Raw genomic sequence first — 72,089 nt, 5'->3', positions numbered from 1 at the left:
ACTGCACACGGAACAGAAGAATCAAAAAAACGCGAAGTAACATCACACGTTTATATTCCAGTGGTGTGCTCGGGAGATATTTTCGGCAAGTTCCGTCACGGTGTTGAATTGTTTAACACAAAAAAATATATTGAGGGAGGCTGCTCAGAAATAAAAAAAGGAAAAAACCCTCCGCTGCCTGCGGTGATGGCGCTGCGGATGAGACCGCTTCGTAGCTGGGCAGCGTTACCGCTTATTTATGACGTGCAAAGGCGACGTCCGATGAGAAGCCGAAACGTTTCTGCTTCGTCGTGGCGCTGAGTGGGCCGCCTCTCCCAGCTGGGACTAATGCACAGCAGAGCGCCGTCAAGGCAAAGCGGCGATGTCCTCCCCCCCCCCCCCCCCACGGCGCACACCGAGCTCCACGACGCACGAGCCACCAGTATTTTGAGTTCCGTGTATTCCAAGCACGCGGGCTCCCAACTGGAGCAAGTTCATCGTTTCGTTTCGCGTCGATGAGCACGGTCGGCTGCGTACGGGGCGAAAGAAGTTCGGCATCAGATACGGACGCACATAACGTCGGGGGATAGTCTCGCAGCCACTCTCTGAACATCCAGCAGCAAATGTCTGAGTTGTTGGTCAAGGCGCAGCCCTGCAATTACTTGTTCACGCTATTGTTGGTGGAAGGACATTCCACTCGAGGAAGTTCTAGGAGGCTCCTCTCGAGTGTATCATTGGCCTACTCTTTCACGCTGGTCAAACGGCTTGGTCGTGGGGGCAAAAAAAACCCCACGCGTCACTCCCACCACACGCTACCTGCCGATCGACTGACCCTGGGTGACTCATTTATACCGCTGGCTGGATCAACGTGGGGGTGATTGTCAGACATTTGCACCGCTGTTTCAACTGACCTCTGCATTGCAAGTCCGGTGCGCTCTGCGTTACACCACCGTGGCAGCATCCTCCTCAGAACATCGAGCATCACATGTCTGATCTGGTCCCGGTCTTCCTTTATAATCAATCCGCACTGTCCAGAATGGTGAAGTATGGTCAAACAATCGCCAAGACTAACATGGCAGGGTGGGAAGATTTCATCCAGCGGTGACTTAATAATTCACTGCAAGCGTTCGCAACATTAGTAGTTATTGGTCATTATTGTTGGTATGATTATTGATCACCAATATTGAGATGATTATTGATAATTATAGTTGAGACGCTGTACTGACCCCCGACATTCCCGCCACCCCTGCTTGAACAAGTCGCCTTGACCAGTACGGTGAAGTATGGCCAAACCAACGCCACGACCGACGTGGTTTGGCAAGGGCCTCCAATCACAAGTGCGTTGACGAGCGGCCTGTACATTTAAAAAATGTCTTTCTTTTTTTTTTACGCATAAATTTACGCCAATGGATCCTACGTGGGCCACAAATGTGCATGTAAATCCACGTCGCTAAGCCTGCGACGCAGATAAAGTCTGCGCGATGGCGATAGCTGCCACAGATAGCTGCCACAGACAGCTGCCACAGACAGCTGCCACAGACAGCTGCCACAGATAGCTGCCACAGACAGCTGCCACAGATAGCTGCCACAGATAGCTGCCACAGATAGCTGCCACAGATAGCTGCCACAGATAGCTGCCACAGACAGCTGCCACAGATAGCTGCCACAGACAGCTGCCACAGATAGCTGCCACAGATAGCTGCCACAGACAGCTGCCACAGACAGCTGCCACAGATAGCTGCCACAGATAGCTGCCACAGATAGCTGCCACAGACAGCTGCCACAGATAGCTGCCACAGATAGCTGCCACAGATAGCTGCCACAGACAGCTGCCACAGATAGCTGCCACAGATAGCTGCCACAGACAGCTGCCACAGATAGCTGCCACAGACAGCTGCCACAGACAGCTGCCACAGATAGCTGCCACAGATAGCTGCCACAGATAGCTGCCACAGATAGCTGCCACAGACAGCTGCCACAGATAGCTGCCACAGATAGCTGCCACAGACAGCTGCCACAGACAGCTGCCACAGATAGCTGCCACAGATAGCTGCCACAGATAGCTGCAACAGATAGCTGCCACAGATAGCTGCCACAGACAGCTGCCACAGATAGCTGCCACAGACAGCTGCCACAGATAGCTGCCACAGACAGCTGCCACAGATAGCTGCCACAGATAGCTGCCACAGATAGCTGCCACAGATAGCTGCCACAGATAGCTGCCACAGATAGCTGCCACAGATAGCTGCCACAGATAGCTGCCACAGATAGCTGCCACAGACAGCTGCCACAGATAGCTGCCACAGATAGCTGCCACAGACAGCTGCCACAGACAGCTGCCACAGATAGCTGCCACAGACAGCTGCCACAGACAGCTGCCACAGACAGCTGCCACAGACAGCTGCCACAGATAGCTGCCACAGATAGCTGCCACAGACAGCTGCCACAGACAGCTGCCACAGACAGCTGCCACAGATAGCTGCCGTCGTGTACGAGATCTTTTTTTGTTACGGCGCACGGAGCGCTCTCTTTTCAACTGGGCGATAAAATTTGGTGAGCATCTTCCCCACCCACCCCCACACCATTTTTACAGAGATGAAAAACCTGCAGCGCCTTCTTTCCAGAGTACATCTTGTCAGATTTGACTGATGCTCTGTCACATTACAGCTCGCTGGAGAGAAGGGGGTGGATCTGCGAAGAACATGTGGTCATTGATCACGCGTACTGTGTATAGAGAAATGCTATTTTATATACGTGGCGTGTTTTTAACATCCCTTGCCCATCTGTTGGACTGTTGGAGAGGGAAGGGGGGGGGGATAAAAAAAAACCCTTAACAGAAAAGAAAGACGGGGGGAGGGAGAGTTGAAAAAAAAGAAATCAAAGGCCCCTTTTTTCCAGCAGCTGGCTCGGCCCCAGAATGCTCTCTCCGTTGGAGATAGGTGGGGTTGTCTGCTCCAGGGTATGAGCATCTGGAGGTTTCTTAACCCTGCTTCCCGGCTCCAACATCCCCCCCATTCCCCCCACCGCCACACCACCCCCACCCCATCCCTCCCCACCAAAAACCCAAATCCCAACCACGTTCAGAACCAGCAAACAACAAACCGCAAAAGACTCCTCCGGCAAAAAATCCCGAAGTCCATCTTACGATGGACCGTGAGCCGCTTTCAACAAAGCGTCGGAATTCGTCATTGGCACTTCACGAATGTCGGCGTCTTGGAGTTCGGGATTAATCGCCTGTCGCTGCACGCTCATTGATAACGCGACGGCGTGGTGGTCGCCAGCTCCGTCTCCCAGGACGACACTTGAACGATGGCAAAGGTTTCTTCGCATCCCACGCAACGCCCTCGCCCCCCACCACCAGGTCCTTCCGCGTCTGTCCACTCGGCGCTTTTAAACGGGCATGTTGGGAAAAAAATTAACCCGTAAATTTTTTTTTTTTCACTATAAATCCTTTATATGCGTGGCGGCTAGAGTCTTCTCATCCTCTGGGTTGAGATGGCTGCCCCCTATGGGTCAGATGATTGCCTGCCACCATTAAGCATTTGGTAATTAAATATAATTATTTTTTTCCTAAAAGTGTAAAATTTTGGAGAAAAAAATTTCATGAAAATTAATTGTCTCGCACAACGAGTCTGTGTGCAAAATGTCAGCTCGATTGGATCACGGGAAGTGGGTTAAAAAACGACCGAAAGATTTGCACGGTCGTAAGCGCACAAGCACGCAAGCAAGCGAGTGAACTTAATATAAAGGATTTAAAAAGTGCGGTCGGGTTCCAACCTCTTCCTGGACATCTCTGGCTGTTGTGGCGGAGGAGGAGGAGGTCACAAACACTCACGAGGGTGAAGCCCTTGAGAGCTTCCCATTAGCGTGGTGACGAAATTATCAGCTCAGGGGGGAGGGGGGGGTGCGGCACTTGGTCAGGTGGGGGGCCCCCGATGTTTGATCCGTCTTGCTCGGTCGCACCAAGTGGCTCCTCTTGACAACTCACATCGTCGTTGCGCATCACTGGCTCGAACATTTAACGCCCCAACTTCGCACCAATATTTGTTGTTGTTATCTTACACTGTTGTTGAAGACATGTCTCAGGGTGGTTGTCAAGGGGGCCCCAACTCGTAGCTTTGGCCACCAGGGGGAGGGGGGTGGCAAGGCACCCCCCTGCCCCCCCGCCCCCCCCGCGCTCGTTACGCGACTGGAGCTCCCGCTGTTTGAGGCCCTTCAGCCCCACGATATTCCACAGTGAATTTTACAAAAGTTCATCTTCTTGGTTCTTTCGGTAAAGTCACGTAGAAGGGAAATAATAAAATAATAAAAATAAAACATAATAAAATACAACTCTCACGACGTTTTGGCCACAACGCAAGCAGCTGTCCTCAGGTGAAGAACAGGTCTGTCGGAAGGACAGCGTCTGAATTATATTTTATTTTTTATTATTTTATTATTTCCCTTCTACGTGACTTTACCGAAAAAACCAAGAAGATGAATCCCTGCAGTCACGAAAGCTTTAAATTGACAAAAGTTTGTATATTATTTCTACCAGTTTTATATTAATTTTCATATTTTTTTTTGTTTGATACGTTTATGTTGTATTTTTAAAACAATTCTTCCTGGTTTAATTTTTAGTACAATTTATGGTGCTTAGAATTGTGACATGTATGCTTGTTTGACCCAGGTCTTCTTTGAAAAACAGACTTTTGGTCTCAATGGGCTCTCACTTGGTTATAAAGGATATTATTATAAACCCAAATGCCAAAACCCCAACATTTAAACGGTAATTCCACCCCCTGCGTTTAGCCAATAGACCTTTCACAGCACTGGTAATATTAATCATCATCAGCCATCGTCAATATACTGCTGGATGAAGGCCTCCACACAAGACGCCACCATACCCACCGACCCCGTGATGCAACAAAACCATCTACGAGCGCCTGCACATGCACCGATCTCATAACCCAGTCTCCCCAGTAGATGTAGTCTCCGACGCGTTCCATTCCTTAGCTGCCACTCCATTATTATTCTTGACCATTGGCCATGATCACTCCTTGCTACATTGCCCTTCCCAGACCCGCTTTTTTAATTCACAGTTTGAATTGCGTCTTCAACCTGCTTATTCATGTATATTGAACTTCTTTTACACCGTACGTATCCAACCACGCTCATCGGATCCACGCGTTCCTCTTCCTGTCTCAAATGTCATTGCAGCAAGCGCATCTTCAAGCTTCTTGGGTACGTATTTTTTCCCCATACAGCACGTGTGTCTTGCAGATACCGTGTCACTGCTGGCTACCACTGCATCAATCCTGCTGATATCAGTTGGTCACATGGGCTCAATTGTATTTTTATGGTGACATATTGCTCTTCTTTAGAAACTGCTGATGTTTTTTTTTTGTATCTCCTACCTGTCAACCCATACGGTTTACCCGTATTCTTGTGCAGGGAAATTGAGTAAACACAAACATTGTCTACTTGTTTGCGTTTCTCCCCTTGTGATGGGACTTTGTAGGATGAACGTTGAGATTCATAAGGGGCACGGCGTGACCAACAAGGTCTGAGTTGGTCTGTAACAATGTAGGGCACTGATGAGGGGTTGACAGGTGTGATATCTGCACAGAGGCTGTGTGCTTTTTAAACATTTTCTATTGATGTATGTTGAACTTATTTCGCGACGTACGTAGCCAACCGTGCTAATTGGAGGTGGGGAGTTGTTGTTTGGAGCTGTGTGTTGTTGTTGTTGTTTGGATCTGTGTGTTGTTGTTTGGAACTGTGTATTGTTGTTTGGAACTGTGTTGTTGTTTGTGTAGTAATGCTTATGACTCGTTGACACCGGAGTTGGAGGCACACTTGTTTATTTGAATACCAACTTTGTGACATACACAATTGAGGGGGTATCGGCCCCCTCACCCGTCTATCTGAGGACACACCTCTAGGCTAACCTTAGCCTGCCTCTGAGTCCTCCACTAATGGGCTAGGGGAGGCTATCTTGGCCCGACACTGGTCAGTCGGGCCCGGTACCCAGAGTCCAGACCAGCACTGGCTCTGGCTCTGGTACCACGCCACTGGCTCGAGCCTGCGCGGTCCTGATAAGGACGGCGTACCAGGGGGAGTCCAGGGCTCTATCTCAGACGTCTTCCGCCTCCTCTTCTTTAGCTAAACATCACTCCCGAGCCCCCCGATACATTCCCCTTTTATACACCCCCCTCCCTGAGGGGTGGGGCCCCGGGGGATCGTAACGTCCGAAGCGCGGACGTCGTAGAGGGCACCTGCCCGTGCACTGACGTAGCCCCGCCCACTGTGCTTGTTTACCATAGGCTGCCATGCATAACGGGCTCTCTGTAACAGCCCTACATCACACCCCCCCACATAGCATGCAGCCGTCCCGGCTGCCAACATACAAAATTTGACAATAAAGGTGCCTTCACCCCCTGACGTGTGCCTCACTATTTTTGAACCATAACAGGAACCAGAACAAGACACAACAACAAGATGAGAAACAACCCGTCGCACCCCCCCGAATAAATACGAATTCCGTAAAAAAAACAGCTTATATACAACCAGCAGGGAACCCACCCCGCACACACAACAAACGGTGAACCCAACATATGTACATCCGAGGAGCGGGAAACACACCATCCACACAACAGCCAATAAACACAACAGCTATGTACACATTTTCCGGCCTCACAACAGTTTGCGCATTTTAGCGCGCGTCCTTGCAGCGGGCCCCTCACACGGGGTAACCCCGCGTGGCGGACCATCAGGTGGCGACTGTCCGTCTTGAGGTGAGCATTCCTCTGACTCCGCGTGACCCTCGGTATCCGCAGGAGGGGTGATCGGGCGCGAGCCCGTCACTCCTGATGCTCCTGAAGGTGGCACAGCCGGCAAGGCATTAGGTGAGAGCGACAGAGACGGACCCAGCAAGTCGGCCGACCCCCCACATGTTTGGCCACGCGCGTGTGAAGTGGGGTTGTGTACCGCAGCGAAGGGTTTTAATCTGGAGGGGTGCACGAACCATCGCCGCTTCCCCCACTTGATGCGCACGCACTGCGGACGTAACACCTCCACCACTTCCACAGGGCCCCGCCACGGCCGCACAAGTTTAGAGGAGGTTGCCAGTGGCACCTGGGGGCAGTACAACCATGCCTTGTCCCCCGGCTTCCACTGCAGCATGTGCGCTCGACTCAATCTGAGGCGCTCATTTGCCTTCTGACGGAGGTCAGAGTTTTGCATTGCAGCATCCCGTGCCTCGGTCAATTTGTCCAGATTAAATTTAACGTGGTCAGCCAGATTAGTTTTTCCCTGCGGCACGGGGATCCGCAACTGGGCACGAACAGGCGGGTCTGGTTCTCGGCCGTACATGAGGTAAAAGGGAGAAAACCCCGTAGCCGCATGGGGTGCCATCCGGTACGCCGCCAAGACCCCCTGAATTTGTAGGTCCCAATCCGTTTGCGAGTCCGAAACTTGTTGTGATAACATGGACGAGATGGTGCGATGCAAACGTTCGACCATCCCGTCAGTTTGTGGGTGATATGGGGAGGTCCGAATTTTCTTTGTGCCCAGGAGATCGCAGACTTGTCTGAGTAGTTTACCGGAAAAATTTCTGCCCTGGTCGGTCAGCAGCCTCTCCGGAGCACCTTTGTCCAGGACATAACCCTGAACAAAGGCCTCCACGATGGCTGCTGCTGACTGGTTGGCCAAAGGCCAGGCCATAGGCCAGCGTGTAAAATACTCGACACCCGTCAACAAATATCTATTCCCTCTGGGGGTGGCGGGGAATGGTCCCAAAATGTCCAGAGCGACCAGCTCGTTTATCCTGGACACTTTGATCGATTGCAAGGGCGGGTTAGACTCCCGTGCCGGCGGTTTGCGTTGTGCACATTGAGGGCACGATCCCAACAAATCCCCCACATCCCTCGTCATGCCAGGCCAGTAAAAATCAAGTTGCAGCAAGGCGAGAGTCTTTTGGGTCCCCAGGTGTAGGAGGCGCTCATGAGCGGCCCATACCACCCTACCCCGCAACCCAGTAGGGACAACCAGCCGATGTCGACGTGACTTCCCGTCCCAATGCATTAGCAGACCTTGGCACATTTCCCATGCGTCGGAACCACCTCTTTTTCCCCCCGCCGCACCGCCAACGCGACGTCGCCACCCGAGGAGGGAGACATCCTCCATCTGGAGGCGCCCCCATTCAATGACGGGCAACCCCAACAGGGAATCTTTGCCCTGTTGTTCGATCGAATTAGGAACCATTGCATCGTCGTCGTTGGCGGCCGCCAAGACAGGTACCGATGTGTCCCCTGGAGGCCTGCAACGTCCAGACCCCAGGAGGCATGCACACTCGGAGGTGGTTGGCAAGCGTGACAGAGCGTCCGCGTTGGTGTGGCGAACGCCCTTACGGTATGTGGTTTGGAAATCGTAATCCTGGAGGACCTCCAACCATCGGGACAATTGTCCCGATGGCTGTTGAACCCTCAGGGCGTACTGCAGTGCCGCATGATCTGTGCGGACGGTGAAATGCCGACCGTACAGATATGGGCGATACTGTTGGACGAAATGGACAATTGCCAACAGTTCCCTACGGGTGACACAATACCGTTGCTCCGCTGGAGACAACACCCGACTGCCGTACGCAACCACATGTTCCACGCCGTCAACCACCTGGGAGAGCACGCCCCCAATACCCGTGTTGCTCGCATCGGTGTCGAGCAAGAACGGTTTTGAAAAATCAGGGTAAATCAGGGGAGGAGCGTTTACCAAAGCATCCCGAAGGGAGCAAAAAGCAGCCTCCTCCTCCTGACCCCAGCAAAACCGAACCCCTTTAGATGTTAAAGCATGTAGGGGTTTGGCGATAGTCGCAAAATTAGCGACGAAGCGTCTATAATACGACGCAAACCCAATAAAACTCCTAACCTCTCCCACTGAGGTGGGAGTCGGCCAGGAGCTTACACACTGCGTTTTGGCGGGATCGGTAGAAATACCTGAGCGCCCCACGATGTGCCCCAAATAACGCACCGACTCGCGTAACAAATGGCATTTTTGGGGCTTAAATTTCAAATTAGCAGCCCGCATCTTTAGGAAAACCGCCCGCAACCTCTGGAGATGTTCCTCAAAAGTTTTGCCAAAGACAATGACGTCATCCAAATAAATCAGGCACGACTCCCATTGCAATCCAGCCAAAACCAATTCCATCAACCGCTGGAAAGTTGCCGGCGCTGAGTGTAAGCCCATCGGCAACCGGTTGAATTGAAACAGGCCGTGCGGAGTACGGAAAGCAGTTTTAGGCTTTGAATCATCGTCCAGAGGAAGCTGCCAGAATCCCGAAAGTAAGTCCAATGTGGAGAAGAATCGCGCTCCCGCCAAGGCGTCAAGCGATTCGTCCATCCGTGGGAGCGGGTATGCGTCGGCAACCGTAATTTTATTAAGGCGCCGAAAGTCAACGCAAAACCGCAACGAACCGTCCTGCTTCTTAACCAGGACGATCGGCGCTCCCCAAGGGCTGTTGGAGGGAGAAATTATGTCGGCGGCTAGCATGTCATCAACAGCCGATTTGACATGGTCCTTTTCGGCGGGACTCAACCGAAAAGGATTTTGGCGTATTGGCGCGCTGTCACCCGTATCAATATGGTGACGCAGCAGATGAGTGCAGCCCAAATCGTATTTATCCCGACTGAAAACGTCGGAAAATTCCCTCAGTAGTGTCTTAAGACGTTGGCGCTCTAAATTTGACAGGTCCGTCGATCCCGCGCAAAGCGCCTCGAGCCACCCTTCATCGCTGTCTGAATGTGGTCGCGGTGCAGGGGCAGCGCCGACATGACTCGCGACGGGTTCCTCACAGGGCACCGGCGTTGCGTGAGCAAGCACGGTCCCCTGTGGGACCACCACCGTCTGCGAGCCCACATTGAGGACCGCGATGAAGGGTTCTCCATCCCCTCTCACTATGGTCTGGGCCGGGAGTAAATTAGGTCCACTGACCCCGGCCCTAGACGGTCCCAGCAAAACCCCTTGAGCCCCAATGCCCTTAGCGATAGGCCGCCGAAGTCTCAAAGGAATTAACATTTGCGCCCCCGGAGGAACGCGCACCGTTCTATCTACGAACGCCAGCACCGTCGCGAACGCCGTCCGGCTCGTAGCGGGGGATGGCAAAAACGCCATGCGTCGGCCCGATGGGAGCTCAATGCATCCCTGGTCGATTAATATCCTAATCGGCATTTTGGCCAGGAAATCCGTCCCCAGCAGGCACGGAACCGCCAGCGAGGAGGAAACAAAAATCGGCCCAGATAATTTAATATCCCCGACACAAATTTGGGCTCGAATTTGTCCGATGATGCCAAGTGAACCCCCGTTAGCAGCAAAGAATGGCACATTAACAGGCATCAAAGGACGGCTCTGGGCAGGGAGAATGTTATAAATCAACTCCGAAATAATGGTCGCCGATGCTCCTGTATCGACCAAGATGCGAACCTCCACCCCATCGATGTGACCCACAACGGCCGACGACCCCGACGACGCGGCTACAACCCGATGGGCCAACACGGACCACTGGCTGGGTTCAATGTGAGTACCCAGAGCGGTGCGTGTTGGTGCCATGGTACGCGATATTGGCCCCCCCTTCGCTGCGGTGTTTAAGTGTGCGACGGGCGTGTGCGTGGGCCAAACGTGAGGGGTGCCGCGACTCGCCGGATTATGATGGTGGAGCTTGTGACGAGGGCCGGCGTCCCGTTGAGGTGTCGTCCCGCGCTGCCGAGGAGAGCGGCACCCCGAGGCGACGTGGCCCCGGATGCCGCAGTTGTAGCAGCGTGGAAGCGCTGGTGGCGACGATGGACGTTGTAGATGGCTTGAACCGGCCCGGTCCCCCCGCGCTCCCGCTCCGTGCTGCCGTCGATGGTTGATGGCGCAAACCTCTTCCGCCGGGAGGGTGGCCGCAGCGACGGCGCGCGCGCTCGCCGCCTTGCTGGCCTTCCGTCGTTGAGAGGACAGGTTTGCGTGGAGGAGACGGGCCGCTTGGAGGGAGCACATTTCTGCATCGTCCTGTGCGACAATGACGATGTCTAAGTCGTCCGCCAGCAAAAGTATCTTTTCTGTCACCATGGCGTCGATCCCCTCGTCGTCCATTCGTGGAAAGGCTTCCTTTGCCAGCGCCAGGAGGCTTGTACGGTACGCCAGGGGCGACTCCTTCGTCCCCCGCTGGCGATCGTAAAAGAGTTGACGACAGTCCGATGGTGGCCCATACACAGCGGACAGCACTTGCATCGCCTTCCGCAGCGTGGAACGCCTCTCCTTCGTTGCCGATGTTAGTGTGGCGAGGGCGTCGCTGTCGAGGAGTGCTGGCAGTGCTCGGAGAGCCTCGGCGTCTGTCCACTGTGCCATCTCCTGGTGAGCGAGGAAGCGCCGCTGGAAGCCGCCCCAGTCGCCCTCCTCGCCCACAAATTCTTTGAGCGGCGGCAGTCGCTGATGTAAGGCAGCGGCTGCAGAGGACGATCGCGCTCCCTCGCCTCCCTCACTCGACTCAGCGTCGGCCCGAAGCAGCGATGGCATCGCCGGTCGCACCCGTGGTGACGCGGCAGGTACTGTACTCCCGCCGTTGGACGCGATGCTTAGAGCGGCCACGCCCTCAACAGCAGCTGCGGTGATGGCGGGAGTTTCAAAATGTTGCTCCGTTGAAATGGCGGGAAGGCGCTGTGGTCGTTGGCTGCTGTCGCCTCGTGGCGGTCCCGCAGCCCCCAGCCGTGTGATGTTATCGAGCATGGCGGCTGCGGCGTACAGCAGCTCGGCCAGCTTCGCGTGCGCCTGCCTCAGCCCCTCCGTCGACGGCTCCCCTTCCTCCAGCTGCTGTGGCGTGGATGCACCCAGCCCCGGCTGCTCGATGGCATCTTCAGCCGTCTCGGGCTCTCCAACTGCAGCGGTGTCCTCCGCTCCTGGTACTCCGACTCGAGTCGTCCGGCGTGTATCCATGTTCGTACTTTGTTTCACTTCTGACGCCAGATGTAGTAATGCTTATGACTCGTTGACACCGGAGTTGGAGGCACACTTGTTTATTTGAATACCAACTTTGTGACATACACAATTGAGGGGGTATCGGCCCCCTCACCCGTCTATCTGAGGACACACCTCTAGGCTAACCTTAGCCTGCCTCTGAGTCCTCCACTAATGGGCTAGGGGAGGCTATCTTGGCCCGACACTGGTCAGTCGGGCCCGGTACCCAGAGTCCAGACCAGCACTGGCTCTGGCTCTGGTACCACGCCACTGGCTCGAGCCTGCGCGGTCCTGATAAGGACGGCGTACCAGGGGGAGTCCAGGGCTCTATCTCAGACGTCTTCCGCCTCCTCTTCTTTAGCTAAACATCACTCCCGAGCCCCCCGATACATTCCCCTTTTATACACCCCCCTCCCTGAGGGGTGGGGCCCCGGGGGATCGTAACGTCCGAAGCGCGGACGTCGTAGAGGGCACCTGCCCGTGCACTGACGTAGCCCCGCCCACTGTGCTTGTTTACCATAGGCTGCCATGCATAACGGGCTCTCTGTAACAGCCCTACATTTGGAACCATGTGATGTTGTTGTTGTTGTTTGGAACTTTGTGCTGTTGTTCTTGTTGTTATTCTATCTGTCAGGGTGTGTGTTTCTTGTTATTTACATATTCGCTTTGCACACTTTTCACCGTCCGAGACCGTGCTTCTGAATCCTACGTCAGGGCAGGCAGTATGCGACTGATTAAAAACTTTCTTTTCATTTGTGCATAACAACAAACGTTTAAAAGAGCAATTAGCATTCCATATAGTGCCATTAAAACATGAAGGAATGTCGGATTACACTCGTTGCCTATGCCGTTTTTTTTTCTTCTTCAAAAGGCGTACCCGCATTCGCCATCGTATTCATTACAGCAGGTTCAATCGAACAAGCACATTTAGAGTGTTCGAGTTCCACGCAAAGAGAGAACTCATTAACCTTCAGTCAGACTATCCACACTACTAACTCCTGGAGCGCATTAACATAGAGTTTTTAAAATTCCCTCAATTCATTGCATCTCAATGAGTCCATCATTTTACATCACTCACTCACCACCGAACCCCAAATAACACAGAATACGCTTTCAAATACAATACAAAAATACTATATTAATTTTACCATAGTCTCACTATCACCCGCCATACTCTATCCACTCCAAATATACAGCAGGCGTCAGGGTCTGGATCGAACCCACGACCTCCTGTATACCAGGCGAGGTTGTTAACATCTCATAGCCACCGTGATGATGATAAGAGAGAGAGACGCAAACTACAAATATACAGCAGGCGTCAGGGTCGGGATGGAACCCACGACCTCCTGTATACCAGGCGAGGTTATTAACATTTTATAGCCACCGTGATGATGATAAGAGAGAGAGACGCAAACTCCAAATATACAGCAGTAGGCGTCAGGGTCGGGATGGAACCCACGACCTCCTGTATACCAGGCGAGGTTATTAACATTTTATAGCCACCGTGATGATGATAAGAGAGAGAGACGCAAACTCCAAATATACAGCAGTAGGCGTCAGGGTCGGGATGGAACCCACGACCTCCTGTATACCAGGCGAGGTTATTAACATTTTATAGCCACCGTGATGATGATAAGAGAGAGAGACGCAAACTCCAAATATACAGCAGGCGTCAGGGTCGGGGTCGAACCCACTACCTGATGTATACCAGGCGAGGTTATTAACATTTTATAGCCACCGTGATGATGATAAGAGAGAGAGATGCAAACTCCAAATATACAGCAGGCGTCAGGGTCGGGGTCGAACCCACGACCTCCTGTATACCAGGCGAGGTTGTTAACATCTCGGAACCACCATGATGATGATAAGAGAGAGAGACGCAAACTACACATATACAGCAGGCGTCAGGATTGGGGTCGAACCCACGACCTCCTGTATAGCAGGCGAGGTTGTTAACATCTCATAGACACCGTGATGATGAGAGAGAGAGACGCAAACTCAAAATATACAGCAGGCGTCAGGGTCGGGATCGAACCCACGACCTCCTGTATACCAGGCGGGGTTGTTAACATCTCATAGACACCGCGGCACCCTTTAGTGTCGTTGTTGAGAATTTACGTAACAAAATAAACAAGCAGATGATATTCCTTTTACCCCATATCTATATTTTCACATATATAAATATAGTATTCATAACTACACATATTTTTACACATCCCATCATGGTCTTCTGGGAGTGGTTTGTCTAGCAGCATTGGTTTGATTCAGCAATAATGCCACCTACCGAGACTAATATACCTCTCTTTCTTGAAGAAGGCCAGTTGTCTGAAACATCGGGTCCTTCCTTTCCTATCACCCCTTTATATACAGCACTAGCTTTACTGCCCGGCTTTGCCCGGGACTTGGATTATTGTCTTGGATTAACACACGGCCTACACGGAGGGGGGGGGGGGTGTGACGTCAGCAGGCACCCTGCGTAACGCTGCCGCATGCGGGTGACATCACGGATTCATATTCTCAGGTTTTTTCGGTAAAGTCACGTAGGTAAAAACATTAAAATTAATGAAAGTAAAATAAAACAAAACAAAATAAAATTCACGACGTTTCGGAGGCAACACAAGTCTCCGTCATCAGGTGGGACCGTCACAGCCGAATTAGCTGCATCAAGTGAAGCAATGATTCAAGATGTAATCCCTTATAAGCAAGTTGAAGGGAGGTGGAGAGGGGGGGAGAGCTTATCAGGCTGTGGTAGCCAATGAATGGAAACGTATCGGGAGGGAGGAGGAGCGGTGATCAAAGACTGCACGCAGTGCTCAACACAATGAATGGAGACGTGTCGGGACGGAGGGCGAGCGGCGATCAAAGACTGCACGCAGTGCTCAACACAATGAATGGAGACGCGCCGGGACGGAGGCCGAGCGGTGATCAAAGACATCACGTAGTGCTCAACACAATGAATGGAAACGTGGCGAGCGGTGATCAAAGAACAATGAAGAGATTACTGTTAAACACTGTGGATGTTAACACTCGGTGAAGTAAATTAAAATAGTGCCTGTCAGATAAGATGGTCCAAAAAGTGTAATTAAGTCTTTTTTGCGTGGTTAATAACATCTTTCCAGTGATTACTGAGTTTGTACCCATCATCACGGTTGAAATTATGTCTGTGTTTGTATATTTGTATGGCTTCGTGTACAAACCTTTGATGGTAGCCCGGAGGTTTGCAGAGAACCTTGGTCTCGGAAAAGACAATTTCATGAGAGCCCGCCGAGTTGTAGCAATGATCGGCAACGGCATCACGGATGTGACGTCACCGCTCACCTGCCGTGCAAAATATATCCATTATTGCGCCCCCCCCCCCCCCCAAATACAAAAGTCTATTTTTATACTTTTTGCATTTTGTACAGTCTGGAAGCTACCCACATGCCAAATTTCAAGTTTGTTGCATGTCGGGAAGTATGCTAACTATTTCGAACAGACACATATTCACAAATTTCCCCTTTATATACAGCATAAGTTAATTGAAGAAAGCTGCATTCGTCAATTGAACCAAACATATTTTAACATGGAGATAACTTGTATCTGTTGATGCATTCTCCAATTTGATATTCAATTATCCCCCCCATCCTCCCCATAATGCTCCACAACATCCCAAAATGAGGTTTTTTTGTCGCAATAGCCAAAGGAGGGGAACGCACAGCGCAGAGATGGAGCAATGGAATCGAGTCGTGTGCGGGAGCTTAGATTGGTTGTGGCACCGCAAGACCACGAGGGAATGTGGTGGTGAGGGGAGGCCTTCACTCAGCAGTGGATAGACCATGGCTGCTGCTATAGATGATGATGGTGAGTAGTAGGTAGCTTAGATTGGACAAGATTTTGTAAATTTCCATTTGCAGTTTTACGCTCCAAGCGATCCACTCGCGGGGCTCCATTCAAAGGAAGTAGTTGTCCCCTTATGTGGGGTGTTAAGTGCAATTTAGCGACGATTTATGTTGAACTTCTTTCGTACCGTACGAAATAATTTAATTTGGGTGACGGCAACAATCTGATGTTCATGTGTTTCATCGATCCACACGTCCGATTGTGTTACTCTTTTGACCCACTTTGGCATTAAGTGATTACATTCATAGAACAAACACCAACCAGTGATTCGTGTGTCCCCGTTACATTTGGAAATTACGTAACGCTCTTTCATGCTCACCATTTTCTGTTGGTCTTGTGTCAGCTGCAGCCATGACGTGCGTGTGCGAGTGTGAGCGGTGGTTGTAGTGGTTAGCGCTACACTGCTGCGTTACGCACACGGTGACCCGAGTTCGATTCCCTCTCACGGCCCAAACACCAGCGACGATTATCTGAACCGGTCGTGGGCCCTCCCCTAGATCGACTCAGCCTCAAATGAGTACCTGGTGCGGTGCGTCAACATCGCCGCTGGGGAAACAAAGGCGGTCGGGCGTGATGCTGGCCACTCGCCCCCTCTTGCGCCGTGGCAAGCCTTCGTAGGTGCTCGCTAGCAGCACTTGCAGGATATTCGGGAGGGTCCTTATCTTTTGCTCATGCCCATACAGCCCCCTGCATTGCACGCGAAAGTTATTTTTTTCAGCGTCACACAGGAAACAGAACGCGTTCGAACACCTCCCTGTTCACCCGCGAGTTCGCGAACAATGAGCGCGGAGTGGCGAGATGCCTCCCTCTGTCTAAGCCAAGCGCACTGACAACACGCGGTTACCGTGGCTCTGTTACTTTTCTCAACAACAACAGCAGAAAATGTGTTGCGCCAAAAGCTTTCCGTCTTTGCTGAAGCGCCCCACCGCTTGCAGTCACCAGCAGCCCGCAGCGAGGCCGCCACGCTATCTCTCTTGACCCCCTGTGGGGGAAAGGGGGGCACGTGGTGGTGGTGGGGGGGGTCCCTTTGAGCCTCTTGATTTATTGCCGCGGAGGAAAGGGGAAAGAGTTGGAGCCCGTGCCGCCGCACGCCACTGCTCCAGAAGCACCCGTCGACGTTCTTGAGAAATCTTCCCGTTGTTAACCCCCCCTGCGCTTCTCTCCTTCCCGAGTTCCCTTCGCTCGGAGTTTTAAGGCGAGCGAGCAGTGGGGTTGCCGTGCACTTTAAAAAATCGCAACGAAGCGCAACGACTATAACAACAACAGCAGCAGCAGCAGAAAAAAAGGTTTGTTTATGGAAGGCAACCAGGATGCGATTCAAGTGACGCGCCCTTGATACGCATTGCAGATTCATTAGCTTGCGTTAATTCGGTCTCTCCTTCAGTTACTAAATGGGGGGGGGGGGGGCTACATCGCAGCCCTGCCCCTACGCGCTCAATTTTGTTGTCGGGCCGAATAGAGGCGATTTCTCGTGGCCGTGTTATCTGTTGCCGGGCTCTGCCCCGAGCTCACAGCGTGGCCATTTAGCGCCGCCGCGCTTGCGTACCACGGCACTAGCGGCCGGGTTGGTGGTAATGGGGGGGGGGGGGCATCTGAGCCACTTCTAAATGGGGCCACTTGTTTACAGCAATCAGGCCCCCCCATCTGAAAGCGCCAGTTGAGCGCGTGCGGTAACCAGACCGCCGTCAACACGTGCTGTTTACGGAGCACAACATAGCGGCCCATTGTCTCCCACCCCCCCACCCCCCCTACTCTCCACCACCCCAACCTCGTCACACAATCCACGAAACTGACACCACGCTTTTCCAAGCGTTTGTCTGTGGCCACCTGCCAATTGCCAATTGAACCAGTCAATTTATGTCCTTTTCCGATACTGACATGGATGGAATCTGCCAGTCCCGGGCAAAGTTGTGTTTGGTTGCGAGCCACGGCTTTGGAGAGTTTGGGGCAGGGCAGTGTTGGTTGGACCCATGGTTGGCCTGGCATGAGACCTTGGGTGACCCCGGTGGTGGTGTCATTTTTAAAAAAAATCTATTTATGTTACTTGGAAGGAATGTGCAATTTGCGTTTCATGTGGGGTAGTAACGCGAGAGGCACTGTCATTTCTGGAGGTGCTTTCGCGGCTCGAGGCATCAGCAAAACCCAGCTAAGGGCACCAAGTAGCTCAAGAGGCCCATGAATATACGGCAACATAGGGTGCGTCATATTGTAACAAACTATCATTGTAAAATATATATTTTGAAGCTCATTTACAGGGGGGGGGGGAACCCCCCAATATCGTCGCTGCATCTCTCTTACCTCACAGCATCTTGTCTCTCATCTTGTGTCATGCCGCTAAGATTTTATGCATTTAAAGGCGGGCATCCCAAAAATAATTTCTGCTTGGGGCTCTCAATGGGCTAAAATCAGCACTGTGTAAGTGACACGTACAGCCATGGCTCTGATTGCGTTGGCGTAGAATCCGCGAGACAATATCCTGTGTGTATATGTAGAGTATTGTGGAGATCGCTAATGAGAGCGGACGCATTTAGCAACGAATGTGCTGATGCGCTCATGCGCTCATGTTCGGCGACTTAATTGACACTTGTTCAAAATAGACGGCCGGGTGTCATCAAGTTGGCCGCGGAGTATCGAAGCAAATTTGTTTTTTCCTGACTTCCGAACAGCACCACGTAGGCAGTGAATATTTTACTGGTAGAAACCTCCTGGTTACACCAGCCCACAGGGGATTATTGTGTCCGTCCGTCTGTCGTGCAGGGAGGGGCTGGGTGGGGAGGGTGGGGCTGGGTGGGGAGGGGAGGGTGGGGAAGGGCTGGGTGGGGAGGGTCGGGCTGGGTGGGGAGGGGAGGGTGGGGAGGGGCTGGGTGGAGAGGGTGGGGAGGGGCTGGGTGGGGAGGGGCTGGGTGGGAGGGGTGGGGCTGGGTGGGGAGGGGCTGGTCACCCCGTAGTGCCCTTATAAAACTCAACGGGGCTGGGTGGGGAGGGGAGGGTGGGGAAGGGCTGGGTGGGGAGGGTCGGGCTGGGTGGGGAGGGGAGGGTGGGGAGGGGCTGGGTGGAGAGGGTGGGGAGGGGCTGGGTGGGGAGGGGCTGGGTGGGAGGGGTGGGGCTGGGTGGGGAGGGGCTGGTCACCCCGTAGTGCCCTTATAAAACTCAACGTTTAACCTACTCACGCCGGCTTGTGCCCGCCCTCAGTCGGCCATATTTGCGGAATACACCACGCCGCCGTTGACCCTGGCCATTGACCGAGCAACCCAACGTTCCTACCAGCTCCCTCCGCAGCAGGAATGTGTTTGCCAGCCGCGGAGCTGTATCGTAAGCGGATGGCATGGAGGTGACGGGATAGATACCTCACTTTTTCATCCCAGTGTGGCTGTCATGGAACATTGCTTTGAGACACGACCTGCAATCCAGATTCGATTTCTGGTTGCGACAGGGGGGCACGTTTATTAAATATCCCCCCCACGCTCAGCCTCTGTCCACCCATCAATATAAATGGTCGTGTGTAGTGGGGTAAAGCGTGGATACTCCCATCGTGGCCACGACATCTGCCCGGCGTGGAAGAGTAGACCCACACTACTTTACGAGCAGTATCTCTAGCCTTCCCTCTAGTGGAGGCCCTTCCACCAGCAGTGGTTTGAGACAAGCATTGGCAGGGCTGCACCCACTTCTCATCCCGGCAGTTGCTATCCCAACGTCATCCATATTCACGTCTGTCTCTTCACGGCCCACAACTCCCCCTGCAAGAAGGCGAGAAGCCCCATTACGTGGAACTCATCTCTGAATTCTAGATTTGAAGCTTTCGTGACTGCAAGGATTCATATTCTTAGGTTTTTTCGGTAAAGTCACGTAGGTAAAAAAAAGCCGCACCGAACCTCACAAAAATAATATTCAGGGCCTACCTTGGCTCTTCCCACCCTCAACCAGTATATATACAAATACTGTGTTCTTGGAATTTCTCTCACTTGATACAGCTATCGTGCTGTGACGGTTCCACCTGAAGACGGAAGCTTGTGTTGCCTCCGAAACGTCGTGATTTTAATTTTATTTTTTATTTTACTTTTATTAAGTTTAAATTTTTACCTACGTGACTTTACCGAAAAAACCTTAAGAATACTCATCTCTGAAGTTGCTCCCACCCTGTGTAACGCCTGCGTCTGTCCTTGACCTGCCCTGCACTTTTCCGTTACGGCTCAATGCTCCCCAAAACGCAGCGATTGTGCGCATTCAGCATTTTTGTCAATCCACTGCTGGATGAGCCCCCCCCCCCGCGCGCAGTCCAGATGGGCCGTGCTTCGGCACGCTGGCCAGCGTGGGTTGGTGGAGGTGGGGAGCAGAGATGTGGAAGCATCAACGTAGTAGGGTACAATATTTGTTTTTTTACAATGCCCTCTGCTGCCACGTGCTAAATCCAAGCAAATAAACGCTCTTCTTAATTTCAGAATATGTACGACTCCCATTATCAGCGGCAATTGTGATCTTCAAAAGTAGACTGCGGAAATCACCTGCCAGATTTTTCAATGAAGCATGTGAATCAGAACCCGTGTTTAGACTGGACGAATCCGATGACCTATCAAGCTCTTTTTCACCCAGGCCGGGTCAGCAAATGAGACCTTGGAAGCTGAGCATGGATTAGCCTGGGGAGCACTCGGACGTGAAAACCACCGTGCATACCAGGTTGTTAAAAGGCTGCTGCTGGGCTGCATAGTTTGGTATCGTACCATAGCATGACATCGGTACAAAATACAAATCGTCATCAGCAGCCATAAAATGGAGCGCTGTGGTTTAAACCCCGTCTCAAGACACATCGATTCTCTCTCGCTTACGGTTCTCCCAGGTTACCAACCTATACTTCTTAGTTTTCCCTGCCCCCTCGGCAAATGAATACTTTCTTTTTGTGACGGTACAGTGCGTTTGAGAGTAGCTTGTAGAAAGGCGCTTTGTAAATGTAATTTATTTTTACTCGGAGAGAACCAGACGCTCTGCAACGGAAAATCAGAGACGGCTGTCTGTTCTGTACTCACAATCGCGTACTTGGAACACTCAAAATAATCTGCCCGTTTGAGCCAAATACAATGTCAAGAAAATACGTTTTCTAAGTGAGTTTTTGTACATATACTCTAGGATTTAAATAATATTCTGGTGAAAAAATGGCATTCATAGGATCACAAATTGAAAGCTTAGAGCCGATTTCCAATGAACCGTGCAAGTCTCATGTCGTCGTTACTCCCACCTCTTTGGTGTCGTTCTCCGGTAAATTTCTTCCGAACGTCTTCCGCCGTGTCGTGTCAGACCCATGTTCATTTGCGCCGCGGAAAATCTCGTGTAGCCAGTTACCCAGCTAGCTTCGGTGGCAACTGCCCACAGCAGCCACTAACAACAGAGTTACTGTTGGGGTGGAAATGAGCCCAGCCAGGAGTATCCCAGGAAACTCGAGGCGTAGATGATTTTAATAGTGGTTTGGAAATGTCATGGTGGGCAGCAGAGGGCAGTGCACCAACATTAACTGTTGGACCCACCCACACACTGATCGGTACAGTCAAACAACACCACATTCAGCAGTGGATTGACCAAACACTACATAGGAATCAAAGCACTGACCCTATGCACTGCAACAGTGGAAAAACACCTTGGCCACTATAGGACATTCAATGGCCCGATTGTGCGTATTGAATATAATCTACAATTCAATGAGAATAATATTTGTTTCAACATTCGTTCTTAAAGTGGGTAAATATTGCAAAGTTTAGTAGTGACAAGGGAGAAGTGTGTGCAACGCGTGATATATTCTACGTGGGTGGGTGAATGAGCGCGGCATGTGGTATTAAGAATATCACGCACATAATCACTCAGCTTCAAATGGATATTCCCTTCTTTGCACTAAATTTTACAATGTTTGCTGATATATTTCTTCACCCCCACCCACCCACCCTGCCATTTGATAGTAAAATGTAGCTCCATATGCATATTGCTAACAGAAAAAAGTATAATTGATCTCTATTTTTGCTTTCTTGACTCAGTGATTTATCCATCGACTGTTTGATTAATCGGTTTTTTTTTCGTCTTTTAGATCAAAGGAGGCGACAATACAGAAAGAAACAAATTATTTAAAATAAGCACTCGGGCTGACTCCTCGAAGTTGTGCCCTGGGGGAGGGGGGTGAATTTTAAAGGAGAAAAAAAACCCCCGTGGCACGTGAATAATTGCCTGGAGTGAGAGGAGGCGTGAGTCACGGTGTTGGTGGAGCATACACACACACACAAGGCACAGCTCCAATCTGCCTCGATATTGGGCCAAAGTTTAATCCTCATGTGTGACTCCCAAAGTCTCATGAACTTCTGGATTTCTGTAAGTTTTATTTTTAATACAACGACCAATCGCTCTCTTGAAATGAATTAATGTAGAGTCATGTAAATAGCATCCTTTTTTGCGGGTGTGCATCAAATGTGAAAGGCGAAACTAAAACATTGGGAGGTGAGAAAATTACAACAGATTGAAATGTCGATTTAAAGCTTCGTGACTGCAGGGATTCATCTTCTTGGTTCTTCACGTGCCTTTCTACGTGACTTTACCGAAAGAACCAAGAAGATTTAAATGTGTGTGTGTGTTTTTATTTTTTACGTGGCACTTTAGGCCTTGAATACTGTACGTAAGAATTCACTCCCACTTGAGATTTGATAGGTGGTCAAGATGTGGGGTCAGTCAAGATTCGATGCAAAAATCGATTCTTTTCGATTTATTGTGGCAAATGTAGCTTCCTCTCGTGGCAATAGTGGAATGATATGTACCATTCACTTAATGACAATGTAGACACCAATTGAGTCTTATGAGAAAATCTATTGTGAGCGTGAGAATCGAGTTTGACGACTGATTCGATGAAGAGTTACATGTCCGTTACGATTCATTATGACCTAATTTTGGGTCAGATTGTTTTGGTGCCATGTGAAAAAAATGACTTTATACCAACAACAAAAATATTACAGCACTTGTATACCAACACAATGTAAGCCAAAGGACAGAAATTATTAATCATAAAATTGGTCATGAAAACCTACGGATGAAATTGATATGCCTATTCAATAATTTACATCGCTTGAAAGATGATATTTGTACTCACACAATGTTTTTTTCCCCCAAATAAATCCCAAGCCATCTCACTTTTGACATTCTCCCCAATCGCGTGCGTTACTGCGCCATGATGTGACTGAGATCATCTTTTTTTTAACCTTGCGCTGAAATAACCTATGGATTTTAAATTTTCTTTGCCATTCACCATTCATTCCCATTGACCAATGTGCTCGTTGTGCAGCATTCTTCGAAGTCCAATGCAAATGTTTGTTTTTGCCCAACTTTTAGAATAATAAATAGTTCACTCAAGAGAAACGTGGGCTACGGATTTACGTAATATACCAGTTATTATTGTCAAACTAGTATCCGTTATTTTACAAATGCAAGCTCTGAGTTTAACGATAATGACGTCTATTCTGAACGTTACGTTTGTGGAAAAGAAGATGTCGCAAAATCGTGTTTCTCTTTGGTTCCATTGGTAAAGAAAAAAATCCATCGGAGTCCAGTGATTTAGAATTGTGTTGGGCTCCCCAGCAGAGGGCGCGTTTCTCGTGTGCGGAAAGGAGGCACGTGGTAAGATCAAGAATTGAACATTTCGAGGCAAGTGGTGCGTGTGGTGTGCCGGTGAAATAGGCGAGAAGAAAAGTCCTTGCGCTCAGACCTTCCCCGGCCAGACTTATTATTAAAATGTGTCTACTTTCTGTTTCCGCAAGTCATCGCCAAGATCGATGTCGCTGTCAGCCTTTAACTTTCGACGACTGGGCGAAAGCGCCACGTTTTTCCATGCCGTCCTTCTTGCCGAGATGTTCTCGTCCGGTATTGGCCTCAGAATTCTTTGATTTCGTCTCACCGCCTCTCCCGGTGTCTCTCTCTCTGCTAAGTTTCCCTATGCTGGGTACCCACCCTGCAGCGAACAAGTTACGACCAAGACACGTAATGCTACATCACATCAATACGACGCAACGGAATGTAGATTTATATAGCGTCTTGATGCAACTGCACCTCAAAACACGGTGTAAAAGGTAGTTTTTATTGCGTTGTGGATACCACAAAGAGTGGTGAATACGTTTCCACTTTCAGTAAGCTGTGATTAAATATACTTTATAGATAGGACAAGCAGAGGCAGAGGAAAAGTGTTGGAAAACGTGATGTTAAATAAGGAGTTATTTTTAAACAAAAGATGATTTGCCCTTTTCTATATGGACGCAGTATGATGATAATAATGTGCATCCCTGTGTCAAATACACTGTTAGATGAATGCTACTGCATGCCAGGGGGGGGAGGTTTTGTACCATATTTGACCAAGCTGGTTAATGTGTGTTGGTGAAGGCAGAAGGGTAGACCCAGACTGGTTTAGATTCCACTCGCAGTTATTTTAGCTGTGGTTCTGGATATTAAACTCGGGTCACTACATTCATAGCCCAACCACACTGCACCAGCACTCCATCAAATAGTATCATATCATAACACCATCAGAGAACATCGGTGCAAAATACATTTCGCCGTCATTACCCGTGCCATGTACTGCTTTCCAGCACTGGAGTGTTGTTTTAAAAAGAGTGATTGTGAAGGGGCAATCACTGCGGTTGCTTGCTCATACCACTGCTGCCCAAAGGGCCTTCACTCGGGGGATCTCTAGAGAGCCCCCCCACCCTCCACTCGAGATTATTTTGACCTACTCGTCCACACTGGCTGGCCAAACGTCTTGATAGAGGTTGCAGTATCTCCCCCCCCCCCCCCCGCTTTACCCCAACACACGTGACTTTGTCGATTGATAAACTCTGGAGTAGCCATTCATTATGCCCGGATGGACAGAGGCTGTGAAGGAAGTGGTTGGGGGATTTAAGAAACTTAAAACCCCGTTAATTCACCTTGCGCGCTGGGAGCATCGAATGGAACTCGCGACCTCTGGATTACAAGTCCAGCGTGCTTATACCATTACACCACGGGCTAGCACGTGGCTTCTGAGTCATACGTCGTAAAAAAATTGTAGTCTCGCAATGTATTTGTTCTATTCACGTGAAAATGTATTTAATTCGCTGTTTCAGTACCTTCAATTGTGTGCTTTATTTAAAAACGAATTGTGTTATCATTAAGTGGCAATGGCGGTGCTCTTTCACACTGGTATTTTAGAACATGTTTCACGGATAAAAAAAAAAGAAAACTTCCCTACTCACGACAGTGAAATTATAGTGACAAAGCCCATTTGAAAGAACATGTACAAGACGACTTGTTTGGCATTACGACTTCACGTAGGGCTCACCGAGCATGCAGGTTTTGTATGTAATTAACATCACATGGCCACATTAATTTATTACTTCTAAGAAATGCCTCCTACTTGCTTCCGTGGCTTGCCTACAGATTGCCAGTTGAACATAACGTTTTCCCCTGGGAATTTGGCCAGCCGTATTGTCGCATGTTCAACCACCCACTGCTGCGCGCATGGAATATATCAGTCTGTGGTTAGCATGATACCAATTAGATATATCAGAAGCACACTCTCCCCTTGGCTCGGTGTGCATGGTAGGAACCACGGCAAGATCCTGCTGTATTTGCGCTTCGTGTGATCCTTGCGGTCGTTGTTGAGAATTTTGTTACTTGAGGTATCGCAAATGTGTTTCAATGCTCGTGTAGTGTTCGACGCATACATGTGGGACGGAAGGAAATAAAGAAAAAGGTGCAGCCCTGCAATTGCTTGCTCATGCCGCTGCTGGTGGAGAGGCCTCCACTAGAGGGATCTCTGGGGAACCCCCTCCGGAGGGGGTTTTGGCCTACTCTTCCACGCCGGAAGAGGAGTGAATAGCCACACTTATGCGACTTGCCAAAAGACTGTCAAAAGTGATTTCCTGCTCAAATGCGCATTGGAGCGTAGCCATCAGCCCTAAACCAGTGCAGTGAATTCCACATGCATATGATGGGGGCAAGTCTAACCAAAGGACAACAACTGTTGACTTGTACACTAAGTGGTACTTATTTTATCGGCCCCCGGAGAGATGATAGGCCGAGTTGACTCCCAAACAGGATTTGAACTTAGAACCTTGCGATTGCGAGCCTCTTTTTCTCGCGCTGTGCCACCTGGCCAGATCGTCAAACCGTGGTGTATCCACTTGCACTGCTGGTTCGACATGCGGAGAGATATACGAAACTTGGCCATTGTTTCAACTGCCCCCCGCTAGGACATCGAATGGAACCGGCGACCTCCGGTTTGCAAGTCCAGTGCCGCTCACCATTGCACGACGACAGCATGGTGTGAGTTAGTCGGGTTGGCAGGACGTCTGTGCATCGGATACAGCGTGGGTGCTCCCGACTCTTCCAAGGTGGATGGCTAGTGGGGAAGAGTAGGCCAAATTTACCCTCTCGAGGGGAGGCTCCTTATATAGTCGCCTCGAGTGGGTGGCCTTTCCGCTGGCAGTGGCGTGAGCAAGACCGTTGGAGGGCTGCCCCGTTGCATTTTACAGTTCCTCTAACGCCATTCAAACTCTTATCAACGCTTTAGAAACGTTTGAGGCTGTACAACAGTCGGATTAACTTGCCTAAATTGGAACCGCGCTGCTGGGGAATGTCCGTACACGGGTCCTAAACAGTGTTGTCGAATAAGAGCTCGCTCATGGAGTTCTCTAATAGAGTTGTCAACCTCCGAGGCGTGCCTGTGATCGTCCTCGACACACACCGCCTCTGATCCGCACCCCGAGCATCAAGACCCCCGAGAACCCCTCCGCGTAATCACGGGGAGACGTCACTCCGGCTTGCCAGCCTCCGGGCAACTGCGCCTATTAGTATGCCTCCTGTGCCTCCAGAGAGCCCTGGCAGAATGGCACTGCGCGTGTGCCACTGCATGCGAGCGCGCTCTCTAAGTGCGCGCAATTGGCGTAATTGCAGCAGATTCACCTGCGGGAGGCCCCCGTTTTCCGCCCCATGTGGGATTTTGCGGTGGCAGAGGGAGGGAGAGACTGCGGGTGCCGGTTCGGTTGCGGCGGGGGGGGGGGGGCGGTAGTTGTAGCGGTTAGCGCGCTGCGAACCCGACCGCACGAGTTCGATTCCCGCTCACGGTCAACATCAGTGACGATTATCTGAACTCCCCTAGGTCGACGAATCAGACTCAAATGAGTGTCTGGTGCGGTGTTTAAACATCGAACATCGCCAAGAGGGAGACAAAGGCGGCCGGGCGTGGTGCTGGCCACACACCTTCTCGTGTGCTGTTCCGACCTTCATTAGGTGCTCGCTAACAGCACTTGCACCAACAGTCTGTTAAAGTGACGTGGGGTATTTTTTGTCTTTTTATTTGAGTGATTGTGGGGAGCGGTGGTGTAGCTTTTGGCACGCTGTGCTACGAACCTGGCGACCCGAGTTCGATTTCCGCTCACGGCCAACACCAGCGACTAAAATCTGAACTGGTTCTCGGCCTCCCCTAGGTCGACTCAGCCTGAAATGAGTACCTGGCGCGGTGTGTAAACATCGCCACTGGGGAGACAAAGGCGGTCGGGGATGGTGCTCGCCATCCACCCCCTTTGTGTGCCATGCAGGCCTTCATCGATGCTCGCTAACAGCACTTGCCCCAACAGTCTGTTAAGGCTATACGGGGGATCTTTGTCTTTAGTGCGGGCGCAGAGTTGTTGGGGCGGGGGGGGCATGGTTTGTATTCTGTCGGCTTGTACGCTGCTGGTGAATATATCAAGCGTCCTCTCGCGAAATCTGAATCCCACGATGCAAAACGGCGCCTACTCACGGGAAGCAAACTGCGCGACTCGGCGGTCACACGGGTGGGTCGCGCCTCCACCGCCCGCCCGCCCGCCCGCCAGCCCGCCAGCTCCGGACGCGCCTCGGCTCCCTTGCACGTGGCCGGCAGACGCGGGCCCCGTGGGCGTGTGAGCCCCGGTGCAGGCGCACACAAAGACAAAGATCCCCCGTGTAGCCTTGGCAGACTGTTGGGGCAAGTGCTGTTAGCGAGCAGCACCCGTTATGGGGTGGGGCGGGGGGGCAGTCGGTGGGCAGCGCCACGCCCGACCGCCTTTGTCTCCCCAGCGGCGATGTTTGCACACCGTTACCAGGTACTCATTTGAGGCTGAGTCGATCTAGGGGAGGCCCAGGACCGGTTCAGATAATCGTCGCTGTTGTTTGGGCCGTGAATGGAAATCGAACTTGGGTCGCCGGGTTCGTAGCGCGGCGTAGCGCTCACCGCGGCACCACCGCTCCCCCACACACACGCACCGCACACGAGGCGCTTGATGCGTGACCCATCATCAAACACTCATCTGTGTGCAGCAGGGGGGCGCGGGGTGAAAGGGCATCGTCCCTACTGACGACCGGATCATCGTTCGTGCTAAGCCATGATCAATCCACTGCTGGATGATGACATTCCCCAAGCCGACGATGCGGCCGCGTGTTCGCCGCTTGTTGCAGAGGTCCGCGGTTCGAATCCAACGGCCGCCCTGGTTATCACTGACGCATTCTGCCGCTGTATCGGTGAGTGATAAAGGCGCACGCCACTGCTGGCAGAAGGGCCTCCGCGAGAGGGAGCTCTGGAGAGCCCCACGAGAGGGTATTTGGCCTACTCTTCCATTCTGGCCAGACGTATTGTAAGGAGTGGGAGTACTTTACACGTGGAGACTACCACCACGCACTACTTGCCCACTGACTGCCGTGTAACTAGTTATACTGCTGGGGGGGGAGGGGGGGTATTTAAGAAGCGTGCAACCATCGAACCCGCCGGCTTTTGGATTGCAAATCCCAGTGTGCGAACCGTAACACCACAACAGCATCACCCTCTTGGCCAGGAGTGCCGGGTCAAAACAGCCGTACGAGTAACACATTGGATTTTTTGTTGCTTTTGCGTGAGCGCGCCACATTGTTACGCTGTAGCGCACACCGGCGTTGCTAAAAACCAAAGATCCAATTCTCCACGGCTCGGCGGGCCCCAGAGCGAGCTTTTTGATGCCGCAACTGCGATGCACATGTCGGGGCAAATGAAAGCCGCCCCTACCTACAGACCAAAGCGATCTCGAGAGGGCATCGCACGTGAGCCGACAAACTTGCGCCGAGGTCCCGAAAGTTGTGACGAAAAATTTATTTTTTTGCTTCAGATGACCTCCTCTACCTCCACCCCCACCCCCCGAGCGAGCGAGCGACGCTCTCTGTTGGGTGCGCCAAGGAACGAGACCAAAATGTGCCCACCAGCTTGGTCCATGTTCTCGCATATTTGGCCTCGGTGATAAAGCACTGCGGAGGGGGGGACTTTTGTGAGATATATATTTTATTATTGTTATTCTTCTGCTGCTGCTGCTGCATGTAACTATCATAACCAGGTTAGAGTCAGATTGAGAACCGATTGAAGTGACGTATCTGTGTTTTTTTTTTGTTGCCGAGAAATGTGCACCACGTTTTGAGATGTGCATCGTGGGAAAGTTAATGATTGCCGTGGCGCGCGCTCCGCTGTGTTTTCGGGTTCTACCTCGTGCTTTCTCGGCCCCGATGTCCGACGGTTCGCTCCCATTTGCTGGGAGCTTTAGCAGAAACTGAATGGAGCAGAAATTTTGATTTAAAGCTTTCGTGACTGCAGGGATTCATTTTTTTGCTTATTTCGGTAAAGTCACGTAGAAGGGAAATAATAAAATAATAAAAATAAAACATAAGAAAATACAATTCTTACGACGTTTCGGCCACAACGCAAGCAGCCGTCCTCAGGTGAAGAACAGGTCTGTCCAAAAGACAGCGTTCGGACGCCCTTCTACGCGACTTTACCGAAAGAACCAACAAGATTAATGGAGCAGCTCATTCTCTCTCTCGATTACACAGCATTGCCGACTGCTGCTGGTTTCTGGTGTAGTCGGGCCGATATGTATTTGCTTCGTCTGGTGGGAACCTGAAGTTCCCGGGTGAAAGTTCACCGCTCGTGCATAACACCCTGTCACATCCTCTAAGCCAGTTGTTCTTAACCTTCACTGCAGCCTTGCATCCATTTGGTTCTCTATCGCTAAAACATCAATAATGTTACTACATCTGGCCATGTCTCGCACCCCCAGAAAGGGCATCTGGCACTCCCAGGGGATGCGTGCACCCCAGGTTAAGAACCACTGCTCAAAGCAGTTGATTCGTGTCATGGGTGCTCAATTGATCAATACAAATCAACCCCAATGATCAGGGTACATCCATTGAATAGTTCATGTAAAGCATCCTCTTCAATACGTGCTGTATAAATCTTGACTTGTAGCTTTCGTGACTGCAGGAATTCATATTCTTTGGGTCTTTCGGTAAAGTCACGTAGATAGGTTCAAAGAAAATAACCAAAATAATTATTTGAACCTTTCTACGTGACTTTACCGAAAGACCCAAATAATATGTGCTGTATATTTTACGTGATTGGACTATGCCACTGGTCGGCAAACCAAAATAACAAGAAGAGACATTTTTTTACAAATTTGGCAACAAACAAAACAACTTCTTGGTTCTTTCGGTAAAGTCACGTAGAAGGGAAGTAATAAAATAATAAAAATAAAACACAATAAAATAATTCTCACGACGTTTCGGCCACAACGCAACGTCGTGAGAATTATTTTATTGTGTTTTATTTTTATCATTGTATTACTTCCCTTCTACGTGACTTTACCGAAAGAACCAAGAAGATGAATCCCTGCAGTCACGAAAGCTTTAAATCGAAACAAAACAACCCTCGATATTTCAAGAGCCGCAATGCATTGTGGTAAATACGAGACGGTGATCCCTGAATAAACAACTGTCACGAGGCAGTCCTTAAAGAGCCGCGTGCTGCTCCAGTGCCGCAGGTTGTCGACCCCAGGGCTCTGTCGGCCCTGCTGCGGCCACGAGTGGCACTGCATGAACCACAGTGACGCTCAGATTGAATCGCGACCCCGAGTCGCCGTTGCATTCATGGAATCGCGAGGGAGTTGACTGGATACAAGACCTCGTTCTTATCCATATACATGCGTCTGGGCGAGTGTCTCAGGACGTGGCTAACGATTGCAAATTTGGAAGTTCCAATTAACTCTGAAGTTTGTCAAATACTTTGAGCAAAAAAAAATGTGATAAAAAAGAAAGCAATCTACCAAAGTGCCCGAGCAAGGATTTTTTTAAATCATTGCATTCTACCTGCCATGTAACATGGGTTGCTAACATGGACTTTGACAAGAACATGCAACAACAGCTGAAAAGTACGTAATGAAGCGTAGAAAGAAGTGGGCTGGCTGGGAATGGCATTGAGAGACAGAACGAGGTTCGTTGAAGAAATGCAAATCGGAGACATTCTTTGTTGATGTTCAAGAAAAGTGGGATTGAGCGGGACACACTATGTCTCGACACGATGTCGTCGACTGATGGACAAAGACTGCTGATGGAATGGCAGCCAAAGGGGAACGATGTCTGACAGGATGACCCCCACGGAGGTGAGGCGTTGATGTCAACTCTTGCATGGGAATTTGATTGTGGCTTTGCAGGACTGAATCCAACAGCGGATAAATAATTGCTGGTCATGATGGTTATATCTTTTGAGCAAATCAACAAAATAATTACGACATGAATAAATTGGAATCTTCCCGTAGAAATGTGGAATTTACACCACTGGTTTATTATATTGCAATCATCATCATGCTGTGAAACAAAGGACATATCAGTGCATCGCCCTGTATCAAAGAACGGCCCTCCGGAAAATTACGTGACCGAACTACTTCTGGAAGCCACTTCAATCGGCCTTTTCATCTACTGTGCGTGTCAATCAAAGCAGAGCTGGAATTTAGGCAAATTCAGTGCCAAACTAGATTTCACGTGATGGCTTTTTGTGTGCGTGCAGTGATTGTGTTGCGGGGAGCGGTAATGTAGCGGTTAGCGCTACGCTGCGCTACGAACCTGGTGACCCAAGTTCAATTCCCGCTAACGGCCAACACCAGTGACGATTATCTGAACCGGTCCTGGGCCTCCCCTAGGTCGACTCAGCCTCAAATAAGTACCTGGTGCGTTGCATAAGCATCGCCACTAGGGAGACAAAGGCGGCCGGGCGTGGTGTTGGCCACCAACCCCCTCGCGTGCCGTGCCGTCCTTTATAGGTGCTCGCTAACAGCACTTGCCCCTGCAGCCTGTTAAGGCAATACGGGGGATCTTCGTCTTTGTCTTTGGTTATCGTGCGTGCGTGTGCAGTTGTTGGTCACCGGGCTGAGACCGTCAACTTCTGCACTTGAGCACCCGGTGTTTAGCCACGAGTGTGTGGCCCGGTTTGAACACGGGGATCTCCGCGGGTTGCCGGCTCAGGGCTCCGACATCTTGGCCACCCGACCGCCTCCAGCCGAGCTCACGTGGACAGCGAACCACTTTGACTTCGCCTCTTTAAGGGTCGCTCATGAGGTTTCAGTTTTGGTTCATTATATATATAAAATGTATTATTCATACACCCAATAGCATTAGTAATGTCATATTTTAAGCATGTGCTTATATTTTTTTTATGCCTGACTTTTAAATGTATTATAACCAGCTCCATGTCAATATGTGACACGAAATAATAATTCGCGTCCTTTTGGAAAATGTCAGTCACAATGGATTAGCAGACATTTACGTCTCGTGCATGTATCTGTCTCTCGGCACAAGGGATATTTGGGGTGCCGCGGTGGCGAGATGTTAACTACCTCGCCCGGCATACAGCAGGTCGTGGGTTTCATCCCGACAATGACCTCTGTATATTTGGATTTTGCATGTCTTTCTCCCCGTGTTCGCGTGCATTTTTTCCCTGGATCTTCCGGCCCCCCACCCCGATATTTAGAAACATGCGTTAAGAATAATTGGTTGGTATAAATTTCCACGTGATAAGCCACTTCGTTGGGCTATCATTTGTGGCCAGGTCGCGTTTGAAAAAAGAGCTCTTGTAATTAAAATATATATTTCGCACACAACCCATTGGCCCCGCCAGCCATTAATTCCAATTACAGCGCATATGAAACGTGATAGCATTTTAACGTCCGTTCTCTTAACGACATTAACATCGCATTGCGCATACGTGTCGGAACATGCCGACGAGCATTTGCCAAACGTTCCGTACGCGTTTGCGCGCGTTCGCTCCGGCACACACACAACGTCGGCTTGCTTCATTGGGCGCCGCTTGCAACAAGACGTTTTCATTTCGCCCTCGCTTGAGTTGCGGGCCCCGGTGCAGATATCTTGCCGGTAACAAATCCATCAATCCCAGAGAGCAAGGGCAACGGCGTAGCCTAACACCCCCCCCCTGCCCCTAATGTAACCCCTAACGGGCCAAAACACTTCCATACCTACACGTCAAATATCATTTACTGACCCTTTTACACCTTTGCCGCTGTTACCACGAGGCTAAACGTCGAGTCAGGGTCCATCCAGGAGTATCGTTTTGGCCGCGAACCCATCGGGCCTGGGAATAAATCAACGGAGCAGTCACTTTCTCCCTTTCGGCCTCACTTATGGAGACGCCCTGGTGGTGTTTGCCCATTGGGGGGTTCAAAAAAAAAGTTAGATTTGGGGAAGCTCACCCCCTCCCCCCCCGAATCCCTTCTTTTTGAATTGAGAGAGAGAAACTTACATAAATGCTGTATACAACCACGGAGAGAGGATGGCACACGGGATGAGACTTTCAGTTTATACACAATCCTAGGGGGGTTTGATATTTAAATGTAGACGCACAAAGACACAAATAGAGAAATGTAGACACAAAGACACAAAATTAGATGCTTGAGAGCCGTTCGATCGCTTTATTACGTTAAATAGTTTATCACATTGATGATTTGGATTTAATTTTGAGCTGAGATTTGACGCGTGGCTGTATTTTATTGAATGCGGTCACCCGCTGAGCTTCCTGAGGCCCTAAACGTGTTTCTTGGTTGGCCTGTGCCCAGTGCCACCACTGTCCATTATGAGCCCTGTGGTACCTGGAAAGCCCCTGAAGTTTGCTTGCTACCATGCAGGCTAAGTTGTCTATTAAAGCCCAAAACAGTGGACGTTGCGTTAATCCTCTTCGTGAAAAATAACGTTACCACTACATATCCCTCCTTGTTTACAATCATATTACCCAGCAGGCGTGGAATGATGGCATCGATACATTGATATGTTTTCGATGCATAAGCGCATAGTAAAGGCATGGCATTGTATCTGTATGAATCACACACGTGATAAATCGTGTGGAGTTGGTTCTCATCACGCATGCAACCACCAGAGGCACTGCCATTCATCAACATGTGGGTTGTGGGTGGGGGGAAGATAGGGAGTATTCATCTCCTGGTAACTAATGCACCGCCATGGTCAATGCACCGCTGGATGAACACCTCCCCACTCCACTCAAACTCCAATCACTGCAGATCTGCTCGCGTTTTGCTCACGGCACCGCTGCTACAGGGGGCCTCGGCGAGAATCAGAAGCCCTCTCGTAGAGGGCACTTTGAACTGTTCCTCCGCAATGGCCACACGTCTGCAACGAGGTCGTGCGAGTACCCCCACTTTAGCCCCACCACAACAGCACGCCAGTAGATTCTGCGATGTTTATAGTCCGTCTTGCACATTGCACGCAAGCCGATTTCATCGCTCCACCGCCCGCCTACTTTTTGACGAGTCCGATTTCTTGGCTGCCACTCTGTCGTAATCATCATCATCATCAACAATCAATCATCGTCCACATCTTTTGGCTACATCTTCTTGGTTCTTTCGGTAAAGTCACGTAGAAGAGAAATAATAAAATAATAAAAAGAAAACATTATAAAATACAATTCTCACGACGATTCGGCCACAACGCAAGCAGCCGTCCTCAGGTGAAGAACAGGTCTGTCGGAAAGACAGCGTCTGAATGAACACCAAGGCGCCCTTCCTCCTCTAACCCAGCTTAAATATACGCTGCCAAGCTTGGGGGTGTTCATTCAGACGCTGTCTTTCCGACAGACCTGTTCTTCACCTGAGGACGGCTGCTTGCGTTGTGGCCGAAACGTCGTGAGAATTGTATTGTATAATGTTTTATTTTTATTCTTTTATTATTTCCCTTCTACGTGACTGTACCGAAAGAACCAAGGAGATGAATCCCTGCAGTCACGAAAGCTTCAAATCGAAATTAAAAAAATCTTCTGGCTACTTTGATAATGCGTGAGTTGCGTCCGCAGTCCCGCACGCTGTACTCTCGACGGCGCTCCATACACGTTGCTGTATTCCGAGCAAAGTTGAAGCGGCTCTTCTCAATTTCTGTCCTCTTTTATTGGAACTCGTGCTGCCACCTGCAGACTTAAATTTGGATTGCTTGGAATCCGAGAAATACAAGGAGCATGTTCAAAGATAAACTTTGGAAATGGATTCAATTCGATGTCAATGTAACACAATACAATGTGGCCTGAAGTACGAAATTGTATATAGTGAATAAATAAGCTAAGAAATCCAGAACAGTATCAAGAATGTAATATGATGACATTCCAATTTATAAACATCTCAATGTGACCACATCACAAGAGGCTGTACATGTTCAGCCTGATTATGTTTCTTGTCAATCCGCTGCTAGAGGAGGGACTCCCCATGCCTTATGGGCCGTGTGGGATTGCTGACCATACTTCACCACGCTGGTCATCGCCGATTAATGAAGGTGGAGAGGAGTGCAGAACAACGCAAATGTCATTGCCCTCTACTGCCCACAGCGCCGATCACACCTGACTTTGGCGCATGGTGGCTCAAGCCTGCCTGGCTTGCGAGATCTGGCAGCATCTGGTGCATTCTGCGTCTTCAACTGCCGTGCCTGGAGATCGAACTGGCGACCTACGCAGTGCATGCCCAATGTGCAAAAAATGTACACATTGTGGTACTTGTCTACAAGTCAGAAACTTGGATATGGGGTTGATGGATCACATGGGGATTTAGCTGAATCCGTCGCACCTACCATGCCCGGCAACAAGTGGCCTGCAGTGGTCAGTACAGCAAGTGGGATTTTACTCATTTGTGCGGTGTTTGTGATCCCCATCATACACATGGGCACTCGAGTTGCCTTCAGATTACAATCAACAACAAGACATGTAAATCAGTCAAGCTTGCCAAGATGGCTACCCTCCTCAAAATAAGCCCTGAGACTCAATCATTCCAGCGTTTTAATCTTCAAGGGATCAAGATGGCATTTTTTTTATTTTTGCATTCAAAGTGGGTTGCCAGGATCGTGCGACGTTAACTACCCGGTATGGAGAAGGTCGTGGGTTCGATCTAGACCCTGACGCCTGTATATTTAGAGTTTGCATGTTCTCCCCGTGGTTGCGTGGTTTCCCCCTCTACATTTAGAATCAACGCGCGTTTAGATGATTTGACTGCTGTAACTTTCCACATGATGATAAGCCAATTCGTTGAGCTATCGTTTGTGGCAAGGTCACTTCTGGAAGAGCTTTAGAGCTCAGTGGACATCACAGTGACCTCGCCATTGAACAAAGACGGTTACAGCATCGCATGCTTTTCAGATGCGCTTCTGCGTCCGTCTGGAACGCTCTTCCTTCCGATATTAGGAAGCCATTAATATCGGAAGGAAGCCACTAGAGCAAAGATTTCTCAAATCAGTCTGTGCAGAAATGTGAGTGGCATCACCCATGCATGAGCGGTGTGTGTTCTCCAGGCGCTCTGGTTTCCTGCCACAAGCCGAACACTCGTTAATTGAATTGCACAAGCAACTCAAGGCAAGATCTTGCTGAAAATAATCGTAAGACTGGGCGAGGGCTTTCTGTGTGAAAATGGGCATCATCATTATACAATGCATATGTAAAATAGAAACAACACATCATAAAATAAACCGTCCAGATTGCTTCGAGCCAGCGGATCACGATGGGTACCAGTGTGTGAAGAAGTCAACAGTGAACACATTCCTGCGGAGGGAGCTGGTAGGAACGTTGGGTTGCTCGGTCAATGGCCAGGGTCAACGGTGGCGTGGTGTATTCCGCAAATATGCCCGACTGCGAGGGCGGGCACAAGCCGGCGTGAGTAGGTTAAACGTTGAGTTTTATAAGGGCACCACGGGGTGATCAGCCCCTCCCCACCCCACCCAGCCCCTCCCCACCCTCCACCCAGCCCCTCCCCACCCTCCCCTCCCCACCCAGCCCCACCCTCCCCACCCAGCCCCTCCCCACCCTCCCCTCCCCACCCAGCCCCTCCCTGCACGACGGACACAATAATCCCCTGTGGGCTGGTGTAACCAGGAGGTTCCTACCAGTATAATCCCATGCGTTGACTCTCTTCTGCCATGGGAACGTGGCATTTCCAGCACTGTCTCAGCACTGTAAAAATATGAACACTGCACAACATAAATTTGAGTAGTAAATGACATTGCATGTGTGTACGCATGCTGAACTTCTTTCGAGCCGTACGTAGCCAACCGTGCTGAGCGGAGTTTCGTTTTGAGTACCGATACAGCGTCATGAAGATGCAGTCGTGTGATGAGCGGGGGGGGGGGTGCCTTGCCCCACCTCTGATGGCCAAAGCGACGAGTTGGGCCCCCCAAGGCAAACACCCGAGACAAGTTTTCGACAACAGTGTAAAAGGACAACTAATTTAAAACGAGGTTGACATTTTTAAACAATCAAAATGCTCCCATTTACATTTCCAAGTTTTATTTAATTTAAAATCAAATCAAATTTTGGGGCCCCACGTGTCCGATTGCCGCGCCCCCTGAGCTGCTAACGGAGTGAACACCACTGCGAAGATTGCGTGGAGAGACGCTGACAGAAGGACACGTGGGGACAGACACGGGTGGATGAAGCCATCCGAACTCTTCGGTAAAGTAAATGGGTTTTGGCAGGACGTGTCGCAAGGAAGGGGGGGGTGATGGCCGATGGTCAAGATCGATGGATGACGGTTGGTAACTGATTGGAGGGAGTCATGAAAACAGCTCGCACGCAGGAGCGAGATCAGGGGTCGGCAACCTCCGGCTCCGGAGCCGCATGCTCCCTAGAGGCTTTTTGGCTCTCTCCTTGAGGCTCTTTGGTTCTCTCCTTGTGGCTCTTTGTCCGTCTCCTTGAGGCTCGTTGGCTCTCTCCTTGAGGCTCTTTGGCTATCTCCTTGTGGCTCTTTGGCTCTCTCTTTGTGGCTCTTTGGCTCTCTCCTTGTGGCTCTTTGGCTCTCTCCTTGTGGCTCTTTGGCTCTCTCCTTGAGGCTCTTTGGTTCTCTCCTTGTGGCTCTTTGTCCGTCTCCTTGAGGCTCGTTGGCTCTCTCCTTGTGGCTCTTTGGCTCTCTCCTTGTGGCTCTTTGGGTCTCTCCTTGAGGCTCTTTAGCTCTCTCCTTGTGGTTCTTTGGCTCTCTCCTTGTGGCTCTTTGGCTCTCTCCTTGTGGCTCTTTGGCTCTCTCCTTGTGGCTCTTTAGCTCTCTCCTTGAGGCTCTTTAGCTCTCTCCTTGTGGCTCTTTGGCTCTCTCCTTGTGGCTCTTTGGCTCTCTCCTTGTGGCTCATTGGCTCTCTCCTTGTGGCTCTTTGGCTCTCTCCTTGAGGCTCTTTAGCTCTCTCCTTGTGGCTCTTTGGCTCTCTCCTTGTGGCTCTTTGGCTCTCTCCTTGTGGCTCTTTGGCTCTCTCCTTGTGGCTTTTTGGCTCTCTCTTTGTGACTCTTTGTCTGTCTCCTTGAGGCTCTTTGGCTCTCACCTTGTGGCTCTTTGGCTCTCTCCTTGTGGCTCTTTAGCTCTCTCCTTGTGGCTCTTTGGCTCTCTCCTTGTGGCTCTTTGGCTCTCTCCTTGTGGCTCTTTGGCTCTCTCCTTGTGGCTCTTTGGCTCTCTCCTTGAGGCTCTTTGGCTCTCTCCTTGAGGCTCTTTGGTTCTCTCCTTGTGGCTCTTTGGCTCTCTCCTTGTGGCTCTTTGGCTCTCTCCTTGTGGCTCTTTGGCTCTCTCCTTGTGGCTCTTTGGCTCTCACCTTGTGGCTCTTTGGCTCTCTCCTTGTGGCTCTTTAGCTCTCTCCTTGTGGCTCTTTAGCTCTCTCCTTGTGGCTCTTTGGCTCTCTCCTTGTGGCTCTTTGGCTCTCTCCTTGTGGCTCTTTGGCTCTCTCCTTGTGGCTCTTTGGCTCTCTCCTTGTGGCTTTTTGGCTCTCTCCTTGTGGCTCTTTGGCTCTCTCCTTGAGGCTCTTTAGCTCTCTCCTTGTGGCTCTTTGGCTCTCTCCTTGTGGCTCTTTAGCTCTCTCCTTGTGGCTCTTTAGCTCTCTCCTTGAGGCTCTTTAGCTCTCTCCTTGAGGCTCTTTAGCTCTCTCCTTGTGGCTCTTTAGCTCTCTCCTTGAGGCTCTTTAGCTCTCTCCTTGTGGCTCTTTAGCTCTCTCCTTGTGGCTCTTTGGCTCTCTCCTTGTGGCTCTTTAGCTCTCTCCTTGAGGCTCTTTAGCTCTCTCCTTGAGGCTCTTTAGCTCTCTCCTTGAGGCTCTTTAGCTCTCTCCTTGTGGCTCTTTGGCTCTCTCCTTGTGGCTCTTTGGCTCTCTCCTTGTGGCTTTTTGGCTCTCTCCTTGTGGCTCTTTGGCTCTCACCTTGAGGCTCTTTAGCTCTCTCCTTGTGGCTCTTTGGCTCTCTCTTTGTGGCTCTTTGGCTCTCTCCTTGTGGCTCTTTGGCTCTCTCCTTGTGGCTCTTTGGCTCTCTCCTTGTGGCTTTTTGGCTCTCTCCTTGTGGCTCTTTGGCTCTCTCCTTGAGGCTCTTTAGCTCTCTCCTTGTGGCTCTTTGTCTGTCTCCTTGAGGCTCTTTGGCTCTCTCCTTGTGGCTCTTTGTCTGTCTCCTTGTGGCTCTTTGGCTCTCTCCTTGTGGCTCTTTGTCTGTCTCCTTGAGGCTCTTTGGCTCTCTCCTTGTGGCTCTTTGGCTCTCTCCTTGAGGCTCTTTAGCTCTCTCCTTGAGGCTCTTTGGCTCTCTCCTTGTGGCTCTTTGGCTCTCTCCTTGTGGCTCTTTAGCTCTCTCCTTGTGGCTCTTTGTCTGTCTCCTTGTGGCTCTTTGTCTGTCTCCTTGTGGCTCTTTGTCTGTCTCCTTGAGGCTCTTTGGCTCTCTCCTTGTGGCTCTTTGTCTCTTTGTGACTTTTTGGCTCTCACCTTGAGGCTCTTTAGCTCTCTCCTTGAGGCTCTTTGGCTCTCCTTGTGGCTCTTTGGCTCTCTCCTTGTGGCTCTTTGTCTGTCTCCTTGAGGCTCTTTGGCTCTCACCTTGTGGCTCTTTGGCTCTCTCCTTGTGGCTCTTTGGCTCTCTCCTTGTGGCTCTTTGGCTCTCTCCTTGTGGCTCTTTGTCTGTCTCCTTGAGGCTCTTTGGCTCTCTCCTTGTGGCTCTTTGGCTCTCTCCTTGAGGCTCTTTAGCTCTCTCCTTGTGGCTCTTTGGCTCTCTCCTTGAGGCTCTTTGGCTCTCTCCTTGTGGCTCTTTGGCTCTCTCCTTGAGGCTCTTTGGCTCTCTCCTTGTGGCTCTTTGGCTCTCTCCTTGTGGCTCTTTGGCTCTCTCCTTGAGGCTCTTTGGCTCTCTCCTTGAGGCTCTTTGGCTCTCTCCTTGTGGCTCTTTGGCTCTCTCCTTGTGGCTCTTTGGCTCTCTCCTTGTGGTTCTTTGGCTCTCTCCTTGTGGCTCTTTGGCTCTCTCCTTGTGGCTCTTTAGCTCTCTCCTTGTGGCTCTTTGGCTCTCTCCTTGTGGCTCTTTGGCTCTCTCCTTGTGGCTCTTTGTCTGTCTCCTTGAGGCTCTTTGGCTCTCTCCTTGTGGCTCTTTGGCTCTCTCCTTGTGGCTCTTTGGCTCTCTCCTTGTTGCTCTTTGTCTGTCTCCTTGAGGCTCTTTGGCTCTCTCCTTGTGGCTCTTTGTCTCCTTGTGGCTCTTTGTCTCCTTGTAGCTTTTTGGCTCTCACCTTGAGGCTCTTTAGCTCTCTCCTTGAGGCTCTTTGGCTCTCCTTGTGGCTCTTTGGCTCTCTCCTTGTGGCTCTTTGGCTCTCACCTTGAGGCTCTTTAGCTCTCTCCTTGAGGCTCTTTGGCTCTCCTTGTGGCTCTTTGGCTCTCTCCTTGTGGCTCTTTGTCTGTCTCCTTGTGGCTCTTTGGCTCTCTCCTTGAGGCTCTTTGGCTGCCCCTTTGCGACTCTTTGGCTGCCTCCTTTGCGGGCAGCCGTATTTTTTCTTTCTCTAAACTTATATCTTGAAACGTAATTTTTACGTAAAGATAATTTATTGAATATGGCAGGGAATTGGGTCACCGTGGAATCTCTCAGGGGTGGATGGTGCGGGGGCTCTAAATAGGCGCAGTTTATTCCATCACCTATTCTGTTTATTTAAGTCAGACTGTGTTGTTGTCATCTGCTGTATACCCGCTGATCTGTGTTTGTGTACAAGTAGCTGGTCAAAGGCAAAAGCTAAAACTAAATGTCTCTTCTTCTTTATCGAAAGGTTGCCCACAACCTGAGCTCGATGAATTACCACGTGGCCCTTGGGGATGTTTTCATCCAGCAGTGGACTGACCATGGCTGATGGTGATGACAGCATCGTGCGGACATTTTTTTTCTACGGCTTACAATTGTCGCAACGTGTTAGTTGCGTTACATATCGAAAGGACCGCATGTCTTACGCATACACTCAATACAAGTTCTGAATGTATCGCCCAGGAATGTAAAACCAACTTTTTTTCCATGAAGCCATTGATACTCTCATCATTAGACGAAGCAATACCCCTGTTTGTTGTGTCAAGTTTAACTAACGTTGTGTATTGCTACAGTAGTTGCCAACAGCAGGAGGTTTAGCAGAGTAAATATGAGTATAATGTGTTGGCTAGCTGTAACAAGAAACTTGTTTTTCATGCGTTTCTGCCGTCACAGCACACAGGGGCAGCAGCGAAGGCCGTTTGTTCCCTTTCAAGTTTTAATTATGATACATGTTCAGCCTTTTGTCCATCCACTGCTGGATGGAGGCCTCTCCACTCGATGTAAAACCTCATGGTGCAGCCCAACCAGCCACTGCTGATGGAAGGTCCTCGGTTGTATGTACACGTATGTTGAACTTCTTTCGCACCGTACGTGACCAATCGAAAATGCTTGGGGAAGGACAACGAACTAAACACAAAAACGCAGTTCTAAAGAAATGAGTTTTCAATCGAGATTTCAACGTGAATAGCGACAGAGGCTCCCTAATATCATGAAGGAAGAGCGTTTCAGACGGCCGCGGAGACCGAGGATGACCAGAGTTCAAGTGATGGTTTGATGCCCCTTGACGACATACGCGAGGGCATCGTGGTTCGCATGTGGCAAGCGCTTCAGTTTGTGATGAGTGGCGACCTCGTAACGGACTTGGACACGGTCAGATCTCGCAGTGCCCGGCCACGACGCCTGCCATGGAAGGGGAGGGCCCCCCTCTAGCAGGGGACACTTTGAAGCACTCCTACACCGCTTGACGCACTGCTGGGACGAGGTGTGTGTACCCACACTTTACCCCACCACACGCGACATGCCGATCGACTAATTGTGGTTGTGCCCATCCACGCTGCTGGGCGGACAGAGGCGGGGTGGGCGGGAGATTGAAGAGACTTGCCCCATTGTTGTAACCGCCGCGCCCGGAGATCGGATTGAACCGAACAACCTCTGGATTGGAAATCCATTGCGCTAACAATCGCATCACGGCATCAACCCTTGACCTTGCGTCGCCAGCCTAAAGTACTTGACCACCATGCTGGAAGCTTTGAAGAGGCTTCTCTCTGCTCTTGACATGGGCAATTCCCCCCCGTGCTTTATTGTAGCGACGTACAGTTGTGTCAGTGACGTCAGAGGCTGTGTCAGTGACGTCAGAGGCTGTGTCAGTGACGTGTGAGGCTGCGTCAGTGACGTCAGAGGTTGTGTGAATGAGGGTTGAGGCGCCGTGCGCTCAGTTACTTTCAGCGCTCTCCTTCAAATTGTATTTGACACTGAGCGCCTCCAGTACATCTCTCCGGGTAAATATGTCCGCAGTTTGAAGCAAATTAAAATAATTTCTGTCCCGCATGAACGAATTCTAACACCCAAATGGTCACTCCGCAAGACACTTTAAAAACCCATGACAGCTGATTTGTATGCTTTGGGTCATTCCGATTTTACGTCCCCCAAAAACCCGTCGGAGAAATTGCAGGAATTTGGAAAGGAAGCCATATTTGGTGAATGTCCAATGTTTTTAAGGCACGCTGGACCTCAGCCAAACCAAAAATGACGGCGGTTGGTGCGTCGATGAAAGCAACATTTTTTTGGCCGCTCTTGTACATCTACTTACAAATTATTGCAGGTGAGAATTTGGGAATTCTTAATTCTTTACAAAAAATAATATACGCGTATATATACGGCGGAAATGGTCTGCTCTTGTAAAGCGAGATGAATGGTGGCCCAAGTACTGCAGATCGCAATGGCATTTAAAAAAAGAATCGCATACCATTGGTTTAAATACCTGCTTAATTACATTAAAATAATCCAATTAAATGACATTGTAATGCGTTGATTAAGCAAAGCTCTCGTGCAAAACATCAGCGAATATATGAAGCGAAACATTGTGCTTTCAATTAATCACACGAACGAAGAATTACGTGAATGAATATAGAAATTAATCATTCTGTTGTTTTCTTATCGCCTCTAGAAGTTGAGGTAAAACTCTGAGGAAACAAGATAACGTCTATCGGTAGTGTTTTTCAGAGAACGAGTCACCTAGACTACAGTCGCAACTCAACTCCTTGCTGTATTACTCTTCATCAGCCATGGTCAATCCACTGCTGGACAAAGGCCTCCACAATGATCCTGTGATCATATTATTACGAATTCCAGGTGAGGCATTCCCAAATTGCACATACCAGGTGTTGGCAACATTGGGCCATTTTTGGCACTCCGTGTACAAAACAAAAATTCAATGAGTAACCACAAACAAGTCACACGCTTATGAACGTATGTCCAAACGGTTGCTAGTCGTTCACGATAAAGTGACGCGTACGTTTTCCTACCGACGAGTAATCCGAGTACGGGTTTTCCGTGTCGTGCCACGTGTTGCATATCTGCGTGGCAAAAGCTTCACAAAAGAAACGTTCATCACTCGGCCTGAGCTAGCAAATCCGCACTTGGAATGAGAGACGGAAGAGGAGGAAGACGTGGATCAGAGGGCAAATGCTAATCGGAGAGACATCGCATTGCCCGTGAAGGAAAGTGAGTGGGATTGGGCTGGACACATCGTGGCAAGATGGGAGGATGGCTGATGGTTGAGATCGGTGATCGAAATAGCATCCGGGAGAATGAACACACCCCGAGAAAAGCTGATTGCCGCCGAGATCGAATGACGAGATCAATTTAATGCGCAAAGAGTGACGACGACGACGACTTGGGGAGATCTCCATCCAGCAGATCGTGGCGAATGTGGGTGGAGCGGTGGCACAGTGGTAAGCGCGCCGCCGCACGAACACATTGGTGACCTGACTTTGATTCCCAGCCACGGCTAAACATCAGTGGTGAGTGATATCTAAACAGGTATTTGGGGCTCCACTTACCAACGCGCCCCTACCAGCATTGGGAAGATTGCTCAAACAGACCCAATGACCGACACAGACGCCTCCATCCGGCAGTGAATTATTATTGTTTGAAAGGCTCACAACAAAGGGCGAACAAGCAATGAATGTGTCCATTCACGTGACGTGAATACGAAGCCGTGTTGCATTTGCAAATACTTGGGGTCATAAAAATGCACGCTTTTTCGATTCAATTCCGAAGCAATACAATATGCCCAATTAATAATATTTACACGATCGTTGCGTCCTCCCCTCCCCCCATCCCAACCGCCCCCCCCTTCCATACCATTGCATACTTTGTCTTCATTAATTCATTAGCGCCATGGCAGGCTGCTGTGCACTGACAAAGCACCAGAAAAAGGGGGGCACTTACAAAACGTGAACGGTCCGCTTTTGAGGCTCCGATCTAATCGGAAGCACATGCTGCGGTTAATTCAAACACGATCAACGTCTCTTTCGCTCGGCGGCGGCGTCGGCGGCGGCAAGCAACATCGAGCAACAATAACAGCGTCAGGGCGTGCGCACGCGTGAAGCGGGAATGCGTCTTCGTTACGGCGCCACGTGTGGCGGTGGTTGTTAGAAGGCATCGGGGGTGAGGTGGGGAGAGAAACAGTCGCAAGACAAATGCTCGGGCATGTACCGATTGCAGGTTCACAGCCCCCCCCCCCCCCCCCGCAGGTAATTTGAATGAAAAAAAAAGCCATCGGATCGTTGACGAGGAATTGCGAAGCGTGGTTGTGGTGCGCACGTCAAATTCACTCGGTGATACGTGTTCATTAATTGCCAAAGTTATCGGGACCGTTTGAAATTACAACAAATTGTTGCCATCACCGATCGACCGAAATTGAGATATAGGTGGATATTTGCGAAGGTTTAATGTGTGACCACGTTTTCTAAACGGCAATTACATTTCACGCGAAAAGGTTACCGAGAGTGCCAACTGCTTTAAACAAAGGTGGGGTGGGGGGGTGGGTAACGCTTCGATGTGTTTTAGAATTAGGCCAATATACATGAAATTAAGAATAGGTTACTGCGCGAGAAAAAGCTCAGATTCACAAACTTCCTGGCGAAATGAGAGTTTGCGGAGTGCACGAAAGCTGCACTGGGTGCGGGTGGTTGATCGGTCAGGCCTGATGTGTGTCGCTCGAAACACAACCACGTTGCACTGCGACGTGGTTGGCTGGTGTGGAAGCGTCGGATGCTAATCCTGAAGAACGTCAAATAGTTGGTGCCTCTTGTTGTTGTTGACGACGCTAGAAAATCAAATAAATACTTAAGAGAAAATATAAATAGAGCAAACGCTTGCCTTTTGAGTACACAAGCGTATTTCACGACACCAATGCACATTATTATTATTTGAGCGAATGAGTAGCACATGAGACCTCTAACCTGTAAAAACAAACTGTGGCTTGGATGAGCGCTTTGTAAATAAATGCATTCCCGTACATAATAAGATACTGTATTAACATATTCATACATTAATTGTTTAACCTCTTGTGAATTTGCACAATATGAATGGGATGTGATTATGGGTCGGTAGCACAATGATTAGCGCACTGCGCAGCGAAACGGGGGCGACCTCAGTTTGATTCGTGGACATGGCAAACGTCTTATGCGTGAACCAGAACTGGAACCAGTCTTTAGTCCTCAATACCAAATTGTTGGCTTTGATGGATTATTGTCAGCTCGTGAACTTGACCTTGTCAGCTTTCATACAAAAATGTTGCTCGTGTTTCTCGGATTGCAATTTTTTAGATTGCCAAGAAATTGTGTTCCCAAAAGCAAATGGCAAGGAGGTGAATTGCAACGTGATTTATCCGTTTTCTTTGAAAGCGTTTGGAAGTTTCCAAACTGCGACATGGGCTCTGCTCAATGTGGTCAGCTCGGAGGCTTTAGCCTTGACTGGCCTTGATCTCAAGGCCCCTGGCCTTGTGGTTCCTGGCTTCCACAAGGAACACGGTTGGCTACGTACAGTGTGACAGAAGTTCAACATAATACATACATACATACGACGATGGCCTCAACCTCAGCCTCAGCCTTGTACGTCCCGACCTTGAATTCAAGACTGCCTGGACTCTGATCCCCTTCCACCCCCACACCCGCCCTCCACAATTCATCCGATCGCATTGACTCCAGCATGGCGAGGTATGATCAACAGCAACCGCCATGACAAACACGATCTGGGACGACCTTTCATTTTCAAGCAGTAGGTTGGCCAAGGGCTGCAAATAATTATCATGATTATTATTATTATTAGGTCATGAAGAAACTGCTTATAATTAACGTCAGCGCACGCCCTGCCGCCTCTGTGACAAGGCACACAGAAGACAGAAGACGTGGCATAAAACTTCCCCTCTGGCAATTTGCTTGAAACGGCGTCGTTACGGCAGTCGCTAATTGGATTCAGTTGGCTTCTTGTTGAACAAGACAGGGATTCCAAATTCCTCCGGGAGTCCCAGGCGAGCCACTGGAACACATTAAACCTGCTTAGCTGCACAGTTTGCATGGTGCCGCCAGAAAACCTCCCGAGGGGGCCAAGGGCGCCTCAAGCCAGGCGATGCGATGTTCAGCGGACGGAGGCACAGGCTGACATCTCCAGAGAGGGCTGCTATTTTTTAGGACAAATCGCGCGTGCACATGCAGTGACACCGTCGTCATCGGCAGCGGTCCACGATCAAGTCACTGCTGGATGAAGGGCTCCCCAAACCACCATCTCTCACGATCTTGCGATGTGCGTAACAACGCACATTGAGACATGCACTTGAGCTGATTTAATCGCTCCATCTCCGCTTCGGTCGGATCCCCTTGGACGCGTTTCAGACCTTGGCTACTGGGACTGTTAGCCATCTCTTCTGTTGACGGGTCTTAGCCCAAGCCAGCTTACTTCACTTAAGTTAAATTATGTCATGAACCTAGATACGTTCGCTAAGTCTCGTAATCCTCTTCAGTGTCGGAGTACATTCCTAGCGTGCATCTCTCCACGCTGCTTTGGACACTTTTCAGTTTGTGTTATATACGTTTTATGAATGACCGTGTAACTGAACCACGTAATATCAGGCGGTATGCCTAATAATAATCTACTTTGAAAGAGCATTGATCTCAACTTTAGCAGAGAGCTGTCTCTTAACAATGCAACGCAATGGAAAACTAAACTTCTGGCCTTTGAATACAGATGTTTGTGAAGGATGCTAGTAATTTAAAGTAAGATTGAAGCACGCGTAATGAGAACTCCGTTCTGTTTCTCCGGATAAAAGTCCACAATATTATTAGGTTCATCGACTTATTGCATTTCCACACCAATATTGTGCAGCGGCATTTGTTGAAGCAAAGCAGATTTGCCGAATAATATTGGTCTGGGAAAGTAGGCCGATGGATGGTGACATATTTATTTTCTAGGCATGCGGAGATACATATGCTGCTTCATACGGTGTATACATTTACCCATAATGCACCCCAACACACTCCGTGTATACACGCAAGGATAGGGTAAGCACATGAGACGTTCGTAATTAGAGAGTGGCAAGAAGGTGTTGTAGATATCATAAAAACAGGAAGTTGCTTCTTCGGTGGGACATGATGTATAGAATGGAAGAGGTCAGGGTTACACACAGAGGCATTGCAGTGGCACGCAGAGGCTGTCGACCAACACGAAGACCTAATTCCCGATAGCGGGAAGACTGTAAGAGCAGACAAGTTAGGTATGCATGTAACACTTCTTTCTCACCGTACATAGCCAACTGTGCTAATCGGAGTTGCGGTGGAAGGCCAACAAACTAAACCCAAAAACCAATTCTAAAGAGACGAGTTTTCGGTCGAGATTTGAAAGTGCATAGCTCCAGTGGCTTCCTAATATCGGAGGGAAGGGCGTTCCAGACGGCCGCATAAGCCGCATCTAAGAGCGCGCCAACGTTACACCAACTAGGAGGTGATCTAGCAGATCAGAAGGAAGGCAGGAGGGAGGGAAGAGGGCAGTAGCGAACTCTGGTGGCAGCCACGGCGCGCCTTGGCCGTGATGACCTCTTGACCCTGATCGTGAGCGGACAGTTGTTGTGTGCGGAGGGCGCGTGTCTTGTCTCGAGCCTCAGCGGAATGGTGCCCAAGCTGCAGCAGTGTCGAACCGACAGAAGGGAGGGGGGCGGAGGGGGGGGTGTCTCACAACACAAACAAGGCCCTAATTCGTTGGTTTGATGTCAGGGAACACTTGTTTTGCATGCGTTTCTGCTTCCCGAGCACACAGAGAGGGATCAGCGTCCGTCACGCCCGCGCAACATAAATCGCATCTTTTGCTCTTGAATTCGAACAATGCTCCCTTTCATTGAGATCGCTGAGGAATAATTAAATCATAATGATCCTCCGAGCATATCCGATGGGGGTTTTTGTTTCCACGAAATATTATGGGACCCCCAGTTGCTTTCTACAATGCATTGCATATACACATACACAATGTAACAATACCTCACCACTTGCTGAAACGAAAAATATACAATTTTAACATTCCTTAATTGTGAATAATTTTGCAATGGTTTGTGGCAACACATACATTGTGACTCAATGCTACAAGCTCTGCTTTGGCTAAAGTTTACACACACACACAGGCACAAGAATTCCATACACTACAAACGATACATTTGAGCTATTTAAGAACATGTCCAGTTACTTGTAGATATCGTATTTCTAAGCAGAACTGGTTTCAATATCCACCAAGAGCAAAGCACCGTTGAGGTTAGCTGGTGATGAAGATTAAAGAAGAACATTAACTTCAAGATTGATTAAATATTGATTATTTCTATATTTCGTTATTCGCACGGCAATAAATGGCGCCGAGCGGTTGATTAACGCACCCCGCTCCGAACCTGGTGACCTGGGGGCATTACCTGGCCATGGCGAACATCAGGTTTAAGTTAAATCTGAACCAGTCCCGGGTGCCTTCCATCACCGACACACCGCCCAGCCTGTTGGCTGTATGGTCAATCAACTTGCTCGACTCGCACGGCATGGAGAGGCCTTCATCCAGCAGTGGATTGACAATGAGGATGATGCAGAGCATGCCAACGGCTATGTACGTACGTGTACGTATTCCACTGCGGTAAGACCGCTCACCCTCTACCGACTTGCACGTAGGAATGTGTGTGCCCTGAGCGAGTGACATCAATGTTTGGGAACTTTTAAAGGAATGTACAATTTAACACGTAGGCTTTCGCGAACCTGATGTTAGCCATGGAGAGTCAACCCACAACATTTGCATTTACGACTCGAAGTGTAAATGTTGTGGTTTAGCCTCCAACCCACCGGTGTGCTGAACTAGTAACGAATTGGCATGTTTTTCTTTAGTGACAAACCTTACTAATTGGCTGCGTCAGGTGGTGGCGGGTTTAACGACACGTTTATATTTACGCGATAAAAACCCAAAAACCTCCATTATGAGAATGTATAACTTTATTTGAGCTGACAAATCCACAATGTGAACTAGACTGAAACACGCCAAGATCTGGAAAATGCATATGTCTTAAACAAAGGCCCGGACACAATAGCTCTGTTTCTCTTCTGTGATGACAGAAGAGAAACAGAGCTATTGTGGTTGGCGGTAGATGGCAACGTAATACGAGGCATAGGGGCCAAGTTGGCCACAAGGGGGCCCCAAATCAACAGATGAACAAGTAACAATAAAAAAATTTCCAACAATTAACCATAAATGCCAAAAAAACAACATTTTTACAAATGAATAACATTTCAGAAAAATACACACAACGTGAAATATAGCAGCGCTACTGGTGTTTGTTACTGAATACCACCAGGATTTTTCCGATATGCGCATGAAAGGAAGACGAATGGCAACTTAATTGTGAGTATTGTACATTTACATATGTTTTAATTAATACTGCCAATGTGAGACTGTCTTCCTCTAAACCCATAACACGGTGCAACTGAAATAATATAAATAAGTATAGCGTTAAATATTATTGTATACGGGGTTAAAAACATCCGTAGCCATTTCAGCAAGAGTGAGTCGGGATCAAAAAAAGCGGGGGGGGGGGGGGGGCTCACAGTCGCATCTTGCATACCCCCGTTGAATTACGTCGCGCTAAGTGCAATCGCTTCCCGTAGGCCTTCGTGTAAGTCCACCACCTCTCTGCGTGCGTGGACGGCGACCCCTGCTTCTTGCTCCGGCCACGTGGCGGTGCGAGGACACCGATGGTCACTTGTCGACCTCGGTTCCCTTTGCGTGTCCGAACCAAAGAAGTCTCTGCATCGTTGTACGTGGAGTTTTTTTTTTCTTCTTCTTCCCCCTCTTAACTGAAATAAATACAAATATTTGACCGATCAAAAGATGTTTAGGTCACTCCGACCTCTTTACGGCACGCAATGCATGTGCTTCCTATGCCGAATGAAGTTTGGCGAAGATTGTAGTAGGGTGCAAGGGCCTGAATAAAGTCAGTGTTTCTTGTTGAAAGAAAAACATATAGAGATCTGGCATTGGAACATAGTTTTACAAACCATAAAAATGTTTTTTGGGAGTGGTGATAATTTACAAATTGCTGTATTTTTTAATGTTGTAACTGCAGTATATATATATTTGCATTTTGAATTATAGTGTTTATTAAAGCACATTAACATTTTAAATAAAATCCCCATGTTTGGTTTAAAGAAAAACACATTGAGATATATTGTATTTGTGTTTTTTTTTCTGGCTAAGATGCCAATGTGGTCCATTACATTAAGAAGTGTGCAATAAATGTAGTTCGTACATAGGACAGCCCTATATTTAAATCCAAATCTGGAGTTTGGTACTTGTTTATAACCATTGAGGCATGTTCATTCTGAAAGAAAAATTTAGTGTGTACGTATCTTTGCCATGTTGTTACATGTTTTGAAAATGATTCCATGTTAGCCGGTTAACATTACTTACACCATACAAGCGGCGTACGTGTTTTTTAAACTTTATTAAAAACAGTATTTTACTTGGCTTGAGCAAGTATTCAAGCCAAAAAAAACGCCCATTAATTGTTATTTCTGCATTAATTTCAAGCTTCCTTTAATGCTTCTGGCCGGCTCTGTGGAATAACAGGGGCTTAATGGGAGGTGTCAGAAATCTTGAGGATAAGCCTTGCGTGTGGCGCGCGACGGCGCTTTAAGACAAGAATTCGCTCGCACGCGTGCGCGCGTGTGTGGGGCCACCGCTACGATCCGCCCAAAACCTAATGGCAAACGTCCACGACAAAAAAAAATCCGCCTCGCCGCGTAAGCAGAACCAGTTGTGTGCCTCAATTACCCAACACACAGAGAAGCACATTTATTTTGTGCAGTGGAAGACCACGGGGTATTAAGTCATCTCCCCCCCCCCCGCCCCCCACAATGCCACTGACCTTCAGCGCTTCTTAAGCGGAGAGCCAACCCCAGAACTCCGAGCCACGCGCGGGACACAAACCCCGCATTTGTGCGTCGACAGCAAGGAGCCCTTCATGCCCGGTGTTTGTTTGCGCAGGCCTAGAAGCTGGTCTCCCAGGGGGCCTCTAGCTCGGCCCACAATGCGACCGGCCGTTCGAAAATGAATGGATGGGGGGGGGGGTGGCGTCCCATGGCCCAACAAACAAAATTTCCAGCAAAGCTAATGAATTATGCGGAGCTGACAGCTTGCGTGCTGCCTCAAATCCACTGTGACCATTTCACCCGAGCCCACGTTTGGCCACGCTCATCCCCCCTTACCCCCCTACCACCCCCCCCCCCGCTTCCCCCCTACCCAGTCAGCACTTTGCAAGTTGCATTATTAACTGTAACCAAGTTTTATATCCAGCCCTCTATTTGTCGTCCCATTTGTTTCCTATCCCTCACACGCTTTCCTCCGGATTTTCGCGGTGCATATCTGCATTGCATTTGCTTCGAGTGGTGGGCATTCGCCCAAGCACATGTATAGTCCCATTTTTCCATTGCGCTGCTGGATGACGGTTTGGGTTTGGTGGCATTTATTTGCAACGTAAATGTGAATTGTTTTTTGTGTATTATTGTTTGAAAGCCACGTTTGCATGTGTTAAATGTGATGCCTTGTGATTAAGTAAGTAAGTATGCCCTTGACATTGATGGTAGTGTGCTGTGATAATTAATAATTTGCCGTATGGGGGAAGTGTTGGTGCATAATTCGCGACTTGCACTATCGGCCTAATGACCTGAGTTTGATTCCCGGCCATGGCTAACATCAGTGCTGAGTGGTGATATCTGAACCGATCTTGGGCCCCAATTTTACCACCCACAACGATCAGCGTGGGTGGAGTTTGGTGAAACTACCATGACCAAAACAGCGCCGGGAAGGCTTCATCCAGCAGTGTATTGACAGAGGGCTGTAAATTATTATTTATTCATTATCACTATGCAAGTTTCCACATGTTGTTGTGTTTTAGTTATATATATAGCGCCGTTCGTGCAAATTACATGTCACAGCCGCTGAGGAACAACTGACGAGCCAGAAGGCAGTCAAGTGGTGAGCTAGTGCCAACAATTGCCCAAACTCTGCAGTGCTCTATATATCAAGATCATTTCAGCCAGTTATTGAGTGTTTATACATGTGGGTGGAAACTGCAGCACCTGGAGAATACCCACACATGCGAGGGGACAACACTCTCTCATACGTGGCAGACAGATGATATTAATCTGCACTTTGCTATCCGGCCTTCTCCTTTGAAGACAGAGTATGGCATCACTTCGACGCACATGTCACATCTGAGATGGAGTGATGAAATCAACTCATGTGAAGAAGCTAAGGGGAGTGTTGAATTCTAATACCAAGAAAGGGCAACAGCTTTAGATTATTTTTTTTATCTACCAGTGGATAGATCAGGGCTGGTGCTGATTTGCTAAAAAATAGAAGGTTGTATCTGAAAATACCTCATTCAGAGAATCTCAACATGTCTGGAAATTGCCCCAATATGTCACTGCAGGTAGTACACACTTTATGCTAAAGATGTTAACCTTGAATCAACCATCCGGCATTTATAAATGTTGCCTTCAACACTTGGAACATGTAGCATGAATTTTTAACACGTAGGCTTTGGCGACCAATATTCTCCAGCACACCGGTGGGCTGAAGTAGTTAACTAATTGGCGCGTTGTTTACGTGACGAACTTTACTGGCTGTGTCGGGTGGTGGAGGGTTATGCCACATTTATACGTATGCGATCTAACCCAAAACACTTTATTATGAATCTAGCATGGATTATACAAAAATATGTCATGTAAGTAATTATATTCGGTTCATCATTGCACTCACTGGTGATGGAGCTGCAAACATAAAATTGCAAAACATGACAACCCGCTTTAAATACATAGTTCTATTTTTGCCTGGGTACAAACCCAGGATGTCACGGCTCAATTTCCAGTTTGTTTTGTTTAACCAAATGGACAAATCACGAGACCTGGATAACATCACTCGCAAAAGTGACCTGGGGCAGTTTCCTGCCAGTAGTGGGCAATGCTTGCGACGTTTCAACCAAAATGAGTAATTTCTCAATCTCAATTGGCTCAGTGCTCCAACACGGCGGCTATAAACTAACTAAGCCACCTTATTGCCCAATACGTGAATTATTGATTTGTTCATCTCCACTCTCCGTGCTGCCGCGGTGTAATGTCTCGCGTAGCGAACTTGCGTGACAAAAGTCACCGCTTCGATCTCTTAGCACTGCAGTCGAACAATGGGGCCAGGTTTCTTAAATTCCACCGTCTCAGTCCACCCAAGCAGCATAAACTGGGGACACCGCAGTCAGTTGATCGGCGGGTCATGCGTGGTGGGGTAAAGTGTCAGTGCTGCCACGTCTTCCACGTCACCTGGCCACCGTTGAAGATGAGGCCAAACCACTCTTCGCAAGAACTCGCCTCTGGCAGAGGTCCTTCCGCCAGCAGTGGCATGAGCGAGAAATTGCAGGGCTCCACCTTTGCCTTTGTACTCTCAATGCAGCGTAGGTCTGCAGTGTTGCTGCTAGCGCTGGAGCTGTTCATCAAGCTGCTTTAAACCCCCAGTGCATGTGAGCACTTTGCGTTACTTACAAATGTCACGTTCGCCTACAACAGCACATTATGCGTTGCTAATGGCTTGTGCAGCTGTGCGGATGGTGCGTGCTGGCTTTGTGATCAATTGCTTTTTAAACAGAAGCGGCTTACAATTTATAATAATTTATTTATTTTGAGCAAAAAAATGTTCTAGGTGTGTATAATGAGTTCTTTTTTAATCTGGCCACGATATCATCACATCCGATTATGCCACCGACGTCCCCACCATGGCATCATTTGTGTGCGTGTGTGTGGCAATGCTACTGTGGAGGGCTTATCTCCGCCAACTAGATTAACTATCGTGCGCAGTGGAATTGAAGCAGTCGAAGTCACCGCGAAAATGCCTCGGCAAGTGTGACGAAGTCCGTGGAACGGATCCATCCGGGCATTTGTGCGTTTCCAGTGACAGCTCGGCTATGGAGATGGAAAATGTTGGAATGAAGTTGCCTCGGACACGAAGAGGGCGTTGGTCTTGGAGAAGCCTCGTGAAATGAACATTATTTTCAGAGAAAAGGCTTTCTATTGTTCGTGCAGTGGAATAATCTTGGCATCGAGTAAATGGTATGAATCAATGGCCTACTGCTGTTTAATTTATTGAGAAGTGCCGTTTCTGCTATCTGTTTTGGCTTTGGCATTTGTGCCAATTTGGCTTACTGACATCAACAAATGGGGAGTAACGGGAACGCAATGGGTTAGCACATTGCACGATGAACGTGGTGACCCGGGGTCAATTTTCAGTGAATTGGCACTGCGCCCCCCCCCCGTTCCAAGCTTCACCAACTCACCATAACTAGAGTGGTGAAGTATGGTCAAACAACCCCCCATGACCGAATTGCATGGATGGGCACTTCATCCAGAGCAGAGGATTGATAAAAGGTCGTAAATTATTATTTTATTTTATGAAATAAATACGTTGAACCATTACTTTTTGTAAAGTTGCATTGACATTATTTAAAGATATTATAAAATGTGTACATAATGTATGAAACATGACGTTTTTTAGTGACGCCTGTAATACTGTATTCAAGATCAAGATGCTATCATGGCCAAAGCCACTGACACAATCACACCCTGCCAACATCTTCGAGCCTGCACCAGATTCTGCGGCTGCTGTACAATAGACACGCGGTTACCTCCAAGATCGGCCCTGACGCCATCTCACCATCAGCACTTACTGTAGGTTCTAGATTTGAAGCTTTCGTGACTGCAAGGATTCATATTCTTAGGTTTTTTCGGTAAAGTCACGTAGGTAAAACATTAAAATTAATAAAAGTAAAATAAAATACAGCTGTCGTGGCTGTGACGGTTCCACCTGAATACGGAAGCTTGTGTTGCCTCCGAAACGTCGTGATTTTTATTTTATTTTTTATTTTACTTTTATTAATTTTAATGTTTTACCTACGTGACTTTACCGAAAAAAAACCTAAGAATACTTACTGTAGGTCTTCCGGATCCGTGGAGACCACTCCAAGGCGCTGAAGTGGCGAGATGTTAACTCCCTCGCCTGGTACGCAGGAGGTCGTGGGTTCGATCCCGACCCTGACGCTTGCTGTATATTTGGAGTTTGCATGTTCTTCCCGTGGTTGCGTGGAATTTTATCTTTATAGCTCAATGGGCCCTACCTGATAAAATGAAAAAGGTGTCTAGGTGACTGGGTCTCCTCCATCCAATGTTGTGCTGGGTGGGGAAGGCTCAGTCACCAAGACAAGCATTGGGGTGGTGTCATACCCAGCACAACATTTCAGCTTATTCCTGTGCACAACACTTAATTGCCGCCTTATTTTCCAGACTTCTGCATGGTTTCATTTTATTTCTACACAATGTACTCGGAAAAGGTGGACCAATATCAAAGTTGTGCAACACAGACGGGCGTTATTTTGTGATTGATTTCAAACAGGGCATATTACCTTCCATGTCATTTGAATAAAAACGTGGACAATGATTAAACAATCTGAAATGGAACGAGCCTGAAGAGTATGCAACGAAGCGTAGATAGGTGCATGTTTAAAATTACATGAACAATAATACACGGAACAAACTCATGTGAGAGACATGTTGATATATGTAAATACACGTGGACAATACATCTTCTGAAAAGGGACGGTGGACATTGGTCGTCCACGTTTTGGGGTGCCACAGTTGGCGAGATGTTAACGCCTTCGCCTGGTACGCAGTGAGGCGTGGGTTCGACCCCGACCCTGACGCCTGTTGTATATTTTGAGTTTGCATGTTCTCCCCGTGGTCGCATGGATTTTTCTCCTGGCCCTTCGGTTCTTTTATCCACATTTAGAAACGTGCGTTTGGAATATTTGGCTGATTTAAAATTCCACGTGATAAGCCACTTCGTTAAGCTATAATTTGCGGCGGGCGTTACCTGGTAGAATAATTAAAAAAAAACATAGTTATAGTAACGCAAGTGGCAGCAGTAGAAGCATCAGGCCTGAGCAGAAGGTTGCTGTGGAGATGGCGATGACATTTGGAAGTCTCTCTCTAGCAGTGGATAGAGTATGGCGGCTCATGGTGGTACTATGCTCGAGTCGTGTGTGTGTGTATATATTACTTTTGTGTGCCATTGGTGTCGTGTCATAAGATAAAGAGACAATTTGGGAAGCTCTCAGATCAGAATGGCTCTGCAAGAGATGATAAGCACTGAATGACTCGTCGTGTTTGACCTCACACTCTGCTATGAGTTTACTGTTTTGTCACGTGACAGTCGAACCACTATTTTAATTCCGAGCGTTCGAATGTTTTGCCAAATTAAGTGCTATTTTTTTTTTGCACATGATTGCGTTTTTTTGTTGATGTACTCTGCGGTGACGGGGCATAGATAAATCGACTCGCTACATTTGACAACCCGGTTTAATCACATACTTCTAGATTTTAAGCCTTCGTGACTGCAAGGATTCATACTCTTAGGTTTTTTCGGTAAAGTTACGTAGGTAAAAAAAATATTTTAAAAAATAATCACGGTCGGGCGGCACCCGGATTTGAACCCAGGCTGGTCTCTCCCCGAGTCAAGCCACTCGCAGCTTTTGGCACTCAGTCCGCCCTGTTAACATGGTAACCGTTGACAAGCCGTAAAACACAGTAAATTTTAACTCAACTCAACCACCATCTGCTGATGACTTTTCTGGTGACGATAACAAAACGAAACTTCGCATGTCCCTCTTAGATTAATAATTCATCTTGAAATCGGCGAAAAAGTGTGCGTCGCCAGTGTCCTTGTGTCTCTCTCGGCTCTTGGCGGATTCCGACGGTCGGTGAATAGAAACGGAGTTTTTTTTTCCAATGAAAAAAACGGCAATGGTTAACTGTATTTCCACCACTCAGGCTCGGTGCGGAATGAGAAATGTAACTTTTAGTGATTCTGCGGTACCCCATGGACCACACATAGGGGAAAAAAATGGGTTGCTTTATCCGCGTGTACGATGTAATGCGGGCGGGGGGTGTACGGGGTGGTGGTGGTGGTGGGGGATATTGTGAGCGCATGCCAAGTGCGCAGCTTGCCAACTTTCAAACGGGGAAAAAAACCGAAACTGACACATTTGAAAAACCTCACCGTGCTTTTCCTCAATGCTCCACACAACTGTTTCAATGTGCAGGGTCCCCAGTGGGGCTCCCTCATCCATGCCAAAGTCCCCTACACTTGTGAGGGCTCTTAGCATGGAAATTACTGGTAGCCAGGCCGGCAGAACCCCAAAGACAGCGCGATCTCGTTCGCAGTTGTCGTGTTCTCCTGTGCTTTTGTGTCACGGGAAATAGAAAAAAAAAAGTTTTTTTTTCTCGATGGGGCGGGCTCTGTTGTTCTGATAAACGGTCACGCATGGGTATTATTTTGATGTTTCAGCGCTTTGAAAACCTCTGAAGCCAATTGGCTGAGCCGCGATATTGACCTAAATCATAATACGGGGTCTTCACCAGAGCGTAGATCCTGCGCTGCAACAATAAATGCGTCAACGTGTATTGCGAAAAGTGTAATGCTTAATGTAAAACATTTGCGCCTTAAAAGCCGCATTTTTAAAACAAGTACCCCCACTGAAAGAGCGCTGGACACGCACGCCGCTACGTCGGGGAAAAGTGAACTGAGTTTTGAAAGTGCTTGCCACACCGCACGTGTATGCACGTAGCGATATTCGTGTGTGCACGTGCGCGTTTGGGTTATTCGCGTTTGCAAGGTCCGTCATGTGCATTTGCTTAAGAGACTGCGCGTATTCTCCACCCATCGTTCTCGCTCTCACGTACCCAATTTTTCAAAGCCTTTTATACAAACCAAAACAGCCTTGCATCGGCCCGATTCACTCAAGCCTGCCTGAGGATAAATGCTAATTCATACGTTTACCTCTTAAATTGACACAACAACAACCAAAACAGCCGCCGTTCGCCACGAAGCAGCGGTGACATTGAAGGCTCACTGATAGGAGAGACAGCCCAGGTGCTATGGGTTGAATAAATGAAATGACTGGCAGATGCATCAGCTGTGCCCCCTACTGTGCCAATTCGCTGCGTTTTATCTGCCCGGCGATCCACGACTTGTTGTGAGCGTCGCTCCTCTTTCCTCCGCTGTTGCTCGAGGGCGCCTGCCTTCAACTGCCCAGTAGAGCCTTCGTGAGCCTTAAACCGACACACACACACAGGCACTCCCATACACGCAGACAAAGGCGAAGACAAAGATCCCCCGTATGTCCTTCACAGACTGTTGTGGCAAGTGCTGTTAGCGAGCACCTATGAAGGCCGGAATGCTACGAGGGGGTTGGCGGGCCAGCACCACGCTCGACCACCTTTGTCTTCCCAGTGGTGATGTTTACATACTTCGCCAGGTACTCATTTGAGGCTGAGTCGACCTAGGGGAGGCCCAGGACCGGTTCAGATAATCGTCACTTGGTGCTGGCCGTGAGCGAGAATGGAACTCGGGTCGCCGGGTTCGTAGCGCAACGCACTAACCAATACATTCCCTCTCCCCCACACACACACTTTTAACCACATTTATTCCTTTTTTTCCCCGCTTAAGAATATAATGCATGCGTGATTGTATAATATAACATAATCACTCACTGTGTCCTATAGCAGTTATTTATGTCTGCAGGCGTTACAACTTTTAATAAATCTCTGGCGTTTTTCCGTGTTCCAATTAACCTAACGTGAACCAAAGTGTCATTCATCGATCGGCGACAGGTTTCTAGATTTTATTTTTATTTTCCTTTTGCCACCTTAAAACGCACATAACAGCCCTTTCATCAGCAACTGCAGACTCCCAGCTGCTGCTGCGGTAACGGGCATTCAATGGACTTTCTATTTGCTCTCGCGCGTCTTGAAAGCGCGCTTATTCTGTATTCCGTTACCGTTTGAAAATTTCCGACTTGGTTAATGACCTTTTATAATTATTATTTTTGTAGTCCCCCACAAATGTTGTTGTGCGAACATTTCATCAGCAAAACATTTCTCAGCTGCAAATCTTCTCCTTTGCCTTTGTGTTTTTTTTCCCCACTCCCCTACCCTCCGCACATATATTGCCCGAGATGTGCACTTTTGCTTTGACAAAACTCAATTTACACATAAACACGCTCGCGTCCATGTGTGTGTGTGTCTGGGACTAGACTCGAGGGGGCATATCCATTAATGTTGGTTCCTAAACTCGTCATACGTGCGCACATACAAGCACGCGACTCTGCGTGCACGAGGACATGTGTTTCGTGATTCGTTTCCGTGGCATTGAATTAGGTACATGTCCACCCCTGCAGCCGCTTGAGGCGTTTCCATGCACATCCATCCAAAACATATTATTGGATTCTTATCTAAATTGCGAGCCCTTGAATCGGGACAAATCCCCCCAAAAAGCATCGGGGGTAATTAACCGATCACATTCACGGTAATAGCACCGAGAGCAACGGGTTGGGCCAACCAAAATAACAAGAAAAGTATTTTTTAGTTCTAATTCGGTCAAAAAAGAAAGAAAAAACCACTCAACATTTCAAGAGCCGCAATGCACTGTGGTGGTGCATAAGATACGGTGGAATCCTTGATAAATAACGAGTCACGAAGCAAGTCCTTAAAGAGCCACCGCACGCGGCTCTGGAGCCGCAGGATGCCGACCCCCTGGTGTCGAGATGCAGTAAAACACCAGGGGTGACCAGACTTCGTCACCTGATGAATCGTACGCGAACGCCTTCCTTTGGCCGAGAGCTCTTCATGCAGATCTGAGCTACCATCGGAGGCCGTAGGACTGCGAGGAGGCCTGGGTACAGATGCAGCACTTGTCGTAGTAAAAAAAAAATACAGAGAAAACAGGGGGAACATAGACAATGAGTAGGGAGACAGGGGGTAGAGAGAGGGGGTAGAGAGAGAGGGGGTAGAGTGATAGGGAAGGGGTAAGAAGGTTGAGAGCAGAGCGTGACATTTTTCGTGAAATCTTTCATTTCAAAAGGGAGGGGGGGGCACATAAAAAGCAAAAGCATTGAAAAAAACCCCCAAAAAACGAAATGATGAACGAAGCAAAGTGCCGACCACACCGAGCATCTTCTTGTTTCCTCTGATCGTAAACAAGAGAGAGAAGCGGATCTCGTGACGCGTGGTGTCACGTCGCTCAGTCACGCGGGCATCTCGCTTTGCGCTGGGTTGACTGTCGTTTTTCATTTAGAAATCCGCGGGAGCGCCCCGGGAGTACTCGGGTCCCCGGCCCTGCGCCGCTCCTGCTTCCGCGGATGTTTCCCCTGTTTCCAACGAAGTTACTTTGAAAAGTTACAGACATCGTATCGCTGTCTATTTGACTGCCTGGGAGCTGACTAGCAGGCAGTGATTTGGTCTCCCTTGCTTGGAACGATCTGTAACATCCCTCTGCCCGTCGCGTGTGGTAAGAGTAATCAACTCATACTCAGAAGCCCAAACTAAACTATTTATATTTTAACAGATAAGACCCACTGAGGTATACAGCTCTTTTTTCAGGAGCGACCTGGCCACAAATGATAGATCAATGATGTGGCTTATCACGTGGGAATTTCTACCAGCAATACACTCAACTAAATAATGAGATCATTTTAGAAGGCCTTAATCAAACAGATATATAAAATGCACCCCCCCCCCTAGATGTAGGGGTAAACATTTGATCCACCCTACATACAATAGAGTCAGTAGTATCTATTCTAGATTTGAAGCTTTCGTGACTGCAAGGATTCATACTCTTAGGTCTTTTCGGTAAAGTCACGTAGGTAAAAATAAAATTAAATAATAAAAATAATAGAAATAATCATATCTGCACACATTGGGGAGGGGGGGGGGGAAGAAGAGGACATCAGTGGGGTCGACGGGCGAGGAGCAAAGGGAAGAGAAGCCCTCCGCAAGAGCTAGAATTGTTGTGTCTCTAAACGTGGAGTGAAAAACCAGAGGACCCGGAGAAAAAAACACGTGACCACGGGGAGACCATGCAAACTCCAAATATACACGACCTCATGTATACCAGCCGAGGTAGTTAAAATCTCGCCACCATCCAGAGTCAATAAAATGAGTACTAAGTTGTGGGTCAGACTAGTCCCACCACCAGAGGAATATGGGATTTCTACGACTAGCTTAGGACCACTAAATATATAACCACTGCTGCAATGCTCATTTGAGCAGGGGGAACTGTTTTTAAATCCTTTATATTAAGTTCACTTGCTTGCGTGCTTGCTTGCTTAGGACCGTGCAAATCTTTCGGTCGTTTTTTAACCCACTTCCCGTGATCCAATCGAGCTGCCATTTTGCACACAGACTCGTTGTGCGTGACAATTAATTTTCGTGAAAAATTTCCCCAAATTTTACACTGTTTAGGGAAATTTTTTTAAATATTTAATTACCAATTGCTTAATGGTGGCAGACAATCATCTGACCCATAGGTGGCAGCCATCTCAAGCCAGAGGACGAGAGGACTCTAGCCGCCCCGATGCCACGCATATAGTGAAAAACTTTGTTTTTACGGGTTAATTTTTTATGCATGAAATGAGTTTCCTATACATAAAAAAGGTAAAAGTGCAGCCATTTGAAATGTACGACTCACACCAACACCCTCTGATAGCTCTAGAGTGTATTTTGGTCTACTCTTCTATGCTCACCAGATATCTTGGAATGTGCCGAGGTGAGAGCACCCACACTTTACCCCACCACACACACAGCTTGCCCATTTGATTCCAGTGGTGGACCCATTTATACTGATGGCTGGACAGAATCACCCCCATTTCTTCAACTGCCGTGCATTGGTGAGCTCTGATTTGCAAGTCCAGCGCGCTAACCATGGACGGCGGCATCCCTGAGTGTAAATGTTCTTGTTCTGCATATGGGATTTGTATCACTGTTATGTGATACACTGCTGTATATCAGTGGCGGCTCCTGCAAAATCTCTCAGGGGGGGCAAATGTCTGGATGATTTATAAGGATAAGGTCCACCCATGCAAAGGATAAATTAACAGCTTAAGCATGTAAAGGCAACTTCACTTCTTTAATATTAATGAAAAATAAAGTGACTCTTACAATACATCTTGTTTGTTTCTATACTCACTATTAATACAATCCACTCAAGTTTATTTTATTAAAGATTCCACTAGGTGGCGACAAATAAAATTGTTGACTGAAACGTGCTTACGTATGATGACGTAAGCACGTTAGTGCGAGCCCTCCCGGAAGCCATAGAGAATGCATTGCAGCGCCCGCCGTTCGAAAAAAAACATCTTTGAATGTAAGTCTATGGGGCCACTCTGGGCGATTCTCAGCCGGAGTGAAATCGCCCAAAAAGAGGCGGTACTCCACAGAACGTGACATGACGCTGATTGGACTATATCCAGAGGCACAGTGACGGCTAGCGTGACTCTGTGGTTGAATGACATTGGTGGTGCGTCGCCCAATCGCCCTAATGAAGAAACCGCCCCTACTGTATATAATATTTTAATAAGGAAGCTATGTCCTCTGCAATCCTGGTGTTTTCGTTGCCACTTTATATTCTGCTTTACGCTTATGTGTTTTCCCACTTTTCACTTTATTCCGTGAAGGAAATCGTCGGTTCATGGTAGAATTGAGAATCTTCTTGGTTCTTTCGGTAAAGTCACGTAGAAGGGAAATAATAAAATAATAAAAATAAAACATAATAAAATACAATTCTCACGACGTTTCGGCCACAACAGGTGAATAATTGACAATGATTGTGTTTTGCGAAGGGTTGGTCCATTTTATCATCGGATGACTGAAGACTGGGAAGACTTTGCAGTGTCATGTTGTGCTTGTGTAGTGACTTGGAGACGTAAGTTCTTGGAGACAATTCTTTAATTAAACACCGAGCACACTTTGTACACTTTACACAATACGCACCCTACACACTCTCTGCCTCTCGCTTATATGCCACTCTACACTGGTTGCTAGCCTACACACTACGCTAGCCGTCTCACACTGACGGCGCTGAACCAAGACAGCCAACTACACCTAGCAGCGCAATTATGAAGTGTAGATGACAACAGAGAAGGCACAAGATGACAGCGGCGATGGCGACGATCTTCAGCAGCAACGACGACGATGGGGATTCCACTCCAAACGACAGCCCTGAGCTCCTGCTCGGGGTCCCCGTTTATCCTGTTAGCGTGGACTCGTTCCGCCCCAGCCACGTCCCCCTTCTGGAACCTACTCGCGGGCTCTCGACGTGTCCCTTCCGTAACCTTTACCCTAGATCCCTCTCGGATCTATCACGTGGCCTGCTGTCAGTCAGGGCTGCTACAAGCTGCAGATCCCCTTCCCTGCCAGCAACCAGCGCTATGGTACTTAGTGACCAATTCGATGTCACTACATCACCCTCCCCTGTAAAAATAAAAAACAGCCGTCCTGGCTAACATCAATCACATCCATAACGGGGAGTACAACAAAGCACCAAACGCGCCCATGCAACAAACCCAACACGGCAATCACTTACATAACGGGGAGTTCCACAAAGCACAAAACGTGTCAATGCAATAACCCCAAAATGGCGAACAACAACAAACCACAACAACCAAAAAACCTGCAAAAACAACACTTTCGGTGAAAACTCTAACAATAACCCCAGTCCGCACAGAAGAAAATAATACCCGAAGACCCCAGGCCTGCCACAGCCCACGAGCGTCGGGAAAACCCCAAAGTTAACGCTGGACAGCGCTCCCGCCAAGTCCAGCATCCTGCTGGAGACGGCGAGAGGCATCACGGCCTCTTCCCCCTGCCCCACAGCACCAACCTTCAGCACGCTCTGCACCCGGCGGCCATCCGAGTGCACAGCCAAGGTAGAGTCCCCCAGTCGGACCCCCGACCAAGGCGGCCCTGAAGCGGCGCACAAAGGCCGCGCCGTCGCCTCCCGCCGTCCCGAAGTCGCAGGCGGGAGGCCGGCACCCCCGTAGAGGCAGCGCCCCAAAATGATGGGAAAAATTTCCTCCCGCTCGGGCGACAAAATGGCGGTCGGCCGTTGTTTCGCACCCGTGGTGGACAAAATGGTAGCTGCCTGCGCGGGCGGGAACTCCACAGTTTTTCGTGCAGGTGCGGCGGCACAAATCGAGCCATCCGCCCGCTCTTCCTGCGCTGCACCATCTCCGGCAGGTGCCGCGGATCAAAGCTGGTAGACCAGCTCCACTGTGACAGGGAGCAGCTCCGCGGGATGCCAGGTGAGGTCGCGCCACCCCTCTCCAACCAGTGGCTGCAAGGCGCCGACGTCCCTGTCCTGCTGCTCCGCTGCTTCTCCATCCCGGGACGCATCACCGGAGTCCCGGATTCTAGGGCCGTCGAGGGGGCCGCATCCCTGTCGTCCACGTCTCCAGAAGACACTATCGGTGGCTTCTTTTTCTTCTTGACTTTGACATGACAAATTTTTCTCTTCTTGATTTTTTTCCAACACTTCAAACACCAATTGTAGTGACTGACTTGGAGGCAATTCTTTAATTCAACACCGAGCACACTTTGTACACTTTTTACAATGCGCACCCTACACTGTCACACACTTTCTGTCTCTCGCTAATACGCAACTCTGCACTGGTTGCTAGCCTACACACTATGCTAGCCGTCTGACACTAACGTTGCTGAACGGAGACAGCCAACTACGTCTAGCAGCACAATAATGAAGTGTAGACGACAACGACGAAGGCACGAGATGGCATCAGCAATGGCGATGATCTTCAGCAGCAACGACGATGAGGATCCCACTCCAAACGATAGCCCCGAGCTCCTGCTCGGGGTCCCCTTTTATCCTGTTAGCGTGGCCTTGCTCCGCCCCAGCCACGCCCCCCTTCTGGAACCTTCTAGCGGGCTCTCGACGTGTCCCTTCCATGACCTTTACCCTAGATCCCTCTCGGTTCTATCACGTGGCCTGCTGTTAGTCAGGGCTGCTACAAGCTGCAGATCCTCTTCTCTGCCAGCAGCTAACGCTATGCTATTTAGTGACCAATTCTATGTCACTACACTTGCATCGATTTAAAGTGCACATGTTGTACTTTTGACTCGCCCCTGACTATATATTTTTCTTAAAAATATCCATGGCAATAGTTTTTTTGCCTGTTGCATTTAGCTCTGCTTGATGTTGTTTTAAAACAACGAGGATAATTGTACAACCTTTATTGGCCAACAAATTATCAATATAATACACAGATGTAAAGTGGTAAAAGAATAGCCAATAACTACTTGGTTGAATGACACTTGTCAAATGTTTTGAGCAGCAATAATAAGGAATTCATTTATATTTCAGTGGCATAACCATTCCAGTTAATGCTTTATTTATTATTTCATTCATTTGTTAAATGTCAGTATTTTATTGATGTTGGCTTTCATAAGCAGGGAATGGTAACAACGACCTATTAGCACCTTTTGGCAGTGTAATAAACATTGCAATGTTACTCAATTTATAGTTTGCAGCATTGCGTAGTTTTCAACATTTACTAATGAGTTAATTAAGCTGTTACATAAGCCTTCTGGTGAGTGAATTGCCAAAATGTACAACTGAAATGCATCACTTTCTCGCAGCAATGGGAATGTTTGGGATTTTTGAAAAATATAAAGTTAAAGTTAACCAGGACAAATTATTTGGTGATACTGCTGCGTTGGCAGTGATGCAAGAGCACAAACAACAACAACAACAACAAACATGACAACCTATTTGTTCTGTAAAGAAGAGCCATTTCACGATATGTCGCCAATAACATACTGTTCCTTTTAAGGCAGCATTATTGACGAATTTGTTTACATTAAATTTTCCATCAACACTGGATTATTTTCCCGCGGCATCTCTGTGTCTTATTCATATCGTGAATAGCTTTACGGATGGCTTCAGTGCACATAGTCATCAGGTTCACATTGCAATCCTGCCGTGTTTAAGTCATCATTATCAATACTTATTTCAAGTTAATGCGAGTATTTGAAATTACACGCAAGTGGCATCACCCAAGGTAGCTTTTACATATTACTCCAAAAAGGAGGGAAAGGCAGAACAACATTTATACAAAAAAAATTCAGTTAACACATATTTTAGGGAGGCCAGGCACCAGTTCATATATTACTTGCCCAAGATGTTAGTCTTGGCCAGTGGGGTGAAGTATGGTCAAACAACCCCCAGGACTGGACACGACATGGGGAGGCATTCATCCAGCAGTAGGTGGACATGGGGGTGAGAAGAAATTATTAGATAAATAAATACGTAAATAATGGCCCATTGAAACCATAAATCTTACTTTCAAGGGAGATCTGGGTAAGACTAAATATGTCCCATAAACACAGCTGTTAAACTACTGAATACCGGGTCCATATAATAAAGTACAACACACACTTTAAGAAAATTAATTACCAGTATAAACCAAACGATTCCAGTTGTAAACAAAAACAATAAAAAAAACTGTAATTAAATAACTCTGTGCAATACTTGGGTTAATTTTCTGCCAAAAAACATCTTGCAACTCAATTGGCCTTTATCTGACAAAATAAGTCGCACTAAACAGAAAATGTGTTCATGGCAGCATCTTGTTGCCTGTAAATGTCGATGACTATTAATGTAACAGGGTCTCAATGTCGTGGTTGTGTTCATTCTATGGGGTGTTGGTCGTTTAGCCGTGTTTCATTGGAGAGGTGGTGCAACGGTTAGCGCACTGTGTCATGAAACCGACGACCCGAGTTCAATTCCTGTCCATGGCTATCTGAATCGTTCCTGGATATGCTCCTTTACCAACCCGCACTGACCAGTGCGGTGAAGTATGGTGAAACGACCCTCAAGAATGACATGATGTTGGGGGTGGGGGGCTCTGTCTGGCAGTGGGTTGGCCAAGGGCTGTAACATATTACCATATTATTAATTACTTCATCATGAATTACTTTATTAACTCTTAATGCTCTAGTGCTTGCTCAGAAATATATCGCTGAATGTTATTTTTTTGGAAAATGCTGCCGTGGTGCCATCGTTGGCACACTGGACAATCCAGAGGTCGCCAGCTTATATGCACGTTAATGCATGCGGAACTTCTTTCACACCATACTCAGCCGACCGTGCTAATGGGAGGTGCTATCCGATCTCCAGGCGCGGCATTTGAAGAAATGGGACGAGCGCCCCAACTCCTGCTCACTTCTGTCCAGCCGGCGGTATAAATGAGTGCACTGGGGTGAGTCGACCGGCAGCTCGCGAGCGTCGGAGTAGAATGTGGTCGACGGTGTGTGGCTAGCGTGGCCCGACTATCTACTAAGGGCACCGCGGTGGCGAGATGTTAACTTCCTCGCCTGGTATGCAGGAGGTCGTGGGTTTGATCCCAACCGTGATGCCTGCTGTATATTTGGAGTTTGCATGTTCTCACCGTGGTCACGTGGATTTTACAGGTAGGAACAACAGTTCCACGCTGCCCACCAGGGATTATTTGTCTGTCGTGCATAGCCCCTCCCAAACATGTACGCTCCCGGATTGGTTGAAGTGCGTCACGTGACCGCGAGCTTTCTGTCGTGCACGAATGCGCTGTCCAACCAAGTTCCTACCTGCCCACTCCGAAGGAACGTGTCTTTTTCCGGGTCCTCGGGATTTTCCCTCCACATTTAGAATCAACGTGCGTTTAGAATAATCGGCTGCTATAAATGTCCACGTACGCCACTTGGTTGAGCTGTCATTTGTGTCCAGGTCGCTTCTGAAAAAGAGCTCTACAGCACGGGGGGCTTTACCTGGTAAAATAAAAATAAAAGTCCAAATAGTTTAATATAATTCTCGAGGTGAGCTCTTATCGAGCTTCCTGCAGTCAGTCAGAATGGGTCAGAAATGTATTTATTACTCGAGTCAGACCCATTCGGCTGTTACAGCTATCTGTCAAGGGCCGCTCGGCCCGGTAGAGAGTAGTGGCAGCGAAGCGTCGCAGATGAACGATTGCGCGTGTCTTCTTGGTTCTTTCGGTAAAGTCACCTGAGGACGGCTGCTTGCGTTGTGGCCGAAACGTCGTGAGAATTATTTTATTATGTTTTATTTTTATTGTTTTATTACTTCCCTTCTACGCGACTTTACCGAAAGAACCAAGAAGATGAATCCCTGCAGTCACGAAAGCTTTAAATCGAAATTCAATTGCGCGTGCTTAAACAAATAAAGGAGTCCCTTCCGTCGACAGTAATCGCGAGTGAGTCATCGCAGTGCTGCACTTTTACTTGTCACTTTTGCAATCCATGGCAGGGTACACCTGTGGCGATAGAAACTCAGGATGACTGAGTGGTGTTTTCATGGGTGTTGCTCTTTGGTTTGTGCTCTGGGAGCCGATGCTCAGCACGACTGTTCGAAAAGGTTGTCCCGCTATTAATAACATCTGCCATCAATGATGCATAATTGTCAAGGGAAACACGTTAAAAGTCTTAGTTTGCATTGCTTTTATATTATTTGGCGCGTGCCACAATTTGCGAATGCCAACGTTGCGTTTTAATATCGGAATTGCAGTTAAAAAGTATTTTATCAACTGCGCATACATAAAATAACGTAACTGCCTTTGCACGCATTTGAGCCACGTGTTTTCAAAATCAACCTCTGCAATTCTCACGTCCAACATTCACGTGTATACGCGATTGTCACGTCGAGACAAATGTCCAGATTTCTGCTGTGCAGACTGCACGAGCAAGTGTTGGAGGAACCAGCGGTCTGCCGATGGCTGGCGCTGCCTACTAGCGGTATTGTGGTATCAGCACTCCACACTGAGCCACCCATTTTCTTCTAGATTTGAAGCTTTCGTGACTGCAAGGATTCATGTTCTTAGGTTGTTTCGGTAAAGTCACGTAGGTAAAACATTAAAATTAATAAAAGTAAAATAAAATAAAAATCACGACGTTTCGGAAGCAACACAAGCGTCCGTCTTCAGGTGGAACCGTCACAGCCCGACAGCTGTATCAAGTAAAAAAAAAACGTCGTGATTTTTATTTTATTTTACTTTTATTAATTTTAATGTTTTACCTACGTGACTTTACCGAAAAAACCTAAGAATACCACCCATTTTCCTCTGCAATGCCGATATCCACAATTTGCACCAGGTACCCTTTTTTTACGGAAGATGCCGTGACGTATTGGTCAGCCTTCTCTGGACTTGCGATCCAGAGGTCGTCGGTTCAGTCTCCGGGACAGCAGTTGAACCAATTGGCTAATTTCTTAAGTCCCTCCGCCACTGTCCACCCAGCAGTAATGTGTGGTGGATACGACGCAGTTATTCCATTAGCAGTTCACGTGGAACAGTAGACCAAAGAACCTCTAGAGTGAGGGTTTGGGTCTTTCTTGAGCTCCTTCTAGTGGAGCTCCTTCCGTCAGCAGTGGCATGGGCAATTCATTGCAGCGCTGCACCTTTACATTTGACAATCGTCAAGGCGAAGTTAACCGAGGAGAGGCTCAGAGTGAATCGAGGTGTTAATCGCCAACGGTGTAAGTCTGCCCTGGATTTGAACCCGGGGTCACTGGCAATGTAACACCGCGGCCCGACCCCTGTGCGACCATTCTCTCGTTGTTTTTTTGGCTGTTGTATCCCCCCCACCCACCCACCCACCGACCCTCTAAACACTTTATGGTAACTGTATATTATTCTCAAATACGAAACACATCGATGGCTCTTGCGTGCCGTGCGGGCGTTCAAGCCACAGAGCGCCGTCGGACGGAGCCGGGACAAGCAGCGCACGCGGGGAGTCTGCTTCCAATTTGGGGAGCAGGGCCCCCCCCATCTCCCTCCCGTGCAGTTAAAAACAACACACACACACACACAAAACCCCCGGCGCTGGATGCAAATTCAGCAAGAATAAACACGTTTAATTGCTTGATGAATGTCACGCGGGGTTGACGGCTCCTGCTATTTTTAAGGCTTGATCTCAAATCGGCGAGGGCTGGAACGGATCTGCGGCGCGCGCGCCGGTTCGAGCCGCGGATCGCTGCACCGCGTGGAGCTCGTTATGGGGCGCGTGGCGCGGGCGTGTCACTCCACGTGCAAAGACAAAGACCCTCCCGTGTAGCCTCGACAGCCTGTTGGGGCGAGTGCTCGCCAGCGTTCAGCTCCTATGAAGGCCGGCACGGCACACGAGAATCCGAGTTGCAAAACGCCGCGCCCGGCGGCCTTTGTCTCCCCAGCGGCGATGTTTTTTTTACAGATGGCGGGAGGCCCGGGAACGCTTCGGATAATCGTCAGCGGTGTTTGCCCGCGAGCCGGGAATCGAACTCGGTTCGCCGGGTTTGTAGCGGAGCGTGCTAACCGCCGCGCCTCCGCTCCCCTTACACGCGCGCTCTGCTTCGTGCAATCAAATTGAGCGTGGCCCTCCCTCCTCTTGTGGAATTCATTACGCCGCCAGCACTGACCGGTCATTGTTTCGTGCCGGGGTTTCGCTGGAAGCGTGCCACTCGGCGTTTATTGATAAAATATTGTTCGTTGGAGTGGACTAATATTCACCGTCTAAACCGGACGCGTCGTCGGCTGAAATGTCAGGACTGTGATCATTGTCATTTTATGTCACTGAATATTTACACACACATACCGTATATATGTACACGTGCACTAATTTCCATAAGCGTGTTGCGAACGAGACGGTTCAAAGTTAGTGCTGGCGTCAGTTGTGAATCGTGTATTGTTTCAATGATAGTATCAGGGACACGAATTCGCAGTCATTTTGTCAATCCACTGCCTAATGAAGGCTTCGGCCCCTTGTCAGTCGTGAGGGATGTTTGACGAACGCCACACAACGCCAGCCGGTGTGAGTTGGTTGAAGGGGTTCGCAGGGGCTAGTAAATATATCACTGATGTTGGTCGTGTCCGGAATTGAACCCGGGTCACTGGGTTCATCGCACCCGCTGCTCCCCAATGGATGATGTGCGTCCCGTAATGTTCCACAGATTTGTGCATTTGAAACTGCATAGTATTAAATCTCCTAACGAAGGTTCGTAATTTTAAGATCGAATAGTATTACACGCATTTTTGTGTATGTATAGTAAACACATTACTTTGTATAGTAAATTCTTGATTACGTACAGTAAAACACAGTATTTAGTGATTATTTTTTGGCAGTGTTGCACAAATAACAAGAATACTAAAAACTTTTGTCAATAACACTGTGGTCTGAAAAGGTAATATATTTCATGTGACGTTTCGGGAAATTGTCCTTCATGGCACATGCTAGAGAAGGGCCGTTGTCTGAAACGTCACCCGTTACATATACACATCCATGTCCTTTTAAGACCAGAGTGTTATTTACAAGCGTGTTGAGTTTTTTCCCCTCACACAGTGTATGATTTACATGTCGTTACGTGTTTAAGGTACTCTTAT

The 72,089-nt window shown here is 48.8% G+C and overlaps 1 long non-coding RNA gene across 1 annotated transcript; it reads right to left on the bottom strand.

Annotated features, from left to right (window-relative positions):
• Positions 1–48,324: 48,324 nt before the first annotated feature.
• LOC144936400 (uncharacterized) lies at positions 48,325–51,775 on the bottom strand. Its single transcript, XR_013637426.1, has 3 exons — positions 51,669–51,775; positions 50,431–50,598; positions 48,325–48,405 (listed from the first exon to the last, which is right to left on the bottom strand). It is a non-coding gene; the product is annotated as an uncharacterized LOC144936400 (long non-coding RNA).
• Positions 51,776–72,089: the final 20,314 nt, after the last annotated feature.

Source organism: Lampetra fluviatilis, chromosome 16, assembly GCF_964198595.1.
Source record: "Lampetra fluviatilis chromosome 16, kcLamFluv1.1, whole genome shotgun sequence".
Lineage (NCBI taxonomy): Eukaryota > Metazoa > Chordata > Hyperoartia > Petromyzontiformes > Petromyzontidae > Lampetra > Lampetra fluviatilis.
Note: the sequence above shows the minus strand (reverse complement) of the source record. Positions and strands in the feature narration are given on the sequence as shown.